Raw genomic sequence first — 72,089 nt, 5'->3', positions numbered from 1 at the left:
TCTGAAAATCTCTGACACTCTCTGAAACTCTGTGACACTCTCTGAAAGACTCTGACACTCTCTGACACTCTCAGACACTGTCTGTCTCTCTCTGAAACTCTCTGACACTCTCTGAAGATCTCTGAAACTCTCTGAAAATCTCTGACACTCTCTGAAACTCTCTGACACTCACTGACACTCTGTGGCACTCACTGACACTCTCTGAATATCTCTGAAACTCTCTGAAAATCTCTGACACTCTCTGAAACTCTGTGACACTCTCTGAAACTCTATGACACTCTTTGACAATCTCAGACACTGTCTGACTCTATCTGAAACTCTCTGACACTCTCTGACACTCCCTGACACTGTCTGAAGCTCTCTGACACTCTCTGACACTGTCTGAAACTCTCTGAAACTCTCTGACACTCTCTGAAACTCTCTGAAACTCTCTGACAATCTCTGACACTCTCAGACACTCTCTGACACTCTCTGACACTCTCTGAAACTCTCTGACACTATCTGACACTTTCTGAATCTCTCGGACAGTCTCTGAATCTCTCTGAAACTCTCCGACACTCTGTGACACTCTCTGAAACTTTCTGGCACTCTCTGACACTCTCTGAAGATCTCTGAAACTCTCTGAAAATCTCTGACACTCTCTGAAACTCTCTGACACTCACTGACACGCTGTGGCACTCACTGACACTCTCTGAAGATCTCTGAAACTCTCTGAAAATCTCTGACACTCTCTGAAACTCTGTGACACTCTCTGAAACCCTCTGACACTCTCTGACACTCTCTGACACTCTCTGAAATTCTTTGACACTCTCAGACACTGTCTGACTCTCTCTGAAACTCTCTGAAACTCTCTGACACTCTCTGACACTCCCTGACACTCTCTGAAGCTTTCTGAAACTCTCTGACACTCTGTGACACCCTCTGAAACTCTCTGAAACTCTCGGACACTCTCTGAAACTTTCTGACACTCTCTGAAACTCTCTGAAACCCTTTGTAACTCTCTGACACTCTCAGCAACTCTCAGAAGCTCACTGAAACTCTCTGACACTCTCTGACACTCTCTGAAACTCTCAAACACTCTCAGACACTCTCTGACACTCTCTGACACTATCTGAGACTCTCTGAAACTCTCTGACACGCTCTGAAATACTCTGAAACTCTCTGACACTCTCTGACATTCTCTGAAACTCTCTGGCACTCTCTGACACTCTCAGACACTCTCTGACACTCTGTGCCACTTTCTGAAACTCTCTGACACTATCTGACACTTTCTGAATCTCTCGGACACTCTATGAATCTCTCTGAAACTCTCCGATGCTCTGTGACACTCTCTGAAACCTTCTGGCAATCTCTGACACTCTCTGAAGATCTCTGGCACTCTCTGAAAATCTCTGACACTCTCTGAAACTCTGTGACACTCTCTGAAAGACTCTGACACTCTCTGACACTCTCAGACACTGTCTGACTCTCTCTGAAACTCTCTGACACTCTCTGAATCTCTCTGAAACTCTCCGACACTCTGTGACACTCTCTGAAACTTTCTGGCACTCTCTGACACTCTCTGAAGATCTCTGAAACTCTCTGAAAATCTCTGACACTCTCTGAAACTCTCTGACACTCACTGACACTCTGTGGCACTCACTGACACTCTCTGAAGATCTCTGAAACTCTCTGAAAATCTCTGACACTCTCTGAAACTCTGTGAAACTCTCTGAAACACTCTGACAATCTATGACACTCTCAGACACTGTCTGACTCTCTCTGAAACTCTCTGACACTCTCTGACACTCCCTGACACTCTCTGAAACTCTCTGACACTCTCTGACACTCTCTGAAACTCTTTGACACTCTTTGACAATCTCAGACACTGTCTGACTCTATCTGAAACTCTCTGACACTCTCTGACACTCCCTGACACTGTCTGAAGCTCTCTGACCCTCTCTGACACTCTCTGAAACTCTCTGAAACTCTCTGACACTCTCTGAAACTCTCTGAAACTCTCTGACAATCTCTGACACTCTCAGACACTCTCTGACACTCTCTGACACTCTCTGAAACTCTCTGACACTATCTGACACTTTCTGAATCTCTCGGACACTCTCTGAATCTCTCTGAAACTCTCCGACACTCTGTGACACTCTCTGAAACTTTCTGGCACTCTCTGACACTCTCTGAAGATCTCTGGCACTCTCTGAAAATCTCTGACACTCTCTGAAACTCTGTGACACTCTCTGAAAGACTCTGACACTCTCTGACACTCTCAGACACTGTCTGACTCTCTCTGAAACTCTCTGACACTCTCTGAATCTCTCTGAAACTCTCCGACACCCTGTGACACTCTCTGAAACTTTCTGGCACTCTCTGACACTCTCTGAAGATCTCTGAAACTCTCTGAAAATCTCTGACACTCTCTGAAACTCTCTGACACTCACTGACACTCTGTGGCACTCACTGACACTCTCTGAAGATCTCTGAAACTCTCTGAAAATCTCTGACACGTTCTGAAACTCTGTGACACTCTCTGAAAGACTCTGAAACTCTCTGACACTCTCAGGCACTGTCTGACTCTCTCTGAAACTCTCTGACACTCTCTGACACTCCCTGACACTCCCTGAAACTCTCTGACAATCTCTGACACTCTCTGAAACTCTTTGACACTCTTTGACAATCTCAGACACTGTCTGACTCTATCTGAAACTCTCTGACACTCTCTGACAGTCCCTGACACTGTCTGAAGCTCTCTGACACTCTCTGACACTCTCTGAAACTCTCTGAACCTCTCTGACACTCTCTGAAACTCTCTGAAACTCTCTGACAATCTCTGACACTCTCAGACACTCTCTGACACTCTCTGATACTCTCTGAAACTCTCTTACACTATCTGACACTTTCTGAATCTCTCGGACACTCTCTGAAAATTTCTGCCACTCTCTGACACTCTCTGAAGATCTCTGAAACTCTCTGAAAATCTCTGACACTCTCTGAAACTGTCTGACACTCACTGACACTCTGTGGCACTCACTGACACTCTCTGAAGATCTCTGAAACTCTCTGAAAATCTCTGACACTCTCTGAAAGTCTGTGACACTCTCTGAAACACTCTGACACTCTCTGACACTATCCGGCACACTCAGAAACTGTCAGAAACTCTCAGGCACTCTCTGACACTCTCCGAAATTCTCTGAAACTCTCTGACACTCTCTGAAACCCTCTGACACTCTCTGACACTCTCTGACACTCTCTGAAACTCTTTGACACTCTTTGACACTCTCAGACACTGTCTGACTCTCTCTGAAACTCTCTGAAACTCTCTGATACTCCCCGACACTCTCTGAATCTCTCGGACACTCTCTGAAACTTTCTGACAATCTCTGAAGCTCTCTGAAACTCTTTGTAACTCTCTGACACTCTCAGAAACTCTCAGAAGCTCACTGAAACTCTCTGACACTCTCTGACACTCTCTGAAACTCTCAGACACTCTCAGACACTCTCTGACACTCTCTGACACTATCTGAGACTCTCTGAAACTCTCTGACACTCTCTGAAACTCTCTGAAACTGTCTGACAATCTCTGGCAATCTCTGACACTCTCTGAATCTCTCTGAATCACTCTGACACTCTGTGACACTCTCTGAAACTCTCTGACACTCTCTGAAACTTTCTGACGCTCTCTGAAACTCTCTGATGCTCTCTGAAACTCTCTGAAACTCTCTGACACTCTCTGACACTCTCTGAAACTCTCTGAAACTCTCTGACAATCTCTGACACTCTCAGACACTCTCTGACACTCTCTGATACTCTCTGAAACTCTCTTACACTATCTGACACTTTCTGAATCTCTCGGACACTCTCTGAATCTCTCTGAAACTCTCCGACACTCTGTGACACTCTCTGAAACTTTCTGGCACTCTCTGACACTCCCTGAAGATCTCCGAAACTGTCTGAAAATCTCTGACACTCTCTGAAACTCTGTGAAACTCTCTGAAACACTCTGACACTATCTGACACTTTCTGAAACTCTCTGACACTATCAGAGACTTTCTGAAACTCTCGGACACTCTCTGGCACACTCTGAAACTCTGTGTCACTCTGTGACACTCTCTGAAACTCTCTGACACTCTCTGAATCTCTTTGAAACTCTCTGACACTGTGTGACACTCTGTAACTCTCTGAAACTCCCGGACACTCTCTGACACTCTCTGAAACTTTCTGACACTCTCTGACACTCTCTGAACATCTCTGAAACTCTCTGAAACTCTCTGACACTCTCTGACACTCCCTGACACTCTCTGAAGCTTTCTGAAACTCTCTGACACTCTGTGACACCCTCTGAAACTCTCTGAAACTCTCGGACACTCTCTGAAACTTTCTGACACTCTCTGAAACTCTCTGAAACCCTTTGTAACTCTCTGACACTCTCAGAAACTCTGAGAAGCTCACTGAAACTCTCTGACACTCTCTGACACTCTCTGAAACTCTCAGACACTCTCAGACACTCTCTGACACTCTCTGACACTATCTGAGACTCTCTGAAACTCTCTGACACGCTCTGAAATACTCTAAAACTCTCTGACACTCTCTGACATTCTCTGAAACTCTCTGGCACTCTCTGACACTCTCAGACACTCTCTGACTCTCTGTGACACTTTCTGAAACTCTCTGACACTATCTGACACTTTCTGAATCTCTCGGACACTCTCTGAATCTCTGTGAAACTCTCCGACACTCTGTGACACTCTCTGAAACTTTCTGGCACTCTCTGACACTCTCTGAAGATCTCTGGCACTCTCTGAAAATCTCTGACACTCTCTGAAACTCTGTGACACTCTCTGAAAGACTCTGACACTCTCTGACACTCTCAGACACTGTCTGTCTCTCTCTGAAACTCTCTGACACTCTCTGAATCTCTCTGAAATTCTCCGACACTCTGTGACACTCTCTGAAACTTTCTGGCACTCTCTGACACTCTCTGAAGATCTCTGAAACTCTCTGAAAATCTCTGACACTCTCTGAAACTCTCTGACACTCACTGACACTCTGTGGCACTCACTGACACTCTCTGAAGATCTCTGAAACTCTCTGAAAATCTCTGACACTCTCTGAAACTCTGTGACACTCTCTGAAACTCTATGACACTCTTTGACAATCTCAGACACTGTCTGACTCTATCTGAAACTCTCTGACACTCTCTGACACTCCCTGACACTGTCTGAAGCTCTCTGACACTCTCTGACACTGTCTGAAACTCTCTGAAACTCTCTGACGCTCTCTGAAACTCTCTGAAACTCTCTGACAATCTCTGACACTCTCAGACACTCTCTGACACTCTCTGACACTCTCTGAAACTCTCTGAAACTATCTGACACTTTCTGAATCTCTCGGACAGTCTCTGAATCTCTCTGAAACTCTCCGACACTCTGTGACACTCTCTGAAACTTTCTGGCACTCTCTGACACTCTCTGAAGATCTCTGAAACTCTCTGAAAATCTCTGACACTCTCTGAAACTCTCTGACACTCACTGACACTCTGTGGCACTCACTGACACTCTCTGAAGATCTCTGAAACTCTCTGAAAATCTCTGACACTCTCTGAAACTCTGTGACACTCTCTGAAACACTCTGACACTCTCTGACACTCTCCGGCACACTCAGAAACTGTCAGAAACTCTAAGGCACTCTCTGACACTCTCAGAAATTCTCTCAAACTCTCTGACACTCTCTGAAACCCTGTGACACTCTCTGACACTCTCTGACACTCTCTGAAATTCTTTGACACTCTCAGACACTGTCTGACTCTCTCTGAAACTCTCTGAAACTCTCTGACACTCTCTGACACTCCCTGACACTCTCTGAAGCTTTCTGAAACTCTCTGACACTCTGTGACACCCTCTGAAACTCTCTGAAACTCTCGGACACTCTCTGAAACTTTCTGACACTCTCTGAAACTCTCTGAAACCCTTTGTAACTCGCTGACACTCTCAGCAACTCTCAGAAGCTCACTGAAACTCTCTGACACTCTCTGACACTCTCTGAAACTCTCAAACACTCTCAGACACTCTCTGACACTCTCTGACACTATCTGAGACTCTCTGAAACTCTCTGACACGCTCTGAAATACTCTGAAACTCTCTGACACTCTCTGACATTCTCTGAAACTCTCTGGCACTCTCTGACACTCTCAGACACTCTCTGACACTCTGTGCCACTTTCTGAAACTCTCTGACACTATCTGACACTTTCTGAATCTCTCGGACACTCTATGAATCTCTCTGAAACTCTCCGATGCTCTGTGACACTCTCTGAAACTTTCTGGCAATCTCTGACACTCTCTGAAGATCTCTGGCACTCTCTGAAAATCTCTGACACTCTCTGAAACTCTGTGACACTCTCTGAAAGACTCTGACACTCTCTGACACTCTCAGACACTGTCTGACTCTCTCTGAAACTCTCTGACACTCTCTGAATCTCTCTGAAACTCTCCGACACTCTGTGACACTCTCTGAAACTTTCTGGCACTCTCTGACACTCTCTGAAGATCTCTGAAAATCTCTGAAAATCTCTGACACTCTCTGAAACTCTCTGACACTCACTGACACTCTGTGGCACTCACTGACACTCTCTGAAGATCTCTGAAACTCTCTGAAAATCTCTGACACTCTCTGAAACTCTGTGAAACTCTCTGAAACACTCTGACAATCTCTGACACTCTCAGACACTGTCTGACTCTCTCTGAAACTCTCTGACACTCTCTGACACTCCCTGAAACTCTCTGAAACTCTCTGACACTCTCTGACACTCTCTGAAACTCTTTGACACTCTTTGACAATCTCAGACACTGTCTGACTCTATCTGAAACTCTCTGACACTCTCTGACACTCCCTGACACTGTCTGAAGCTCTCTGACCCTCTCTGACACTCTCTGAAACTCTCTGAAACTCTCTGACACTCTCTGAAACTCTCTGAAACTCTCTGACAATCTCTGACACTCTCAGACACTCTCTGACACTCTCTGACACTCTCTGACACTCTCTGACACTATCTGACACTTTCTGAATCTCTCGGACACTCTCTGAATCTCTCTGAAACTCTCCGACACTCTGTGACACTCTCTGAAAATTTCTGCCACTCTCTGACACTCTCTGAAGATCTCTGGCACTCTCTGAAAATCTCTGACACTCTCTGAAACTCTGTGACACTCTCTGAAAGACTCTGACACTCTCTGACACTCTCAGACACTGTCTGACTCTCTCTGAAACTCTCTGACACTCTCTGAATCTCTCTGAAACTCTCCGACACCCTGTGACAGTCTCTGAAACTTTCTGGCACTCTCTGACACTCTCTGAAGATCTCTGAAACTCTCTGAAAATCTCTGACACTCTCTGAAACTCTCTGACACTCACTGACACTCTGTGGCACTCACTGACACTCTCTGAAGATCTCTGAAACTCTCTGAAAATCTCTGACACGCTCTGAAACTCTGTGACACTCTCTGAAAGACTCTGACACTCTCTTACACTCTCAGGCACTGTCTGACTCTCTCTGAAACTCTCTGACACTCTCTGACACTCCCTGACACTCTCTGAAACTCTCTGACACTCTCTGACACTCTCTGAAACTCTATGACACTCTTTGACAATCTCAGACACTGTCTGACTCTATCTGAAACTCTCTGACATTCTCTGACACTCCCTGACACTGTCTGAAGCTCTCTGACACTCTCTGACACTGTCTGAAACTCTCTGAAACTCTCTGACACTCTCTGAAACTCTCTGAAACTCTCTGACAATCTCTGAAACTCTCAGACACTCTCTGACACTCTCTGACACTCTCTGACACTCCCTGACACTGTCTGAAGCTCTCTGACACTCTATGACACTCTCTGAAACTTTCTGGCACTCTCTGACACTCTCTGAAGATCTCTGAAACTCTCTGAAAATCTCTGACACTCTCTGAAACTCTCTGACACTCACTGACACTCTGTGGCACTCACTGACACTCTCTGAAGATCTCTGAAACTCTCTGAAAATCTCTGACACTCTCTGAAACTCTGTGACACTCTCTGAAACACTCTGACACTCTCTGACACTCTCCGGCACACTCAGAAACTGTCAGAAACTCTAAGGCACTCTCTGACACTCTCAGAAATTCTCTGAAACTCTCTGACACTCTCTGAAACCCTCTGACACTCTCTGACACTCTCTGACACTCTCTGAAACACTTTGACACTCTTTGACACTCTCAGACACTGTCTGACTCTCTCTGACACTCTCTGAAACTCTCTGACACTCACTGACACTCTGTGGCACTCACTGACACTCTCTGAAGATCTCTGAAACTCTCTGAAAATCTCTGACACTCTCTGAAACTCTGTGACACTCTCTGAAAGACTCTGACACTCTCTGACACTCTCAGACACTCTCTGACTCTCTCTGAAACTCTCTGACACTCTCTGACACTCCCTGACACTCTCTGAAACTCTCTGACACTCTCTGACACTCTCTGAAACTCTTTGACACTCTTTGACAATCTCAGACACTGTCTGACTCTATCTGAAACTCTCTGACACTCTCTGACACTCCCTGACACTGTCTGAAGCTCTCTGACACTCTCTGACACTCTCTGAAACTCTCTGAAACTCTCTGACAATCTCTGACACTCTCAGACACTCTCTGACACTCTCTGAAACTCTCTGACACTATCTGACACTCTCTGAAGATCTCTGAAACTCTCTGAAAATCTCTGACACTCTCTGAAACTCTGTGACACTCTCTGAAACACTCTGACACTCTCTGACACTCTCCGGCACACTCAGAAACTGTCAGAAACTCTAAGGCACTCTCTGACACTCTCAGAAATTCTCTGAAACTCTCTGACACTCTCTGAAACCCTCTGACACTCTCTGACACTCTCTGACACTCTCTGAAACTCTTTGACACTCTTTGACACTCTCAGACACTGTCTGACTCTCTCTGACACTCTCTGAAACTCTCTGACACTATCTGACACTTTCTGAATCTCTCGGACAGTCTCTGAATCTCTCTAAAACTCTCCAACACTCTGTGACACTCTCTGAAACTTTCTGGCACTCTCTGACACTCTCTGAAGATCTCTGAAACTCTCTGAAAATCTCTGACACTCTCTGAAACTCTCTGACACTCACTGACACTCTGTGGCACTCACTGACACTCTCTGAAGATCTCTGAAACTCTCTGAAAATCTCTGACACTCTCTGAAACTCTGTGACACTCTCTGAAACACTCTGACACTCTCTGACACTCTCCGGCACACTCAGAAACTGTCAGAAACTCTAAGGCACTCTCTGACGCTCTCAGAAATTCTCTGAAACTCTCTGACACTCTCTGAAACCCTCTGACACTCTCTGACACTCTCTGACACTCTCTGAAACTCTTTGACACTCTTTGACACTCTCAGACACTGTCTGACTCTCTCTGACACTCTCTGAAACTCTCCGACACTCTGTGACACTCTCTGAAAATTTCTGCCACTCTCTGACACTCTCTGAAGATCTCTGGCACTCTCTGAAAATCTCTGACACTCTCTGAAACTCTGTGACACTCTCTGAAAGACTCTGACACTCTCTGACACTCTCAGACACTGTCTGACTCTCTCTGAAACTCTCTGACACTCTCTGAATCTCTCTGAAACTCTCCGACACTCCGTGACTCTCTCTGAAACTTTCTGGCATTCTCTGACACTCTCTGAAGATCTCTGAAACTCTCTGAAAATCTCTGAAACTCTCTGAAACTCTCTGACACTCACTGACACTCTGTGGCACTCACTGACACTCTCTGAAGATCTCTGAAACTCTCTGAAAATCTCTGACACTCTCTGAAACTCTGTGACACTCTCTGAAAGACTCTGACACTCTCTGACACTCTCAGGCACTGTCTGACTCTCTCTGAAACTCTCTGACACTCTCTGACACTCCCTGACACTCTCTGAAACTCTCTGACACTCTCTGACACTCTCTGAAACTCTAAGACACTCTTTGACAATCTCAGACACTGTCTGACTCTATCTGAAACTCTCTGACACTCTCTGACAATCCCTGACACTGTCTGAAGCTCTCTGACACTCTCAGACACTCTCTGACACTCTCTGACACTCTCTGAAACACTCTGACACTATCTGACACTTTCTGAATCTCTCGGACAGTCTCTGAATCTCTCTGCAACTTTCTGGCACTCTCTGACACTCTCTGAAGATCTCTGAAACTCTCTGAAAATCTCTGACACTCTCTGAAACTCTCTGACACTCACTGACACTCTGTGGCACTCACTGACACTCTCTGAAGATCTCTGAAACTCTCTGAAAATCTCTGACACTCTCTGAAACTCTGTGACACTCTCTGAAACACTCTGACACTCTCTGACACTCTCCGGCACACTCAGAAACTGTCAGAAACTCTAAGGCACTCTCTGACACTCAGAAATTCTCTGAAACTCTCTGACACTCTCTGAAACCCTCTGACACTCTCTGACACTCTCTGACACTCTCTGAAACTCTTTGACACTCTTTGACACTCTCAGACACTGTCTGACTCTCTCTGAAACTCTCTGAAACTCTCTGACACTCTCTGACACTCCCTGACACACTCTGAAGCTTTCTGAAACTCTCTGACACTCTGTGACACCCTCTGAAACTCTCTGAAACTCTCGGACACTCTCTGAAACTTTCTGACACTCTCTGAAACTCTCTGAAACCCTTTGTAACTCTCTGACACTCTCAGCAACTCTCAGAAGCTCACTGAAACTCTCTGACACTCTCTGACACTCTCTGAAACTCTCAGACACTCTCAGACACTCTCTGACACTCTCTGACACTATCTGAGACTCTCTGAAACTCTCTGACACGCTCTGAAATACTCTGCAACTCTCTGACACTCTCTGATATTCTCTGAAACTCTCTGGCACTCTCTGACACTCTCAGACACTCTCTGACACTCTGTGCCACTTTCTGAAACTCTCTGACACTATCTGACACTTTCTGAATCTCTCGGACACTCTCTGAATCTCTCTAAAGCTCTCCGACACTCTGTGACACTCTCTGAAACTTTCTGGCAATCTCTGACACTCTCTGAAGATCTCTGGCACTCTCTGAAAATCTCTGACACTCTCTGAAACTCTGTGACACTCTCTGAAAGACTCTGACACTCTCTGACACTCTCAGACATTGTCTGACTCTCTCTGAAACTCTCTGACACTCTCTGAATCTCTCTGAAACTCTCCGACACTCTGCGACACTCTCTGAAACTTTCTGGCACTCTCTGACACTCTCTGAAGATCTCTGAAACTCTCTGAAAATCTCTGACACTCTCTGAAACTCTCTGACACTCACTGACACTCTGTGGCACTCACTGACACTCTCTGAAGATCTCTGAAACTCTCTGAAAATCTCTGACACTCTCTGAAACTCTGTGACACTCTCTGAAAGACTCTGACACTCTCTGACACTCTCAGACACTGTCTGACTCTCTCTGAACCTCTCTGACACTCTCTGACACTCCCTGACACTCTCTGAAACTCTCTGACACTCTCTGACACTCTCTGAAACTCTTTGACACTCTTTGACAATCTCAGACACTGTCTGACTCTATCTGAAACTCTCTGACACTCTCTGACACTCCCTGACACTGTCTGAAGCTCTCTGACACTCTCTGAAACTCTCTGAAACTCTCTGACACTCTCTGAAACTCTCTGAAACTCTCTGACAATCTCTGACACTCTCAGACACTCTCTGACACTCTCTGAAACTCTCCGACACTATCTGACACTTTCTGAATCTCTCGGACACTCTCTGAATCTCTCTGAAACTCTCCGACACTCTGTGACACTCTCTGAAAATTTCTGCCACTCTCTGACACTCTCTGAAGATCTCTGAAACTCTCTGAAAATCTCTGACACTCTTTGAAACTGTCTGACACTCACTGACACTCTGTGGCACTCACTGACACTCTCTGAAGATCTCTGAAACTCTCTGAAAATCTCTGACACTCTCTGAAACTCTGTGACACTCTCTGAAAGACTCTGACACTCTCTGACACTCTCAGACACTGTCTGACTCTCTCTGAAACTCTCTGACACTCTCTGACACTCCCTGACACTCTCTGAAACTCTCTGACACTCTCTGAAACTCTTTGACACTCTTTGACAATCTCAGACACTGTCTGACTCTATCTGAAACTCTCTGACACTCTCTGACACTCCCTGACACTGTCTGAAGCTATCTGACACTCTCTGACACTCTCTGAAACTCTCTGAAACTCTCTGACACTCTCTGAAACTCTCTGAAACTCTCTGACAATCTCTGACACTCTCAGGCACTCTCTGACACTCTCTGACACTCTCAGAAACTCTCTGACACTGTCTGACACTTTCTGAATCTCTCGGACGCTCTCTGAATCTCTCTGAAACTCTCCGACACTCTGTGACACTCTCTGAAAATTTCTGCCACTCTCTGACACTCTCTGAAGATCTCTGAAACTCTCTGAAAATCTCTGACACTCTCTGAAACTGTCTGACACTCACTGACACTCTGTGGCACTCACTGACACTCTCTGAAGATCTCTGAAACTCTCTGAAAATCTCTGACACTCTCTGAATGTCTGTGACACTCTCTGAAACACTGTTACACTCTCTGACACTCTCCGGCACACTCAGAAACTGTCAGAAACTCTCAGGCACTCTCTGACACTCTCCGAAATTCTCTGAAACTCTCTGACACTCTCTGAAACCCTCTGACTCTCTCTGACACTCTCTGACACTCTCTGAAACTCTTTGACACTCTTTGACACTCTCAGACACTGTCTGACTCTCTCTGAAACTCTCTGAAACTCTCTGACACTCTCTGACACTCCCCAACACTCTCTGAATCTCTCGGACACTCTCTGAAACTTTCTGACAATCTCTGAAGCTCTCTGAAACTCTTTGTAACTCTCTGAGACTCTCAGAAACTCTCAGAAGCTCACTGAAACTCTCTGACACTCTCTGACACTCTCTGAAACTCTCAGACACTCTCAGACACTCTCTGACACTCTCTGACACTGTCTGAAGCTCTCTGACACTCTCTGACACTCTCTGAAACTCTCTGAAACTCTCTGACACTCTCTGAAACTCTCTGAAACTCTCTGAAAATCTCTGACACTCTCAGACACTCTCTGACACACTCTGACACTCTCTGAAACTCTCTGACACTATCTGACACTTTCTGAATCTCTCGGACACTCTCTGAATCTCTCTGAAACTCTCCGCCACTCTGTGACACTCTCTGAAAATTTCTGCCACTCTCTGACACTCTCTGAAGATCTCTGAAACTCTCTGAAAATCTCTGACACTCTCTGAAACTGTCTGACACTCACGGACACTCTGTGGCACTCACTGACACTCTCTGAAGATCTCTGAAACTCTCTGAAAATCTCTGACACTCTCTGAAACTCTGTGACACTCTCTGAAACACTCTGACACTGTCTGACACTCTCCGGCACACTCAGAAACTGTCAGAAACTCTCAGGCACTCTCTGACACTCTCCGAAATTCTCTGAAACTCTCTGACACTCTCTGAAACCCTCTGACACTCTCTGACACTCTCTGACACTCTCTGAAACTCTTTGACACTCTTTGACATTCTCAGACACTGTCTGACTCTCTCTGAAACTCTCTGAAACTCTCTGACACTCTCTGACACTCCCCGACACTCTCTGAATCTCTCGGACACTCTCTGAAACTTTCTGACAATCTCTGAAGCTCTCTGAAACTCTTTGTAACTCTCTGACACTCTCAGAAACTCTCAGAAGCTCACTGAAACTCTCTGACACTCTCTGACACTCTCTGAAACTCTCAGACACTCTCAGACACTCTCTGACACCCTCTGACACTATCTGAGACTCTCTGAAACTCTCTGACACTCCCTGAAACTCTCTGAAACTGTCTGACAATCTCTGGCAATCTCTGACACTCTCTGAATCTCTCTGAATCACTCTGACACTCTGTGACACTCTCTGAAACTCTCTGACACTCTCTGAAACTTTCTGACACTCTCTGAAACTCTCTGAAGCTCTCTGAAACTCTCTGAAACTCTCTGAAACTCTCTGACACTCTCTGACACTCTCTGAAACACTCTGAGAATCTCTGGCACTCTCAGACCCTCTCAGACACTCTCTGAAGATCTCTGAAACTCTCTGACACTATCTGACACTTTCTGAATCTCTCGGACACTCTCTGAATCTCTCTGAAACTCTCCGACACTCTGTGACACTCTCTGAAACTTTCTGGCACTCACTGACACTCTCTGAAGAACTCTGAAACTCTCTGAAAATCTCTGACACTCTCTGAAACTCTGTGACACTCTCTGAAACACTCTGACACTCTCTGACACTCTCCGGCACACTCAGAAACTGTCAGAAACTCTCAGGCACTCTCTGACACTCTCCGAAATTCTCTGAAACTCTCTGACACTCTCTGAAACCCTCTGACACTCTCTGACACTCTCTGACACTCTCTGAAACTCTTTGACACTCTTTGACACTCTCAGACACTGTCTGACTCTCTCTGAAATCTCTGAAACTCTCGGAAACTCTCTGACACTTTCTGACAATCTCTGAAGCTCTCTGAAACTCTTTGTAACTCTCTGACACTCTCAGAAACTCTCAGAAGCTCACTGAAACTCTCTGACACTCTCTGACACTCTCTGAAACTCTCAGACACTCTCAGACACTCTCTGACACTCTCTGACACTGTCTGAAACTCTCTGACACTCTCTGACACTCTCTGAAACTCTCTGAAACTCTCTGACACTCTCTGAAACTCTCTGAAGCTCTCTGAAACTCTCTGAAACTCTCTGACACTCTCTGACACTCTCTGAAACTCTCTGACACTCTCTGACACTCTCTGAAACTCTCTGACAATCTCTGGCACTCTCAGACCCTCTCAGACACTCTCTGAAGATCTCTGAAACTCTCTGACACTATCTGACACTTTCTGAATCTCTCGGACACTCTCTGAATCTCTCTGAAACTCTCCGACACTCTGTGACACTCTCTGAAACGTTCTGGCACTCTCTGACACTCTCTGAAGATCTCTGAAACTCTCTGAAACACTCTGACACTATCTGACACTTTCTGAAACTCTCTGACACTATCTGACACTTTCTGAAACTCTCTGACACTATCTGACACTTTCTGAAACTCTCGGACACTCTCTGACACACTGAAACTCTGTGTCACTCTGTGACACTCTCTGAAACTCTCAGACACTCTCTGTATCTCTTTGAAACTCTCTGACACTGTGTGACACTCTGTAACTCTCTGAAACTCCCGGACACTCTCTGACACTCTCTGAAACTTTCTGACACTCTCAGACACTCTCTGAACATCTCTGAAACTCTCTGAAACTCTCTGAAACTCTCTGACACTCTCTGACACTCCCTGACACTCTCTGAAGCTTTCTGAAACTCTCTGACACTCTGTGACACCCTCTGAAACTCTCTGAAACTCTCGGACACTCTCTGAAACTTTCTGACACTCTCTGAAACTCTCTGAAACCCTTTGTAACTCTCTGACACTCTCAAAAACTCTCAGAAGCTCACTGAAACTCTCTGACACTCTCTGAAACTCTCTGACACTCTCTGACACTCTCTGACACTATCTGACACTTTCTGAATCTCTCGGACACTCTCTGAAATACTCTGAAACTCTCTGACACTCTCTGACATTCTCTGAAACTCTCTGGCACTCTCTGACACTCTCAGACACTCTCTGACACTCTGTGACACTTTCTGAAACTCTCTGACACTATCTGACACTGTCTGAATCTCTCGGACACTCTCTGAATCTCTCTGAAACTCTCCGACACTCTGTGACACTCTCTGAAACTTTCTGGCACTCTCTGACACTCTCTGAAGATCTCTGGCACTCTCTGAAAATCTCTGACACTCTCTGAAACTCTGTGACACTCTCTGAAGATCTCTGAAACTCTCTGAAAATCTCTGACACTCTCTGAAACTCTCTGACACTCGCTGACACTCTGTGGCACTCACTGACACTCTCTGAAGATCTCTGAAACTCTCTGAAAATCTCTGATACTCTCTGAAACTCTGTGACACTCTCTGAAAGACTCTGACTCTCTCTGACACTCTCAGACACTGTCTGACTCTCTCTGAAACTCTCTGACACTCTCTGACACTCCCTGACACTCTCTGAAACTCTCTGAAACTCTCTGACACTCTCTGACACTCTCTGAAACTCTTTGACACTCTTTGACAATCTCAGACACTGTCTGACTCTATCTGAAACTCTCTGACACTCTCTGACACTCCCTGACACTGTCTGAAGCTCTCTGACACTCTCTGACACTCTCTGAAACTCTCTGAAACTCTCTGACACTCTCTGAAATTCTCTGAAACTCTCTGACAATCTCTGACACTCTCAGACACTCTCTGACACTCTCTGACACTCTCTGAAACTCTCTGACACTATCTGACACTTTCTGAATCTCTCGGACACTCTCTGAATCTCTCTGAAACTCTCCGACACTCTGTGACACTCTCTGAAAATTTCTGCCACTCTCTGACACTCTCTGAAGATCTCTGAAACTCTCTGAAAATCTCTGACACTCTCTGAAACTGTCTGACACTCACTGACCCTCTGTGGCACTCACTGACACTCTCTGAAGATCTCTGAAACTCTCTGAAAATCTCTGACACTCTCTGAAACTCTGTGACACTCTCTGAAACACTCTGACACTCTCTGACACTCTCCGGCACACTCAGAAACTGTCAGAAACTCTCAGGCACTCTCTGACACTCTCCGAAATTCTCTGAAACTCTCTGACACTCTCTGAAACCCTCTGACACTCTCTGACACTCTCTGACACTCTCTGAAACTCTTTGACACTCTTTGACACTCTCAGACACTGTCTGACTCTCTCTGAAACTCTCTGAAACTCTCTGACACTCTCTGACACTCCCCGACACTCTCTGAAACTCTCGGACACTCTCTGAAACTTTCTGACAATCTCTGAAGCTCTCTGAAACTCTTTGTAACTCTCTGACACTCTCAGAAACTCTCAGAAGCTCACTGAAACTCTCTGACACTCTCTGACACTCTCTGAAACTCTCAGACACTCTCAGACACTCTCAGACATTCTCTGACACTCTCTGACACTATCTGAGACTCTCTGAAACTCTCTGACACTCTCTGAATCTCTCTGAATCACTCTGACACTCTGTGACACTCTCTGAAACTCTCTGACACTCTCTGAAACTTTCTGACACTCTCTGAAACTCTCTGAAGCTCTCTGAAACTCTCTGAAACTCTCCGACACTCTGTGACACTCTCTGAAACTTTCTGGCACTCTCTGACACTCTCTGAAGATCTCTGAAACTCTCTGAAAATCTCTGACACTCTCTGAAACTCTGTGAAGCTCTCTGAAACACTCTGACACTATCTGACACTTTCTGAAACTCTCTGACACTATCTGACACTTTCTGAAACTCTCGGACACTCTCTGACACACTCTGAAACTCTGTGTCACTCTGTGACACTCTCTGAAACTCTCTGACACTCTCTGAATCTCTTTGAAACTCTCTGACACTGTGTGACACTCTGTAACTCTCTGAAACTTCCGGACACTCTCTGACACTCTCTGAAACTTTCTGACACTCTCTGATACTCTCTGAACATCTCTGAAACTCTCTGAAAATCTCTGACACTCTCTGACACTCTGTGACACTCTCAGATACTCTCTGCCTCCCGCAGACACACTTCGACACACTCAGAAACTCTCAGAAACTCTCTGGCACTCTCTGACACTCTCTGAAACTCTCTGACACTCTCTGACAATCTCTGACACTCTCTGAAACTCTCAGACACTCTCAGACACTCTCTGACACTCTCTGACACTATCTGAGACTCTCTGAAACTCTCTGACACGCTCTGAAATACTCTGAAACTCTCTGACACTCTCTGACATTCTCTGAAACTCTCTGGCACTCTCTGACACTCTCAGACACTGTCTGACTCTCTCTGAAACTCTCTGACACTCTCTGAATCTCTCTGAAACTCTCCGACACTCTGTGAAACTCTCTGAAAGTTTCTGGCACTCTCTGACACTCTCTGAAGATCTCTGAAGCTCTCTGAAAATCTCTGATACTCTCTGAAACTCTGTGACACTCTCTGAAAGACTCTGACACTCTCAGACACTGTCTGACTCTCTCTGAAACTCTCTGACACTCCCTGACACTCTCTGAAACTCTTTGACACTCTTTGACAATCTCAGACACTGTCTGACTCTATCTGAAACTCTCTGACACTCTCTGACACTCCCTGACACTGTCTGAAGCTCTCTGACACTCTCTGACACTCTCTGAAACTCTCTGAAACTCTCTGACTCTCTCTGAAACTCTCTGAAACTCTCTGACAATCTCTGACACTCTCAGACACTCTCTGACACTCTCTGACACTCTCTGAAACTCTCTGACACTATCTGACACTTTCTGAATCTCTCGGACACTCTCTGAATCTCTCTGAAACTCTCCGACACTCTGTGACACTCTCTGAAAATTTCTGCCACTCTCTGACACTCTCTGAAGATCTCTGAAACTCTCTGAAAATCTCTGATACTCTCTCAAACTGTCTGACACTCACTGACACTCTGTGGCACTCACTGACACTCTCTGAAGATCTCTGAAACTCTCTGAAAATCTCTGACACTCTCTGAAACTCTGTGACACTCTCTGAAACACTCTGACACTCTCTGACACTCTCCGGCACACTCAGAAACTGTCAGAAACTCTCAGGCACTCTCTGACACTCTCAGAAATTCTCTGAAACTCTCTGACACTCTCTGAAACCCTCTGACACTCTCTGACACTCTCTGAAACTCTTTGACACTCTTTGACACTCTCAGACACTGTCTGACTCTCTCTGAAACTCTCTGAAACTCTCTGACACTCTCTGACACTCCCCGACACTCTCTGAAACTCTCGGACACTCTCTGAAACTTTCTGACAATCTCTGAAGCTCTCTGAAACTCTTTGTAACTCTCTGAGACTCTCAGAAACTCTCAGAAGCTCACTGAAACTCTCTGACACTCTCTGACACTCTCTGAAACTCTCAGACACTCTCAGACACTCTCTGACACTCTCTGACACTATCTGAGACTCTCTGAAACTCTCTGACAATCTCTGAAACTCTCTGAAACTGTCTGACAATCTCTGACAATCTCTGACAGTCTCTGAAAAACTCTGAATCACTCTGACACTCTGTGACACTCTCTGAAACTCTCTGACACTCTCTGAAACTTTCTGACACTCTCTGAAACTCTCTGAAGCTCTCTGAAACTCTCTGAAACTCTCTGACACTCTCTGACACTCTCTGAAACTCTCTGAAACTCTCTGACACTCTCTGACAGTCTCTGAAACTCTCTGGCAATCTCTGGCACTCTCAGACCCTCTCAGACACTCTCTGAAGATCTCTGAAACTCTCTGACACTATCTGACACTTTCTGAATCTCTCGGACACTCTCTGAATCTCTCTGAAACTCTCCGACACTCTGTGACACTCTCTGAAACTTTCTGGCACTCTCTGACACTCTCTGAAGATCTCTGAAACTCTCTGAAAATCTCTGACACTCTCTGAAACTCTGTGAAGCTCTCTGAAACACTCTGACACTATCTGACACTTTCTGAAACTCTCTGACACTATCTGACACTTTCTGAAACTCTCGGACACTCTCTGACACACTCTGAAACTCTGCGTCACTCTGTGACACTCTCGGAAACTCTCTGACACTCTCTGAATCTCTTTGAAACTCTCTGACACTGTGTGACACTCTGTAACTCTCTGAAACTCCCGGACACTCTCTGACACTCTCTGAAACTTTCTGACACTCTCTGACACTCTCTGAACATCTCTGAAACTCTCTGAAAATCTCTGACACTCTCTGACACTCTGTGACACTCTCAGATACTCTCTGCCACCCGCAGACACACTTCGACACACTCAGAAACTCTCAGAAACTCTCTGGCACTCTCTGACACTCTCTGAAACTCTCTGACACTCTCTGACAATCTCTGACACTCTCTGAAACTCTTTGACACTCTTTGACACTCTCAGACACTGTCTGACTCTCTTTGAAACTCTCTGACACTCTCTGACACTCCCTGACACTCTCTGAAACTCTCTGACACTCTCTGACACTCTCTGAAACTCTTTGACACTCTTTGACAATCTCAGACACTGTCTGACTCTATCTGAAACTCTCTGACACTCTCTGACACTCCCTGACACTGTCTGAAGCTCTCTGACACTCTCTGACACTCTCTGAAACTCTCTGAAACTCTCTGACACTCTCTGACACTCTCTGAAACTCTCTGACAATCTCTGACACTCTCAGACACTCTCTGATACTCTCTGACACTTTCTGAAACTCTCTGACACTATCTGACACTTTCTGAATCTCTCGGACACTCTCTGAATCTCTCTGAAACTCTCCGACACTCTGTGAAACTCTCTGAAACTTTCTGGCACTCTCTGACACTCTCTGAAGATCTCTGAAACTCTCTGAAAATCTCTGACACTCTCTGAAACACTCTGACACTCACTGACACTCTGTGGCACTCACTGACACTCTCTGAAGATCTATGAAATTCTCTGAAAATCTCTGACACTCTCTGAAACTCTGTGACACTCTCTGAAACACTCTGACACTCTCTGACACTCTCCGGCACACTCAGAAACTGTCAGAAACTCTAAGGCACTCTCTGACACACTCAGAAATTCTCTGAAACTCTCTGACACTCTCTGAAACCCTCTGACACTCTCTGACACTCTCTGACACACTCTGAAACTCTTTGACACTCTTTGACACTCTCAGCCACTGTCTGACTCTCTCTGAAACTCTCTGAAACTCTCTGACACTCTCTGACACTCCCTGACACTCTCTGAAGCTTTCTGAAACTCTCTGACACTCTGTGACACCCTCTGAAACTCTCTGAAACTCTCGGACACTCTCTGAAACTTTCTGACACTCTCTGAAACTCTCTGAAACCCTTTGTAACTCTCTGACACTCTCAGAAACTCTCAGAAGCTCACTGAAACTCTCTGACACTCTCTGACACTCTCTGAAACTCTCAGACACTCTCAGACACTCTCTGACACTCTCTGACACTATCTGAGACTCTCTGAAACTCTCTGACACGCTCTGAAATACTCTGAAACTCTCTGACACTCTCTGACATTCTCTGAAACTCTCTGGCACTCTCTGACACTCTCAGACACTCTCTGACACTCTGTGACACTTTCTGAAACTCTCTGACACTATCTGACACTTTCTGAATCTCTCGGACACTCTCTGAATCTCTCTGAAGCTCTCCGACACTCTGTGACACTCTCTGAAACTTCCTGGCACTCTCTGACACTCTCTGAAGATCTCTGACACTCTCTGAAACTCTGTGACACTCTCTGAAAGACTCTGACACTCTCTGACACTCTCAGACACTGTCTGACTCTCTCTGAAACTCTCTGACACTCTCTGAATCTCTCTGAAACTCTCCGACACTCTGTGGCACTCTCTGAAACTTTCTGGCACTCTCTGACACTCTCTAAAGATCTCTGAAACTCTCTGAAAATCTCTGACACTCTCTGAAACTGTCTGACACTCACTGACACTCTGTGGCACTCACTGACACTCTCTGAAGATCTCTGAAACTCTCTGAAAATCTCTGACACTCTCTGAAACTCTGTGACACTCTCTGAAAGACTCTGACACTCTCTGACACTCTCAGACACTGTCTGACTCTCTCTGGAACTCTCTGACACTCTCTGACACTCCCTGACACTCTCTGAAACTCTCTGACACTCTCTGACACTCTCTGAAACTCTTTGACAATCTCAGACACTGTCTGACTCTATCTGAAACTCTCTGACACTCTCTGACACTCCCTGACACTGTCTGAAGCTCTCTGACCCTCTCTGACACTCTCTGAAACTCTCTGAAACTCTCTGACACTCTCTGAAACTCTCTGAAACTCTCTGACAATCTCTGACACTCTCAGACACTCTCTGACACTCTCTGACACTCTCTGAACTTCTCTGACACTATCTGACACTTTCTGAATCTCTCGGACACTCTCTGAATCTCTCTGAAACTCTCCGACACTCTGTGACACTCTCTGAAACTTTCTGCCACTCTCTGACACTCTCTGAAGATCTCTGAAACTCTCTGAAAATCTCTGACACTCTCTGAAACTGTCTGACACTCACTGACACTCTGTGGCACTCACTGACACTCTCTGAAGATCTCTGAAACTCTCTGAAAATCTTTGACACTCTCTGAAACTCTGTGACACTCTCTGAAGATCTCTGAAATTCTCTGAAACTCTCTGACACTCTCTGAAACCCTCTGACACTCTCTGACACGCTCTGACACTCTCTGAAACTCTTAGACACTCTTTGACACTCTCAGACACTGTCTGACTCTCTCTGAAACTCTCTGAAACTCTCTGACACTCTCTGACACTCCCTGACACTCTCTGAAACTCTCGGACACTCTCTGAAACTTTCTGACAATCTCTGAAGCTCTCTGAAACTCTTTGTAACTCTCTGACACTCTCAGAAACTCTCAGAAGCTCACTGAAACTCTCTGACACTCTCTGACACTCTCTGAAACTCTCAGACACTCTCAGACACTCTCTGACACTCTTTGACACTATCTGAGACTCTCTGAAACTCTCTGACACGCTCTGAAATTCTCTGAAACTCTCTGACACTCTCTGACACTCTCTGAAACTCTCTGACACTCTCTGACACTCTCTATCACTCTCTATCACTCTCTGACACTTTATGACACTCTCTGTAACTCTCTATCACTCTCTGACACTCTCTGACACACTCAGACACTCTGTGACACACTTTGTCACTCTCTGACACTCTCTGACACTCACAGACAGTTTCAGATACTCTCTATCACTCTGTATCACTCTCTAACACTCTCTGACACACTTAATCACTCTCTGACACTCTCTATCACTCTCTGACACACTCTAGCACTCTCTGACACTCTATGACACTCACAGACAGTCTCAGATACTCTCTATCACTCTGTGACACTCTCTATCACTCTGTGACACTCCCTGACACTCTCTCTCACTCTCTGACACTGTCTGACACTCTCTATCACTCTCTATCATTCTCTGACCCTCTCTCTTACTCAATGACACTCTGTGACACTCTCTATCCCTCTCTATCACTCTATGACACTCTCTGACGCTCTCTATCACTCTCTATCACTCTCTGACACACTCTGAAACACTCTGACACTCTCTATCACTCTCTATCACTCTCTGACACTCTCTGACACTCTCTGACACTCTCAGAGGCTCTCTATCACTCTCAATCACTCACTGACACTTTCAGACACTCTCTATCACTCTCTGACACTCACTGACACTCTCAGACACTCGCTTTCACTCTCTGTCACTCTCAGACACTATCAGACACTCTATATCACTCTCTGACACTCTCTATCACTCTATGACACTCTCTGACACTCTCTATCACTCTCTAACACTCTCTGACACACTCTGACACTCTCTGACACTCTCAGACACTCTCTGTCACTCTCTATCACTCTCTGACACTCTATCACTCTCTGACACTCTCTATCACTCTCTATCACTCTCTTACACTCTCGATCACTCTCTTACACTCTCTATCACTCTCTGACACCCTCTATCACTCTCTGACACTCTCTATCACTCTCTATCACTCTCTGACACTCTCTATCACTCTCTGACACTCACTGACACTCTCAGACACTCTCTGTCACTCTCTAACTCTCTCTGACACTCTCTATCACTCTCTGACACTCTCTGACACTCTCAGAGGCTCTCGATCACTCTATTTCACTCACTGACACTCTGAGACGCTCACTATCACTCTCTGACACTCACTGAGACTCTCAGACACTCTCTTTCACTCTCTGTCACTCTCAGACTCTCTCAGACGCTCTCTATCACTCTCTGACACTCTCTATCTCTCTCTGACACTCTCAATCGCTCTCTGAAACTCTCTGACACACTCAATCACTCTCTATCACTCTCTGAAGCACTCTGACACTCTCTATCACACTATGACACTCTCTGACACTCTCTATCACTCTCTATCACTCTCTGACACACTCTGACACTCTCTGAGACTCTCAGACATTCTCTGTCACTCTCTATCACTCTCTATCACTCCAAGACACTCTCTGACACTCTCAGAATCTCTCTCATTCTCTGACACTCTCAGACACTCTCTATCACTCTCTGACACTCTCTCTCATTCTCTGACACTCTCAGACACTCTCTATCACTCTCTGACACTCTCTATCACTCTCTGACATTCTCAGACACTCTCTATCACTCTCAGACACTCTCTGTCACTCTCAGACACTCTCAGACACTCGCTTTCACTCACTGACACTCTCAGACACTCGCTTTCACTCTCTGTCACTCTCTGAAACTCTCTGACACTCTCTATCACTCTCTGACACTCACTGACACTCTCAGACACTCGCTTTCACTCTCTGTCACTCTCAGACACTCTCTGACACTCTCTGACACTCTCTATCACTCTATGACACTCTCTGACACTCTCTATCACTCTCTATCACTCTCTGACACACTCTGACACTCTCTGACACTCTCAGACACTCTCTGTCACTCTCTATCACTCTCTGACACTCTCTCTCACTCTCTGACACTCTCTATCACTCTCTTACACTCTCTATCACTCTCTGACACTCTCTATCAATCACTGACACTCTCAGACGCTCACTATCACTCTCTGACACTCACTGACACTCTCAGACACTCTCTTTCTCTCTCTGTCACTCTCTGACACTCTCTATCACTCACTGACACTCTCAGACGCTCACTATCACTCTCTGACACTCACTGACACACTCTGACACTCTCAGACACTCTCTTTCACACTCCGCATCACACTCTGACACTCTGTGACACTCTCTATCACACTCTGACACTCTCTATCACTCTCTATCACTCTCTGACACTCTCTGACACTCTCTATCACTCTCTATCACTCTCTGACACTCTCTGACACTCTCTATCACTCAATGACACTCTGTGACACTCTCTATCACTCTCTATCACTATCTGACGCTCTCTGACACACTCAGACACTCTGTGACACACTCTGACACTCTCTATCACTCTATGACACTCTCTGACGCTCTCTATCACTCTCTATCACTCTCAGACACTCTCTGACGCTCTCATACACTCTCTGACACTCTCTATCACTCTCAGACACTCTCTATCACGCTCTGACACTCTCTGATGCTCTCAGACACACTCAATCACTCTCTATCACTCTCTGACACTCTCTAACATTCTTCATCACTCTCTGACACACTCTGACACTCTCTGACACTCTCTGACACTCTCTATCACTCTCTATCACTCTCTATCACTCTCTGACACTCTCTATCACTCTCTGACATTCTCTGACACTCTCTATCATACTCTGACACTCTCTGACACTCTCTATCACTCAATGACACACTCTGAAACTCTCTGTCACTCTCTATCACTCAATGACACACTCTGAAACTCTCTGTCACTCTCTATCACTCTCTGACACTCACTGACATTCTCAGACACTCTCATACACTCTCTCTAACTCTCTGACACTCTCTGACACTCTCAGACACTCTCTGACACTCTCAGACACTCTCTATCACTCTCTATCATTCTCTATCACTCTCTGACACTCTCTGACACTCTCTATCACTCTCTCTCACTCTCTGACACTTTATGACACTCTCTGTAACTCTCTATCACTCTCTGACACTCTCTGACACACTCAGACACTCTGTGACACACTTTGTCACTCTCTGACACTCTCTGACACTCACAGACAGTCTCAGATACTCTCTATCACTCTGTATCACTCTCTAACACTCTCTGACACACTTAATCACTCTCTGACACTCTCTATCACTCTCTGACACACTCTTCCACTCTCTGACACTCTATGACACTCACAGACAGTCTCAGATACTCTCTATCACTCTGTGACACTCTCTATCACTCTCTATCACTCTGTGACACTCCCTGACACTCTCTCTCACTCTCTGACACTGTCTGACACTCTCTATCACTCTCTATCATTCTCTGACACTCTCTCTTACTCAATGACACTCTGTGACACTATCTATCCTTCTCTATCACTCTATGACACTCTCTGACGCTCTCTATCACTCTCTATCACTCTCTGACACACTCTGAAACACTCTGACACTCTCTATCACTCTCTATCACTCTCTGACACTCTCTGACACTCTCTGACACTCTCAGAGGCTCTCTATCACTCTCAATCACTCACTGACACTTTCAGACACTCTCTATCACTCTCTGACACTCACTGACACTCTCAGACACTCGTTTTCACTCTCTGTCACTCTCAGACACTATCAGACACTCTATATCACTCTCTGACACTCTCTATCACTCTATGACACTCTCTGACACTCTCTATCACTCTCTATCACTCTCTGACACACTCTGACACTCTCTGACACTCTCAGACACTCTCTGTCACTCTCTATCACTCTCTGACACTCTATCACTCTCTGACACTCTCTATCACTCTCTATCACTCTCTTACACTCTCGATCACTCTCTTACACTCTCTATCACTCTCTGACACCCTCTATCACTCTCTGACACTCTCTATCACTCTCTATCACTCTCTGACACTCTCTATCACTCTCTGACACTCACTGACACTCTCAGACACTCTCTGTCACTCTCTAACTCTCTCTGACACTCTCTATCACTCTCTGACACTCTCTGACACTCTCAGAGGCTCTCGATCACTCTCTTTCACTCACTGACACTCTGAGACGCTCACTATCACTCTCTGACACTCACTGAGACTCTCAGACACTCTCTTTCACTCTCTGTCACTCTCAGACTCTCTCAGACGCTCTCTATCACTCTCTGACACTCTCTATCTCTCTCTGACACTCTCAATCGCTCTCTGAAACTCTCTGACACACTCAATCACTCTCTATCACTCTCTGAAGCACTCTGACACTCTCTATCACACTATGACACTCTCTGACACTCTCTATCACTCTCTATCACTCTCTGACACACTCTGACACTCTCTGAGACTCTCAGACATTCTCTGTCACTCTCTATCACTCTCTATCACTCCAAGACACTCTCTGACACTCTCAGAATCTCTCTCTCATTCTCTGGCACTCTCAGACACTCTCTATCACTCTCTGACACTCTCTATCACTCTCTGACATTCTCAGACACTCTCTATCACTCTCTGACACTCTCTATCATTCTCTGACACTCCCTGACACTCTCTATCACTCTCTATCACTCTCAGACACTCTCTGTCACTCTCAGACACTCTCAGACACTCGCTTTCACTCACTGACACTCTCAGACACTCGCTTTCACTCTCTGTCACTCTCTGAAACTCTCTGACACTCTCTATCACTCTCTGACACTGACTGACACTCTCAGACACTCGATTTTACTCTCTGTGACTCTCAGACACTCTCTATCACTCTCTGACACTCTCTGACACTCTCTATCACTCTATGACACTCTCTGACACTCTCTATCACTCTCTATCACTCTCTGACACACTCTGACACTCTCTTTCTCTCTCTGTCACTCTCAGACTCTCTCAGACGCTCTCTATCACTTTATGACACACTCTATCACTCTCTGACACTCTCTATCACTCTCTGACACTCTCAATCGCTCTCTGAATCTCTCTGACACTCTCAATCACTCTCTGTCACTCTCTGACGCACTCTGACGCTCTCTATCACTCTATGACACTCTCTGACACTCTCTATCACTCTCTGACACACTGACACTCTCTGACACTCTCAGACATTCTCTGTCACTCTCTATCACTCTCTGACTCTCTCTGTCACACTGTGACACTCTCTATCACTCTCTGTCACTCTCTTACACTCTCTAACACTCTCTGACACTCTCTGACACACACTATCACACTCTCACACTGTCTGACACCCTCCATCACTCAATGACACACTCTGAAACTCTCTATCACTCTCTATCACTCTCTATCAAACTCTGACACTCACTGACACTCTCAGACACTCGCTGTCACTCTCAGACACTCTCTGTCAGTCTCAGACACTCTCAGACACTCTCTATCACTCTCTGACACTCTCTGACACTCTCTATCACACTCTGACACTCTCTTTCGCTCTCTGACACTCTCTGACACACTCTGACACTCTCAGACACTCTCTATCACTCTCTATCACTGTCAGACACTCTCTGTCACTCTCTGACAATCTCTATCGTTCTCTGACACTTTCTGGCACTCTCAGACACTCTCTATCACTCTCTATCACTCTCTGACACTCTCTGACACTCTCAGAATCTCTCTCTCACTCTCTGACATTCTCAGACACTCTCTATCACTCTCTGACACTCATTGACACTCTCAGACGCTCTCTGTCACTCTCAGCCTATCTCTATCACTCTCTATCACTCTCTGACACTCTCTGACACTCTCTATCACTGAAAGACCCTCTGTGACACTCTCTATCACTCTCTATCACTCTCTGACTCTCTCTGACAAACTCAGACACTCTGTGACACACTCTGACACTCTCTGTCACTCTATGACACTCTCTGACACTCTCTATCACTCTCTATCACTCTCTGACACACTCTGACACTCTCTGACACTCGCAGACACTCTCTGTCACTCTCTATCACTCTCTGACACTCTATCACTCTCTGACACTCTCTAACACTCTCTATCACTCTCTGACACTCTATGACACTGTCTGACTCTCTCTGACACACTCTATCACTCTCTATCACGCTCTTACACTATCTGACACCCTCTGACACACTCTGACACAATCTGACACTCTCTGACACTCTCTGACACTCTCTATCACTCTCTATCACTCTCTGACACTCTCTGACAATCTCAGAGGCTCTCTAACACACTCTATCACTCTCTGACACTCTCAGAGACTCTCTCTCACTCTCTAAAACTCACTGACACTCTCAGACACTCTCTGTTTCTCTCTGTCACTCTCAGACCCTCTCAGAAACTCTCTATCACTCTCTGACACTCACTGACACTCTCAGACACTCTCTTTCACTCTCTGTTACTCTCAGACACTCTCTATCACTCTCTGACACTCTCTATCACTCTCTGACACTCTCTATCGCTCTCTGACACTCTCTGACAATCTCAGAGGCTCTATATCACTCTCTATCACTCTCTGGCACTCTCAGACACTCTCTATCACTCTCTGACACTCACTGACACTCTCAGACACTCTCTGTCACTCTCTATCACTCTCTGACACTCTCTATCACTCTCTGACACTCACTGACACTCTCAGACACTCTCTGTCACTCTCTAACTCTCTCTGACACTCTCTATCACTCTCTGACACTCTCTGACACTCTCAGAGGCTCTCGATCACTCTCTTTCACTCACTGACACTCTGAGACGCTCACTATCACTCTCTGACACTCACTGAGACTCTCAGACACTCTCTTTCACTCTCTGTCACTCTCAGACTCTCTCAGACGCTCTCTATCACTCTCTGACACTCTCTATCTCTCTCTGACACTCTCAATCGCTCTCTGAAACTCTCTGACACACTCAATCACTCTCTATCACTCTCTGAAGCACTCTGACACTCTCTATCACACTATGACACTCTCTGACACTCTCTATCACTCTCTATCACTCTCTGACACACTCTGACACTCTCTGAGACTCTCAGACATTCTCTGTCACTCTCTATCACTCTCTATCACTCCAAGACACTCTCTGACACTCTCAGAATCTCTCTCTCATTCTCTGGCACTCTCAGACACTCTCTATCACTCTCTGACACTCTCTATCACTCTCTGACATTCTCAGACACTCTCTATCACTCTCTGACACTCTCTATCATTCTCTGACACTCCCTGACACTCTCTATCACTCTCTATCACTCTCAGACACTCTCTGTCACTCTCAGACACTCTCAGACACTCGCTTTCACTCACTGACACTCTCAGAGACTCTCTCTCACTCTCTAAAACTCACTGACACTCTCAGACACTCTCTGTTTCTCTCTGTCACTCTCAGACCCTCTCAGAAACTCTCTATCACTCTCTGACACTCACTGACACTCTCAGACACTCTCTTTCACTCTCTGTTACTCTCAGACACTCTCTATCACTCTCTGACACTCTCTATCACTCTCTGACACTCTCTATCGCTCTCTGACACTCTCTGACAATCTCAGAGGCTCTATATCACTCTCTATCACTCTCTATCACTCTCTGGCACTCTCAGACACTCTCTATCACTCTCTGACACTCACTGACACTCTCAGACACTCTCTGTCACTCTCTATCACTCTCTGACACTCTCTATCACTCTCTGACACTCACTGACACTCTCAGACACTCTCTGTCACTCTCTAACTCTCTCTGACACTCTCTATCACTCTCTGACACTCTCTGACACTCTCAGAGGCTCTCGATCACTCTCTTTCACTCACTGACACTCTGAGACGCTCACTATCACTCTCTGACACTCACTGAGACTCTCAGACACTCTCTTTCACTCTCTGTCACTCTCAGACTCTCTCAGACGCTCTCTATCACTCTCTGACACTCTCTATCTCTCTCTGACACTCTCAATCGCTCTCTGAAACTCTCTGACACACTCAATCACTCTCTATCACTCTCTGAAGCACTCTGACACTCTCTATCACACTATGACACTCTCTGACACTCTCTATCACTCTCTATCACTCTCTGACACACTCTGACACTCTCTGAGACTCTCAGACATTCTCTGTCACTCTCTATCACTCTCTATCACTCCAAGACACTCTCTGACACTCTCAGAATCTCTCTCTCATTCTCTGGCACTCTCAGACACTCTCTATCACTCTCTGACACTCTCTATCACTCTCTGACATTCTCAGACACTCTCTATCACTCTCTGACACTCTCTATCATTCTCTGACACTCCCTGACACTCTCTATCACTCTCTATCACTCTCAGACACTCTCTGTCACTCTCAGACACTCTCAGACACTCGCTTTCACTCACTGACACTCTCAGACACTCGCTTTCACTCTCTGTCACTCTCTGAAACTCTCTGACACTCTCTATCACTCTCTGACACTGACTGACACTCTCAGACACTCGATTTCACTCTCTGTCACTCTCAGACACTCTCTATCACTCTCTGACACTCTCTGACACTCTCTATCACTCTATGACACTCTCTGACACTCTCTATCACTCTCTATCACTCTCTGACACACTCTGACACTCTCTTTCTCTCTCTGTCACTCTCAGACTCTCTCAGACGCTCTCTATCACTTTATGACACACTCTATCACTCTCTGACACTCTCTATCACTCTCTGACACTCTCAATCGCTCTCTGAATCTCTCTGACACTCTCAATCACTCTCTGTCACTCTCTGACGCACTCTGACGCTCTCTATCACTCTATGACACTCTCTGACACTCTCTATCACTCTCTGACACACTGACACTCTCTGACACTCTCAGACATTCTCTGTCACTCTCTATCACTCTCTGACTCTCTCTGTCACACTGTGACACTCTCTATCACTCTCTGTCACTCTCTTACACTCTCTAACACTCTCTGACACTCTCTGACACACACTATCACACTCTCACACTGTCTGACACCCTCCATCACTCAATGACACACTCTGAAACTCTCTATCACTCTCTATCACTCTCTATCAAACTCTGACACTCACTGACACTCTCAGACACTCGCTGTCACTCTCAGACACTCTCTGTCAGTCTCAGACACTCTCAGACACTCTCTATCACTCTCTGACACTCTCTGACACTCTCTATCACACTCTGACACTCTCTTTCGCTCTCTGACACTCTCTGACACACTCTGACACTCTCAGACACTCTCTATCACTCTCTATCACTGTCAGACACTCTCTGTCACTCTCTGACAATCTCTATCGTTCTCTGACACTTTCTGGCACTCTCAGACACTCTCTATCACTCTCTATCACTCTCTGACACTCTCTGACACTCTCAGAATCTCTCTCTCACTCTCTGACACTCTCAGACACTCTCTATCACTCTCAGACACTCTCTATCACTCTCTGACATTCTCAGACACTCTCTATCACTCTCTGACACTCATTGACACTCTCAGACGCTCTCTGTCACTCTCAGCCTATCTCTATCACTCTCTATCACTCTCTGACACTCTCTGACACTCTCTATCACTGAAAGACCCTCTGTGACACTCTCTATCACTCTCTATCACTCTCTGACTCTCTCTGACAAACTCAGACACTCTGTGACACACTCTGACACTCTCTGTCACTCTATGACACTCTCTGACACTCTCTATCACTCTCTATCACTCTCTGACACACTCTGACACTCTCTGACACTCGCAGACACTCTCTGTCACTCTCTATCACTCTCTGACACTCTATCACTCTCTGACACTCTCTAACACTCTCTATCACTCTCTGACACTCTATGACACTGTCTGACTCTCTCTGACACACTCTATCACTCTCTATCACGCTCTTACACTATCTGACACCCTCTGACACACTCTGACACAATCTGACACTCTCTGACACTCTCTGACACTCTCTATCACTCTCTATCACTCTCTGACACTCTCTGACAATCTCAGAGGCTCTCTAACACACTCTATCACTCTCTGACACTCTCAGAGACTCTCTCTCACTCTCTAAAACTCACTGACACTCTCAGACACTCTCTGTTTCTCTCTGTCACTCTCAGACCCTCTCAGAAACTCTCTATCACTCTCTGACACTCACTGACACTCTCAGACACTCTCTTTCACTCTCTGTTACTCTCAGACACTCTCTATCACTCTCTGACACTCTCTATCACTCTCTGACACTCTCTATCGCTCTCTGACACTCTCTGACAATCTCAGAGGCTCTATATCACTCTCTATCACTCTCTGGCACTCTCAGACACTCTCTATCACTCTCTGACACTCACTGACACTCTCAGACACTCTCTGTCACTCTCTATCACTCTCTGACACTCTCTATCACTCTCTGACACTCACTGACACTCTCAGACACTCTCTGTCACTCTCTAACTCTCTCTGACACTCTCTATCACTCTCTGACACTCTCTGACACTCTCAGAGGCTCTCGATCACTCTCTTTCACTCACTGACACTCTGAGACGCTCACTATCACTCTCTGACACTCACTGAGACTCTCAGACACTCTCTTTCACTCTCTGTCACTCTCAGACTCTCTCAGACGCTCTCTATCACTCTCTGACACTCTCTATCTCTCTCTGACACTCTCAATCGCTCTCTGAAACTCTCTGACACACTCAATCACTCTCTATCACTCTCTGAAGCACTCTGACACTCTCTATCACACTATGACACTCTCTGACACTCTCTATCACTCTCTATCACTCTCTGACACACTCTGACACTCTCTGAGACTCTCAGACATTCTCTGTCACTCTCTATCACTCTCTATCACTCCAAGACACTCTCTGACACTCTCAGAATCTCTCTCTCATTCTCTGGCACTCTCAGACACTCTCTATCACTCTCTGACACTCTCTATCACTCTCTGACATTCTCAGACACTCTCTATCACTCTCTGACACTCTCTATCATTCTCTGACACTCCCTGACACTCTCTATCACTCTCTATCACTCTCAGACACTCTCTGTCACTCTCAGACACTCTCAGACACTCGCTTTCACTCACTGACACTCTCAGAGACTCTCTCTCACTCTCTAAAACTCACTGACACTCTCAGACACTCTCTGTTTCTCTCTGTCACTCTCAGACCCTCTCAGAAACTCTCTATCACTCTCTGACACTCACTGACACTCTCAGACACTCTCTTTCACTCTCTGTTACTCTCAGACACTCTCTATCACTCTCTGACACTCTCTATCACTCTCTGACACTCTCTATCGCTCTCTGACACTCTCTGACAATCTCAGAGGCTCTATATCACTCTCTATCACTCTCTATCACTCTCTGGCACTCTCAGACACTCTCTATCACTCTCTGACACTCACTGACACTCTCAGACACTCTCTGTCACTCTCTATCACTCTCTGACACTCTCTATCACTCTCTGACACTCACTGACACTCTCAGACACTCTCTGTCACTCTCTAACTCTCTCTGACACTCTCTATCACTCTCTGACACTCTCTGACACTCTCAGAGGCTCTCGATCACTCTCTTTCACTCACTGACACTCTGAGACGCTCACTATCACTCTCTGACACTCACTGAGACTCTCAGACACTCTCTTTCACTCTCTGTCACTCTCAGACTCTCTCAGACGCTCTCTATCACTCTCTGACACTCTCTATCTCTCTCTGACACTCTCAATCGCTCTCTGAAACTCTCTGACACACTCAATCACTCTCTATCACTCTCTGAAGCACTCTGACACTCTCTATCACACTATGACACTCTCTGACACTCTCTATCACTCTCTATCACTCTCTGACACACTCTGACACTCTCTGAGACTCTCAGACATTCTCTGTCACTCTCTATCACTCTCTATCAGTCCAAGACACTCTCTGACACTCTCAGAATCTCTCTCTCATTCTCTGGCACTCTCAGACACTCTCTATCACTCTCTGACACTCTCTATCACTCTCTGACATTCTCAGACACTCTCTATCACTCTCTGACACTCTCTATCATTCTCTGACACTCCCTGACACTCTCTATCACTCTCTATCACTCTCAGACACTCTCTGTCACTCTCAGACACTCTCAGACACTCGCTTTCACTCACTGACACTCTCAGACACTCGCTTTCACTCTCTGTCACTCTCTGAAACTCTCTGACACTCTCTATCACTCTCTGACACTGACTGACACTCTCAGACACTCGATTTCACTCTCAGTCACTCTCAGACACTCTCTATCACTCTCTGACACTCTCTGACACTCTCTATCACTCTATGACACTCTCTGACACTCTCTATCACTCTCTATCACTCTCTGACACACTCTGACACTCTCTTTCTCTCTCTGTCACTCTCAGACTCTCTCAGACGCTCTCTATCACTTTATGACACACTCTATCACTCTCTGACACTCTCTATCACTCTCTGACACTCTCAATCGCTCTCTGAATCTCTCTGACACTCTCAATCACTCTCTGTCACTCTCTGACGCACTCTGACGCTCTCTATCACTCTAAGACACTCTCTGACACTCTCTATCACTCTCTGACACACTGACACTCTCTGACACTCTCAGACATTCTCTGTCACTCTCTATCACTCTCTGACTCTCTCTGTCACACTGTGACACTCTCTATCACTCTCTGTCACTCTCTTACACTCTCTAACACTCTCTGACACTCTCTGACACACTCTATCACACTCTCACACTGTCTGACACCCTCCATCACTCAATGACACACTCTGAAACTCTCTATCACTCTCTATCACTCTCTATCAAACTCTGACACTCACTGACACTCTCAGACACTCGCTGTCACTCTCAGACACTCTCTGTCAGTCTCAGACACTCTCAGACACTCTCTATCACTCTCTGACACTCTCTGACACTCTCTATCACACTCTGACACTCTCTTTCGCTCTCTGACACTCTCTGACACACTCTGACACTCTCAGACACTCTCTATCACTCTCTATCACTGTCAGACACTCTCTGTCACTCTCTGACACTCTCTATCGTTCTCTGACACTTTCTGGCACTCTCAGACACTCTCTATCACTCTCTATCACTCTCTGACACTCTCTGACACTCTCAGAATGTCTCTCTCACTCTCTGACACTCTCAGACACTCTCTATCACTCTCAGACACTCTCTATCACTCTCTGACATTCTCAGACACTCTCTATCACTCTCTGACACTCATTGACACTCTCAGACGCTCTCTGTCACTCTCAGCCTATCTCTATCACTCTCTATCACTCTCTGACACTCTCTGACACTCTCTATCACTGAAAGACCCTCTGTGACACTCTCTATCACTCTCTATCACTCTCTGACTCTCTCTGACAAACTCAGACACTCTGTGACACACTCTGACACTCTCTGTCACTCTATGACACTCTCTGACACTCTCTATCACTCTCTATCACTCTCTGACACACTCTGACACTCTCTGACACTCGCAGACACTCTCTGTCACTCTCTATCACTCTCTGACACTCTATCACTCTCTGACACTCTCTAACACTCTCTATCACTCTCTGACACTCTATGACAATGTCTGACTCTCTCTGACACACTCTATCACTCTCTATCACGCTCTTACACTATCTGACACCCTCTGACACACTCTGACACAATCTGACACTCTCTGACACTCTCTGACACTCTCTATCACTCTCTATCACTCTCTGACACTCTCTGACAATCTCAGAGGCTCTCTAACACACTCTATCACTCTCTGACACTCTCAGAGACTCTCTCTCACTCTCTAAAACTCACTGACACTCTCAGACACTCTCTGTTTCTCTCTGTCACTCTCAGACCCTCTCAGAAACTCTCTATCACTCTCTGACACTCACTGACACTCTCAGACACTCTCTTTCACTCTCTGTTACTCTCAGACACTCTCTATCACTCTCTGACACTCTCTATCACTCTCTGACACTCTCTATCGCTCTCTGACACTCTCTGACAATCTCAGAGGCTCTCTATCACTCTCTATCACTCTCTATCACTCTCTGGCACTCTCAGACACTCTCTATCACTCTCTGACACTCACTGACACTCTCAGACACTCTCTGTCACACTCTGTCACTCTCTGACACTCTCAGACACTCTCTATCACTCTCTATCTCCCTCTGACACTCTCTGACACTCTCAGAGGCTCTCTATCACTCTCTATCACTCACTGACACACTCAAAAACTCTCTATCACTCCCTGACACTCACTGACACTCACTGACACTCTCAGACACTCTCTTTCGCTCTCTGTCACTCTCAGACACTCACAGACACTCTCTATCACTCTCTGACAATCTATATCACTCTCTGACACTCTCTATCGCTCTCTGACACTCTCAGACACTCTCTGTCACTCTCTATCACTCTCTGACACTCTTTGACACTCTCTGTCACTCAATGACACTCTGTGACCCTCTCTATCACTCTCTATCACTATCTGACACTCTCTGACATACTCAGACACTCTGTGACACACTCTGACACTCTCTATCACTCTATGACACTCTCTGACGCTCTCTATCACTCTCTATCACTCTCTGACACTCTCTGACGCTCTCAGACACTCTCAGACACTCTCTATCACTCTCAGACACTCTCTATCACGCTCTGACACTCTCTGACGCTCTCTGACACACTCAATCACTCTCCATCACTCTCTGACACTCTCTTTCGCTCTCTGTCACTCTCAGACTCTCACAGACACTCTCTATCACTCTCTGACAATCTATATCACTCTCTGACACACTCTATCACTCTCTGACACTCTCAGACACTCTCTATCACTCTCGATCACTCTCTGACACTCTCTGACACTCTCTATCACTCAATGACACTCTGTGACACTCTCTATCACTCTCTATCACTATCTGACACTCTCTGACATACTCAGACACTCTGTGACACACTCTGACAGTCTCTATCAGTCTATGACACTCTCTATCACTCTCAGACACTCTCTATCACGCTCTGACACTCTCTGACGCTCTCAGACACACTCAAACACTCTCTATCATTCTCTGACACTCTCTAACATTCTTCATGACTCCCTGACACACTCTGACACTCTCTGACACTCTCTGACACTCTCTATCACTCTCTATCACTCTCTGACACTCTCTATCACACTCTGACACTCTCTGACACTCACTATCACTCAATGACTCACTCTGAAACTCTCTGTCACTCTCTATCACTCTCTATCACTCTCTGACACTCACTGACACTCTCAGACACTCTCTTTCGCTCTCTGTCACTCTCAGACACTCACAGACACTCGCTATCACTCTCTGACAATCTATATCACTCTCTGACACTCTCTATCGCTCTCTGACACTCTCAGACACTCTCTATCACTCTCTATCACTCTCTGACACTCTTTGACACTCTCTGTCACTCAATGACACTCTGTGACCCTCTCTATCACTCTCTATCACTATCTGACACTCTCTGACATACTCAGACACTCTGTGACACACTCTGACACTCTCTATCACTCTATGACACTCTCTGACGCTCTCTATCACTCTCTATCACTCTCTGACACTCTCTGACGCTCTCAGACACTCTCAGACACTCTCTATCACTCTCAGACACTCTCTATCACGCTCTGACACTCTCTGACGCTCTCTGACACACTCAAGCACTCTCCATCGCTCTCTGACACTCTCCTTCGCTCTCTGTCACTCTCAGACTCTCACAGACACTCTCTATCACTCTCTGACAATCTATATCACTCTCTGACACTCTCTATCACTCTCTGACACTCTCAGACACTCTCTATCACTCTCGATCACTCTCTGACACTCTCTGACACTCTCTATCACTCAATGACACTCTGTGACACTCACTATCACTCTCTATCACTATCTGACACTCTCTGACATACTCAGACACTCTGTGACACACTCTGACAGTCTCTATCAGTCTATGACACTCTCTATCACTCTCAGACACTCTCTATCACGCTCTGACACTCTCTGACGCTCTCAGACACACTCAAACACTCTCTATCATTCTCTGACACTCTCTAACATTCTTCATGACTCCCTGACACACTCTGACACTCTCTGACACTCTCTGACACTCTCTATCACTCTCTATCACTCTCTGACACTCTCTATCACACTCTGACACTCTCTGACACTCACTATCACTCAATGACTCACTCTGAAACTCTCTGTCACTCTCTATCACTCTCTATCACTCTCTGACACTCACTGACACTCTCAGACACACTCTATCACTCGCTGTCACTCTCTGAAACTCTCTGACACTCTCTATCACTCTCTATCAATCTCTGACACTCTCTGACACTCTCTGTAACTCTCTATCACTCTCTGACATTCTCTGACACTCTCAGACACTCTGTGACACACTCTGACTCTCTCTATCATTCTATGACACTCTCTGACACTCTCAGACACTTTCTGTCACCTTTGTCTCTCTCTGACACTCTCTGACACTCTCTGACACTCACAGACACTCTCAGACACTCTCTATCACTCTGTATCACTCACTAACACTCTCTGACACACTTAATCACTCTCTATCACTCTCTATCACTCGCTGACACTCTCTACCACTCTCTGACACACTCTAGCACTCCCTGACACTCTCGATCACTCTCTGACACTCTCTGAAACTCTCTATCACTCAATGCCACTCTATGACACTCTCTATCACTCTCTGTCATTCTCTGACTCTCTCTGACACACTCTGACACTCTCAGACACTCTCATACACTCTCTATCACTCTATATCACACTCTGACACTCTCTGACACTCTCAGACATTCTGTGACACACTCTGACACTCTCTATCACTCTCTGACACTCTCTGACACTCTCTGACACTCTCTATCACTCGCTGACACTCTCTGACACGCTCTATCACTCTCTATCACTCTCTGACACTCTCTGACACTCTCTGACACTCTCTATCACACTCTATCACTCTCTGACACTCTCTGACTGTCTCAGACACTGTCTATCACTCTCTAACTCTCTCTGACACTCTCCATCACTCTCAGACACTCTCTATCACTCTCTGACACTCTCTGACACTCTCAGACACTCTCTGACACTCTCTATCACACTCTATCACTCTCTGACACTCACTGACACTCTCAGACACTCTCTGTCACTCTCTAACTCTCTCTGACACTCTCCATCACTCTCAGACACTCTCTATCACTCTCTGACACTCACTGACACTCTCAGACACTCTCTGTCACACTCTGTCACTCTCAGACACGCTCAGATTCTCTCTATCACTCTCTGACTCTCTCTATCACTCTCTGACACACTCTATCACTCTCTGACACTCTCTATCGCTCTCTGACACTCTCTATCACTCTCTGACATTCTCAGACACTCTCTATCACTGTCTGACACACTCCATCACTCTCTAACACTCACTGACACTCTCAGACACTCTCTGTCACTCTCTAACTCTCTCTGACACTCTCCATCACTCTCTGACACTCTCTGACACTCTCAGACACTCACGATCACTCTCTGACACTCACTGACACTCTCAGAAACTCTCTTTCACTCTCTGTCACTCTCAGACTCTCTCAGACGCTCTCTATCACTCTCTGACACTCTCTATCACTCTCTGACACTCTCAATCGCTCTCTGACACACTCTGACACACTCAATCACTGTCTGTCACTCCCTGACACACTCTGACACTCTCTATCACTCTATGACACTCTCTGACACTCTCTATCACTCTCTATCACTCTCTGACACACTCTGACACTCGCTGACACTCTCAGACACTCTCTATCACTCTCTTACACTCTCTATCACTCTCTTACACTCTCTATCACTCTCTGACACTCTCTGACACACTCTGTCACACTCTGACACTGTCTGACACTCTCTATCACTCAATTAAACTCTCTGAAACTCTCTATCACTCTTTATCACTCTCCATCACTCTCTATCACTCTCTATCACTCTCTGACACTCACTGACACTCTCAGACAATCGCTGTCACTCTCAGACACTCTCAGACACTCTCTATCACTCTCTGACACTCTATCACTCTCTGACCCTCTCTTTCGCTCTCTGACACTCTCTGACACGCTCTGACACTCTCTGACACTCTCAGACACTCTCTATCACTCTCTATCACTCTCTGACACTCTCTGACACTCTCAGAATCTCTCTCTCACTCTCTGAAACTCTCAGACACTCTCTATCACTCTCTGACACTCTCTATCACTCTCTGACATTCTCAGACACTCTCTATCACTCTCTGACACTGTCTATCACTCTCTGACACTCTCTATCGCTCTCTGACACTTTCTGACACTCTCAGACACTCTCTATCACTCTCTGACACTCTCTGACACTCTCAGAATCTCTCTATCACTCTCTGACACTCTCAGACACTCTCTATCACTCTCTGACACTCTCTATCACTCTCTGACATTCTCAGACACTCTCTATCACTCTCTGACACTCTATCTCTCTCTGACACTCTCTGACACTCTCTATCACTCTCTGAGACTCACTGACACTCTCAGACGCTCTCTGTCACTCTCAGACTCTCTCTATCACTCTCTATTACTCTCTGACACTCTCTGACACTCTCTATCACTCAATGACACTCTGTGACACTCCCTATCACACTCTATCACTCTCTGACACTCTCAGACACTCTGTGACACACTCTGACACACTCTGTCACTCTATGGCACTCTCTGACGCTCGCTATCACTCTCTATCACTCTCTGACACTCTATGACACTGTCTGACTCTCTTTGACACTCTCTATCACTCTCTATCACGCTCTTACACTCTCTGACACTCTCTGACACTCTCTATCACACTCTGACACTCTCTGACTGTCTCAGACACTGTCTATCACTCTCTGTCACTCTCAGACACTCTCAGACACTCTCTATCACTCTCTGACACTCACTGACACTCTCAGACACTCTCAAATTCTCCCTATCACTCTCTGACTCTCTCTATCACTCTCTGACACTCTTTATCGCTCTCTGACACTCTCACATACTCTGACACTCTCTGACACTCTCAGACACTCTCTATCACTCTCTATCACTTTCTGACACTCTCTATCACTCTCTGACACTCACTGACACTCTCAGACACTCTCTGTCACTCTCTGACACTCTCTGACATTCGCAGATGCACTCTATCACTCTCTATAACTCACTGACACTCTCAGACACTCACTATCACTCTCTGACACTCACTGACACTCTCAGAAACTCTCTTTCACTCTCTGTCACTCTCAGACTTTCTCAGACGCTCTCTTTCACTCTCTGACACTCTCTACCACTCTCTGACACTCTCAATCGCTCTCTGACACTCTCTGACGCACTCAATCACTCTCTATCACTCTCTGACACACTCTGACACTCTCTATCACTCTATGACACTCTCTGACACTCTCTATCACTCTCTATCACTCTCTGACACACTCTGACACTCTCTCTCGCTCTCCATCACTCTCTTACACTCTCTTTCACTCTCTGACTCTCTCTGACACACTCTATCACACTCTGACACTGTCTGACACTCTCTATCACTCAATGACACACTCTGAAACTCTCTATCACTCTTTATCACTCTCTATCACTCTCTATCACTCTCTATCACTCTCTGACACTCACTGACACTCTCAGACACTCGCTGTCACTCTCAGACACTCTCTGTCACTCTCAGACACTCTCAGACACTCTCTATCACTCTCTGACACACTCTATCACTCTCTGACACTCTCTTTCGCTCTCTGAAACTCTCTGACACTCTCAGAATCTCTCTCTCACTCTCTGAAACTCTCAGACACCCTCTATCACTCTCTATCACTATCTGACACTCTCTGACATACTCAGACACTCTGTGACATACTCTGACACTCTCTATCACTCTATGACACTCTCTGACGCTCTCTATCACTCTCGATCAGTCTCTGACACTCTCTGACGCTCTCAGACACTCTCAGACACTCTCTATCACTCTCAGAGACTCTCTATCACGCTCTGACACTCTCTGACGCTCTCAGACACACTCAATCACTCTCTAACACTCTCTGACACTCTCTTTTGCTCTCTGTCACTCTCAGACACTCACAGACACTCTCTATCACTCTCTGACAATCTATATCACTCTCTGACACTCTCTATCGCTCTCTGACACTCTCAGACACTCTCTATCACTCTCTATCACTCTCTGACACTCTCTGACACTCCCTATCACTCAATGACACTCTGTGACACTCTCTATCACTCTCTATCACTATCTGACACTCTCTGACATACTCAGACACTCTGTGACACACTCTGACACTCTCTATCACTCTATGAAACTCTCTGACACTCTCTATCACTCTCTATCACTTTCTGACACACTCTGACACTCTCTGACACTCTCTGACACTCTCAGACATTCTCTGTCACTCTCTATCACTCTATATCACTCCATGCGAGGAGCAGCCTTGATAGAACGGGGTGCGGAGCGGACTTTCAGCTGAGCGGTCAATTTCAGTAAGTTACAAGTTAATCCCTTTTTTGTTTCGGAGGACCGGGGACTGCTGGGTAGGGGAAAACTATTTATTTGGGCAGTTTTAAAATCTTTGTCTTTTGCGAGGAGCAGCCTTGATAGAACGGGGTGCGGAGCGGACTTTCAGCTGAGCGGTCAATTTCAGTAAGTTACAAGTTAATCCCTTTTTTGTTTCGGAGGACCGGGGACTGCTGGGTAGGGGAAAACTATTTATTTGGGCAGTTTTAAAATCTTTGTCTTTTGCGAGGAGCAGCCTTGATAGAACGGGGTGCGGAGCGGACTTTCAGCTGAGCGGTCAATTTCAGTAAGTTACAAGTTAATCCCTTTTTGTTTCGGAGGACCGGGGACTGCTGGGTAGGGGAAAACTATTTATTTGGGCAGTTTTAAAATCTTTGTCTTTTGCGAGGAGCAGCCTTGATAGAACGGGGTGCGGAGCGGACTTTCAGCTGAGCGGTCAATTTCAGTAAGTTACAAGTTAATCCCTTTTTTGTTTCGGAGGACCGGGGACTGCTGGGTAGGGGAAAACTATTTATTTGGGCAGTTTTAAAATCTTTGTCTTTTGCGAGGAGCAGCCTTGATAGAACGGGGTGCGGAGCGGACTTTCAGCTGAGCGGTCAATTTCAGTAAGTTACAAGTTAATCCCTTTTTTGTTTCGGAGGACCGGGGACTGCTGGGTAGGGGAAAACTATTTATTTGGGCAGTTTTAAAATCTTTGTCTTTTGCGAGGAGCAGCCTTGATAGAACGGGGTGCGGAGCGGACTTTCAGCTGAGCGGTCAATTTCAGTAAGTTACAAGTTAATCCCTTTTTTGTTTCGGAGGACCGGGGACTGCTGGGTAGGGGAAAACTATTTATTTGGGCAGTTTTAAAATCTTTGTCTTTTGCGAGGAGCAGCCTTGATAGAACGGGGTGCGGAGCGGACTTCCAGCTGAGCGGTCAATTTCAGTAAGTTACAAGTTAATCCCTTTTTTGTTTCGGAGGACCGGGGACTGCTGGGTAGGGGAAAACTATTTATTCGGGCAGTGGCAGTACCCGAGACACTACACGTGTAGTGTCTCCCACCCACCCTCCTCCTCTAACCAAAAAAAAAAGGACTCTAGGGTGTTGATAAGGTAAGCTTTTTATTTAAAACTTCAGTCCGTCGGATTGCTAAGCGAACAAGTTTTGACTTTTTTTTTTCGTTTGGTTTTTCAGTAGATTTATTGGGAATCTAGAATAGTGGGAATGGAGGTAAAGGCAGTTGTATGTTCCTCCTGCAGAATGTGGGAGGTAGGTGTCGCCAAGAGTGTCCCTGCTGACTGCATCTGCGGGAAGTGCACCCAACTCCAGCTCCTCGCAGACCGCGTTAGGGAACTGGAGCTGGAGCTGGATGAACTTCGGATCATTCGGGAGGCGGAGGGGATTATTGACAGGAGTTATAGGGAGGCAGTCACACCTCAGGTAAAAGAAGTAGGTAGATGGGTTACCGTCAGGGGAAGGAAAGGGAACCAGCAGGCAGTGCAGGGATCCCCTGTGGCCGTTTCCCTCAACAACAGGTATACCGTTTTGGATACTGTTGGGGGGGACGACTTACCAGGGGTAAGCAATGGGGTGCAGGTCTCTGGCACAGAGTCTGTCCCTGTTGCTCAGAAGGGAAAAGGGAAGAGGAGCAGAGCATTAGTCATTGGGGACTCCATAGTTAGGGGAACAGATAGGAGGTTCTGTGGGAACGAGAGAGACTCACGGTTGGTGTGTTGCCTCCCAGGTGCCAGGGTACGTGATGTCTCCGATCGTGTTTTTGGGATCCTTAAGGGGGAGGGGGAGCACCCCCAAGTCGTGGTCCACATAGGCACCAACGACATAGGTAGGAAGAGAGATGGGGATTTAAGGCAGAAATTCAGGGAGCTAGGGTGGAAGCTTAGAGCGAGAACAACCAGAGTTGTTATCTCTGGGTTGTTGCCTGTGCCACGTGCTAGCGAAGAGAGGAATAGGGAGAGAGAGGAGTTGAACACGTGGCTGCAGGGATGGTGTAGGAGGGAGGGTTTTGGTTTCCTGGATAATTGGGGCTCTTTCTGGGGTAGGTGGGACCTCTACAAACAGGATGGTCTTCACCTGAACCAGAGGGGTACCAATATCCTGGGGGGGAGATTTGTTAGTGCTCTTCGGGGGGGTTTAAACTAAATCAGCAGGGGAATGGGAACCTAAATTGCAGTGCCAGTGTACAGGCTGTTGAGAGTAGTGAGGTAGGGGATAAGGTTACAGGGACGCAAGAGGGCACTGGCAAGCAAGAACTTGGTTTAAAGTGTGTCTACTTCAACGCCAGGAGCATCCGGAATAAGGTGGGTGAGCTTGCAGCATGGGTTGGTACCTGGGATCCTGATGTTGTGGCCATTTCGGAGACATGGGTAGAGCAGGGGCAGGAATGGATGTTGCAGGTTCCGGGATTTAGATGTTTCAGAAAGAACAGAGAAGAGGGTAAAAGAGGGGGGGGGGGTGTGGCATTGTTAATCAAGGAAAGTATTACAGCGGCAGAAAGGACGTTTGAGGACTCGTCTACTGAGGTAGTCTGGGCCGAGGTTAGAAACAGGAGAGGAGAGGTCACCCTGTTGGGAGTTTTCTATAGACCTCCGAATAGTTCCAGAGATGTAGAGGAAAGGATAGCGAAGATGATTCTCGACAGGAGCGAGAGTAACAGGGTAGTGGTTATGGGGGACTTTAACTTTCCAAATATTGACTGGAAATACTATAGTTCGAGTACTTTAGATGGGTCTGTTTTTGTCCAGTGTGTGCAGGAGGGTTTTCTGACACAGTATGTGGACAGGCCAACCAGGGGCGATGCCACATTGGATTTGGTACTGGGTAATGAACCCGGCCAGGTGTTTGATTTAGATGTAGGTGAGCACTTTGGCGATAGTGATCACAATTCGGTTAGGTTTACCTTAGCGATGGGCAGGGACAGGTATTTACCGCAAGGCAAGAATTATAGCTGGGGGAAAGGAAATTATGACGCGATTAGGCAAGATTTAGGATGTGTAGGATGGGGAAGGAAACTGCAGGGGATGGGCACAAACGAAATGTGGAGCTTATTCAAGGAGCAGCTAATGCGTGTCCTTGATAAGTATGTACCTGTCAGGCAGGGAGGAAGTTGTCGAGCAAGGGAGCCGTGGTTTACTCAAGAAGTTGAAGCGCTTGTCAAGAGGAAGAGGGCGGCTTATGTTAGGATGAGACGTGAAGGCTCAGTTAGGGCGCTTGAGAGTTACAAGCTAGCCAGGAAGGATCTAAAGGGAGGGCTAAGAAGAGCAAGGAGAGGACACGAGAAGTCATTGGCGGATAGGATCAAAGAAAACCCTAAGGCTTTCTATAGGTTTATCAGGAATAAACGAATGATAAGAGTTAGAACAGGGCCAATCAAGGATAGTAGTGGGAAGTTGTGTGCGGAATCAGAGGAGATAGGGGAAGCGTTAAATGAATATTTTTCGTCAGTATTTACAGTAGAGAAAGAAAATGTTGCCGAGGAGATTACTGAGATACAGCCTACTAGGCTAGATGGGATTGAGATTCACAAGGAGGAGGTGTTAGCAATTTTGGAAAGAGTGAAAATAGATAAGTCCCCTGGGCCAGATGGGATTTATCCTAGGATTCTCTGGGAAGCCAGGGAGGAGATTGCAGAGCCGTTGTTGTTGATCTTCAAGTCGTCATTGTCGACAGGAGTAGTGCCGGAGGACTGGAGGATAGCAAATGTTGTCCCCTTGTTCAAGAAGGGGAGTAGAGACAGCCCTGGTAATTATAGACCTGTGAGCCTTACTTCGGTTGTGGGTAAAATGTTGGAAAAGGTTATACGAGACAGGATTTATAATCATCTTGAAAAGAATAAGTTCATTTGCGATAGTCAGCACGGTTTTGTGAAAGGTAGGTCGTGCCTCACAAACCTGATTGAGTTTTTCGAGAAGGTGACCAAACAGGTGGATGAGGGTAAATCCGTGGATGTGGTGTATATGGATTTCAGTAAGGCGTTTGATAAGGTTCCCCACGGTAGGCTATTGCAGAAAATACGCAAGTATGGGGTTGAAGGTGATTTAGAGCTTTGGATCAGAAATTGGCTAGCTGAAAGAAGACAGAGGGTGGTGGTTGATGGCAAATGTTCATCCTGGAGTTTAGTTACTAGTGGTGTACCGCAAGGTTCTGTTTTGGGGCCACTGCTGTTTGTCATTTTTATAAACGACCTGGATGAGGGTGTAGAAGGGTGGGTTAGTAAATTTGCGGATGACACGAAGGTCGGTGGAGTTGTGGATAGTGTCGAAGGGTGTTGTAGGGTACAGAGGGACATAGATAGGCTGCAGAGCTGGGCTGAGAGATGGCAAATGGAGTTTAATGCGGAGAAGTGTGAGGTGATTCACTTTGGAAGGAGTAACAGCAATGCAGAGTACTGGGCTAATGGGAAGATTCTTGGTAGTGTAGATGAGCAGAGAGATCTTGGTATCCAGGTACATAAATCCCTGAAAGTTGCTACCCAGGTTAATAGGGCTGTTAAGAAGGCATATGGTGTGTTAGCCTTTATTAGTAGGGGGATCGAGTTTCAGAGCCACGGGGTCATGATGCAGCTGTACAAAACTCTGGTGAGGCCGCACCTGGAGTATTGCGTGCAGTTCTGGTCACCGCATTATAGGAAGGATGTCGAAGCTTTGGAAAGGGTGCAGAGGAGATTTACTAGGATGTTGCCTGGTATGGAAGGAAGGTCTTACGAGGAAAGGCTGAGGGACTTGGGGTTGTTTTCGTTAGAGAGAAGGAGGAGGAGAGGTGACTTAATAGAGACATACAAGATAATCAGAGGGTTAGATAGGGTGGATAGTGAGAGTCTTTTTCCTCGGATGAGGATGGCAAACACGAGGGGACATAGCTTTAAGTTGAGGGGTGAAAGATATAGGACAGATGTCAGAGGTAGTTTCTTTACGCAGAGAGTAGTAGGGGCGTGGAACGCCCTGCCTGCAGCAGTAGTAGACTCGCCAACTTTAAGGGCATTTAAGTGGTCATTGGATAGACATATGGATGTAAATGGAATAGTGTAGGTCAGATGATCGGCGCAACATCGAGGGCCGAAGGGCCTGTACTGCGCTGTAATATTCTAAAAAAAAAAAAATTCTAATGACACTCTCTGACACTCTCAGAACATCTCTCTCATTCTCTGACACTCTCAGACACTCTCTATCACTCTCTATCACTCTCTGACATTCTCAGACACTCTCTATCACTCTCTGACACTCTATCATTCTCTGACACTCTCGATCACTCTCTATCACTCTCAGACACTCTCTGTCACTCTCAGACACTCTCAGACACTCTCTATCACTCTCTGACACTCTCTATCACTCTCTTTCGCTCACTGACACTCTCAGACACTCGCTTTCACTCTCTGTCACTCTCTGACACTCTCTGACACTCTCTATCACTCTCTGACACTCACTGACACTCTCAGACACTCGCGTTCACTCTATGTCACTCTCAGACACTCTCAGACACTCTATATCACTCTCTGACACTCTCTATCACTCTATGACACTCTCTGACACTCTCTATCACTCTCTATCACTCTCTGACACACTCTGACACTCTCTGACACTCTCAGACACTCTCTGTCACTCTCTATCACTCTCTGACACTCTCTATCACTCTCTGACACTCTCTATCACTCTCTATCACTCTCTTACACTCTCTATCACTCACTGACACTCTCAGATGCTCACTATCACTCTCTGACACTCACTGACACTCTCAGAACTCTCTTTCACTCTCTGTCACTCTCGGACTCTCTCAGACGCTCTCTATCACTCTCTGACACTCTCTATCACTCTCTGACACTCTCTGACAATCTCAATCGCTCTCTAAAACTCTCTGACACACTCAATCACTCTCTATCACTCTCTGACGCACTCTGACACGCTCTATCACTCTATGACACTCTCTGACACTCTCTATCACTCTCTATCACTCTCTGACACACTGACACTCTCTGACACTCTCAGACATTCTCTGTCACTCTCTATCACACTCTGACTCTCTCTATCACTCTCTGACACTCTCTATCACGCTCTATCACTCTCTTACACTCTCTAACACTCTCTGACACTCTCTGACACACTCTATCACACTCTGACACTGTCTGACACTCTCCATCACTCAATGACACACTCTGAAACTCTCTATCACTCTCTATCACTCTCTATCACACTCTGACACTCACTGACAATCTCAGACTATCGCTGTCACTCTCAGACACTCTCGGACACTCTCTGCCACTCTCAGACACTCTCTATCACTCTCTGACACTCTCTTTCGCTCTCTGACACTCTCTGACACACTCTGACACTTTCTGACACTCTCAGACACTCTCTATCACTCTCTATCACTCTCAGAGACTCTCTGTCACTCTCAGACACTCTCAGACACTCTCTATCACTCTCTGACACTCTCTTTCGTTCTCTGACACACTCTGTCACACTCTGACACTGTCTGACACTCTCTATCACTCAATGATCCTCTCTGAAACTCTCTACCACTCTTTATCACTCTCCATCACTCTCTATCACTCTCTATCACGCTCTGACACTCACTGACACTCTCAGACACTCGCTGTCACTCTCAGACACTCTCTGTCACTCTCAGACACTCTCAGACACTCTCTATCACTCTCTGACACTCTCTATCACTCTCTGACACTCTCTTTCGCTCTCTGACACTCTCTGACACGCTCTGACACTCTCTGACAGTCTCAGAATCTCTCTCTCACTCTCTGAACCTCTCAGACACCATCTATCACTCTCTGACACTCTCTATCACTCTCTGACACTTTCTGACACTCTCAGACACTCTCTATCACTCTCTATCACTCTCTGACACTCTCGGACACTCTCAGAATCTCTCTATCACTCTCTGACACTCTCATACACTCTCTATCACTCTCTGACACTCTCTATCACTCTCTGACATTCTCAGACACTCTCTATCACTCTCTGACACTCTCTATCACTCTCTGACAATCTCTGACACTCTCTATCACTCTCTGACACTCCCTGACACTCTCAGACGCTCTCTGTCACTCTCAGACTCTCTCTATCACTCTCTATCACTCTCTGACACTCTCTATCACTCAATGACACTCTGTGACACTCTCTATCACACTCTATCACTCTCTGACACACTCAGACACTCTGTGACACACTCTGACACACTCTGTCACTCTATGGCACTCTCTGACGCTCGCTATCACTCTCTATCACTCTCTGACACTCTATGACACTGTCTGACTCTCTCTGACACTCTCTATCACTCTCTATCACGCTCTTACACTCTCTGACACTCTCTGACACTCTCTGTCACTCTCTATCACACTATGACACTCTCTGACTGTCTCAGACACTGTCTATCACTCTCTGTCACTCTCAGACACTCTCAGACACTCTCTATCACTCTCTGACACTCACTGACTCTCTCAGACACTCTCTGTCACTCTCTGTCACTCTCAGACACGCTCAGATTCTCCCTATCACTCTCTGACTCTCTCTATCACTCTCTGACACTCTCTATCACTCTCTGACACTCTCTATCGCTCTCTGACACTCTCACATACTCTGACACTCTCTGACACTCTCAGACACTCTGTATCACTCTCTATCACTTTCTGACACTCTCTATCACTCTCTGACACTCACTGACACTCTCAGACACTCTCTGTCACTCTCTAACTCTCTCTGACACTCTCTATCACTCTCTGACACTCTCTGACATTCTCAGAGGCACTCTATCACTCTCTATAACTCACTGACACTCTCAGACACTCACTATCACACTCTGACACTCACTGACACTCTCAGAAACTCTCTTTCACTCTCTGTCACTCTCAGACTCTCTCAGACGCTCTCTATCACTCTCTGACACTCTCTATCACTCTCTGACACTCTCAATCGCTCTCTGACACTCTCTGACGCACTCAATCACTCTCTATCACTCTCTGACACACTCTGACACTCTCTATCACTCTATGACACTCTCTGCCACTCTCTATCAATCTCTATCACTCTCTGACACATTCTGACACTCTCTCTCGCTCTCTATCACTCTCTGACACTCTCTTTCACTCTCTGACTCTCTCTGACACACTCTATCACACTCTGACACTGTCTGACACTCTCTATCACTCAATGACACACTCTGAAACTCTCTATCACTCTATATCACTCTCTATCACTCTCTATCACTCTCTGACACTCACTGACACTCTCAGACACTCGCTGTCACTCTCAGACACTCTCTGTCACTCTCAGACACTCTCAGACACTCTCTATCACTCTCTGACACACTCTATCACTCTCTGACACTCTCTTTCGCTCTCTGAAACTCTCTGACACTCTCAGAATGTCTCTCTCACTCTCTGAAACTCTCAGACGCTCCCTATCACTCTCTATCACTATCTGACACTCTCTGACATACTCAGACACTCTGTGACACACTCTGACACTCTCTATCACTCTATGACACTCTCTGACGTTCTCTATCACTCTCTATCACTCTCTGACACTCTCTGACGCTCTCAGACACTCTCAGACACTCTCTATCACTCTCAGACACTCTCTATCACGCTCTGACACTCTCTGACGCTCTCAGACACACTCAATCACTCTCTATCACTCTCTGACACTCTCTTTCGCTCTCTGTCACTCTCAGACAATCTCAGACACTCTCTATCACTCTCTGACAATCTATATCACTCTCTGACACTCTCTATCGCTCTCTGACACTCTCAGACACTCTCTATCACTCTCTATCACTCTCTGACACTCTCTGACACTCTCTATCACTCAATGACACTCTGTGACACTCTCTATCACTCTCTATCACTATCTGACACTCTCTGACATACTCAGACACTCTGTGACACACTCTGACACTCTCTATCACTCTATGAAACTCTCTGACACTCTCTATCACTCTCTATCACTCTCTGACACTCTCTGACACTCTCTGACACTCTCAGACATTCTCTGTCACTCTCTATCACTCTCTATCACTCCATGACACTCTCTGACACTCTCAGAATCTCTCTCTCATTCTCTGACACTCTCAGACACTCTCTATCACTCTCTGACACTCTCTATCACTCTCTGACACTCTCTATCACTCTCTGACATTCTCAGAAACTCTATATCACTCTCTGACACTCTCTATCATTCTCTGACACTCTCTGACACTCTCTATCACTCTCAGACACTCTCTGTCACTCTCAGACACTCTCAGACACTCTCTATCACTCTCTGACACTCTCTATCACTCTCTTTCGCTCACTGACACTATCAGACACTCGCTTTCACTCTCTGTCACTCTCTGACACTCTCTGACACTCTCTATCACTCTCTGACACTCACTGACACTCTCAGACACTCGCTTTCACTCACTGACACTCTCAAACTCTCGCTTTCACTCTCTGCCACTCTCTGACACTCTCTGACACTCTCAGACACTCGCGTTCACTCTCTGTCACTCTCAGAGACTCTCAGACACTCTACATCATTCTCTGACACTCTCTATCACTCTATGACACTCTCTGACACTCTCTATCACTCTCTATCACTCTCTGACACACTCTGACACTCTCTGACACTCTCAGACACTCTCTGTCACTCTCTATCACTCTCTGACACTCTCTATCACTCTCTGACACTCTCTATCACTCTCTGACACTCTCTATCACTCACTGACACTCTCAGACGCTCACTATCACTCTCTGACACTCACTGACACTCTCAGACACTCTCTTTCACTCTCTGTCACTCTCAGACTCTCTCAGACGCTCTCTATCACTCTCTGACACTCTCTATCACTCTCTGACACTCTCTGACACTCTCTATCACTCTCTGACACTCTCAATCGCTCTCTGAAACTCTCTGACACACTCAATCACTCTCTATCACTCTCTGACGCACTCTGACACTCTCTATCACTCTATGACACTCTCTGACACTCTATCACTCTCTATCACTCTCTGACACACTGACACTCTCTGACACTCTCAGACATTCTCTGTCACTCTCTATCACTCTCTGACTATCTCTATCACTCTCTGACTCTCTCTATCACGGTCTATCACTCTCTTACACTCTCTAACACTCTCTGACACTCTCTGACACTCTCTATCACACTCTGACACTGTCTGACACTCTCTATCACTCAATGACACACTCTGAAACTCTTTATCACTCTCTATCATTCTCTATCAAACTCTGACACTCACTGACACTCTCAGACACTCGCTGTCACTCTCAGACACTCTCTGACATTCTCAGACACTCTCAGACACTCTCTATCACTCTCTGACACTCTCTATCACTCTCTGACACTCTCTTTCGCTCTCTGACACTCTCTTTCGTTCTCTGACACTTTCTGACACTCTCAGACACTCTCTATCACTCTCTGACACTCTCTACCACTCTCTGACATTCTCAGACACTCTCACTCACTCTCTGACACTCTCTGACACTCTCTATCACTCTCTGACACTCTCTGACAATCTCTATCACTCTCTGACATTCATTGACACTCTCAGACGCTCTCTGTCACTCTCAGCTTCTCTCTATCACTCTCTATCACTCTCTGGCACTCTCTGACACTCTCTATCACTCAAAGACACTCTGTGACACTCTCTATCACTCTCTATCACTCTCTGACTCTCTCTGACAAACTCAGACACTCTGTGACACACTCTGACACTCTCTGTCACTCTATGACACTCTCTGACACTCTCTATCACTCTCTATCACTCTCTGACACTCTATGACACTGTCTGACTCTCTCTGACACACTCTATCACTCTCTATCACGCTCTTACACTATCTGACACCCTCTGACACACTCTGACACAATCTGACACTCTCTGACGCTCTCTGACACTCTCTATCACTCTCTATCACTCTCTGACACTCTCTGACAATCTCAGAGGCTCTCTATCACACGCTATCACTCTCTGACACTCTCAGAGACTCTCTATCACTCTCTGAAACTCACTGACACTCTGAGACACTCTCTGTCTCTCTCTGTCACTCTCAGACCCTCTCAGACACTCTCTATCACTCTCCATCACTCTCTGACACTCTCAGAGGCTCTCTATCACTCTCTGACACTCACTGACACTCTCAGACACTCTCTTTCACTCTCTGTTACTCTCAGACACTCTCTATCACTCTCTGACACTCTCTATCACTCTCTGATACTCTCTATCGCTCTCTGACACTCTCTGACAATCTCAGAGGCTCTCTATCACTCTCTATCGCTCTCTATCACTCTCTGACACTATCAGACACTCTCTATCACTCTCTGACACTCACTGACACTCTCAGACACTCTCTGTCACACTCTGTCACTCTCAGACACTCTCAGACACTCTCTATCACTCTCTATCTCCATCTGACACTCTCTGACACGCTCAGAGGCTCTCTATCACTCTCTATCACTCACTGACACACTCAAAAACTCTCTATCACTCTCTGACACTCTCTGACACTCTCTATCACTCTATGACACTCTCTGACGCTCTCTATCACTCTCTACCACTCTCTGACGCTCTCAGACACTCTCAGACACTCTCAGACACACTCTATCACTCTCAGACACTCTCTTTCGCTCTCTGTCACTCTCAGACACTCACAGACACTCTCTATCACTCTCTGACAATCTATATCACTCTCTGACACTCTCTATCGCTCTCTGACACTCTCAGACACTCTCTATCACTCTCTATCACTCTCTGACACTCTCTGACACTCTCTATCACTCAATGACACTCTGTGACACTCTCCATCACTCTCTATCACTATCTGACACTCTCTGACATACTCAGACACTCTGTGACACACTCTGACACTCTCCATCACTCTATGACAATCTCTGACACTCTCTATCACTCTCGATCACTCTCTGACACTCTCGGACGCTCTCAGACACTCTCAGACACTCTCTATCACTCTCAGACACTCTCTATCACGCTCTGACACTCTCTGACGCTCTCAGACACACTCAATCACTTTCTATCACTCTCTGACACTCTCTGACACTCTCTAACATTCTTCATGACTCCCTGACACACTCTGACACACTCTGACACTCTCTGACACTCTCTGACACTCTCTATCACTCTCTATCACTCTCTGACACTCTCTATCACACTCTGACACTCTCTGACACTCACTATCACTCAATGACTCACTCTGAAACTCTCTGTCACTCTCTATCACTCTCTATCACTCTCTGACACTCACTGACACTCTCAGACACTCTCATACACTCTCTCTCACTCTCTGACACTCTGTGACACTCTCAGACTCTCTCTGTCACTCTCAGCCTCTCTCTATCACTCTCTATCACTCTCTGACACTCTCTGACACTCTCTATCACTCAAAGACACTCTGTGACACTCTCTATCACTCTCTATCACTCTCTGACTCTCTCTGACAAACTCAGACACTCTGTGACACACTCTGACACTCTCTGTCACTCTATGACACTCTCTGACACTCTCTATCACTCTCTATCACTCTCTGACATTCTATGACACTGTCTGACTCTCTCTGACACACTCTATCACTCTGTATCACGCTCTTACACTATCTGACACCCTCTGACACACTCTGACACAATCTGACACTCTCTGACGCTCTCTGACACTCTCTATCACTCTCTATCACTCTCTGACACTCTCTGACAATCTCAGAGGCTCTCTATCACACGCTATCACTCTCTGACACTCTCAGAGACTCTCTGTCTCTCTCTGTCACTCTCAGACCCTCTCAGACACTCTCTATCACTCTCCATCACTCTCTGACACTCTCAGAGGCTCTCTATCACTCTCTACCACTCACTGACAATCTCAGACACGCTCTATCACTCTCTGACACTCACTGACACTCTCAGACACTCTCTTTCACTCTCTGTTACTCTCAGACACTCTCTATCACTCTCTGACACTCTCTATCACTCTCTGATACTCTCTATCGCTCTCTGACACTCTCTGACAATCTCAGAGGCTCTCTATCACTCTCTATCACTCTCTGACACTATCAGACACTCTCTATCACTCTCTGACACTCACTGACACTCTCAGACACTCTCTGTCACACTCTGTCACTCTCAGACACTCTCAGACACTCTCTATCACTCTCTATCTCCCTCTGACACTCTCTGACACTCTCAGAGGCTCTCTATCACTCTCTATCACACACTGACACACTCAAAAACTCTCTATCACTCTCTGACACTCACTGACACTCTCAGACACTCTCATTCGCTCTCTGTCACTCTCAGACACTCACAGACACTCTCTATCACTCTCTGACAATCTATATCACTCTCTGACACTCTCTATCACTCTATGACACTCTCTGACGCTCTCTATCACTCTCTATCACTCTCTGACGCTCTCAGACACTCTCAGACACTCTCTATCACTCTCAGACACTCTCTTTCGCTCTTTGTCACTCTCAGACACTCACAGACACTCTCTATCACTCTCTGACAATCTATATCACTCTCCGACACTCTCTATCGCTCTCTGACACTCTCAGACACTCTCTATCACTCTCTATCACTATCTGACACTCTCTGACATACTCAGACACTCTGTGACACACTCTGACACTCTCTATCACTCTATGACACTCTCTGACGCTCTCTATCACTCTCTATCACTCTCTGACACTCTTGGACGCTCTCAGACACTCTCAGACACTCTCTATCACTCTCAGACACTCTCTATCACGCTCTGACACTCTCTGACGCTCTCAGACACACTCAATCACTTTCTATCACTCTCTGACACTCTCTGACACTCTCTAACATTCTTCATGACTCCCTGACACACTCTGACACACTCTGACACTCTCTGACACTCTCTGACACTCTCTATCACTCTCTATCACTCTCTGACACTCTCTATCACACTCTGACACTCTCTGACACTCACTATCACTCAATGACTCACTCTGATATCTCTGTCACTCTCTATCACTCTCTATCACTCTCTGACACTCACTGACACTGTCAGACACTCTCATACACTCTCTCTCACTCTCTGACACTCTGTGACACTCTCAGACTCTCTCTGTCACTCTCAGACTTTCCGTGACACACTCTGACACCCTCTATCACTCTCTGACACTCTCTGACACTCTCTATCACTCTCTATCACTCTCTGACACTCTCTGACACTCTCTGTAACTCTCTATCACTCTCTGACACTCTCTGACACTCTCTGACACACTCAGACACTCTGAGACACACTCTGACTCTCTCTATCATTCTATGACACTCTCTGACACTCTCTGACACTCTCTGACACTCACAGACACTCTCAGATACTCTCTATTACTCTGTATCACTCTCTAACACTCTCTGACACACTTAATCACTCTCTATCACTCCCTATCACTCGCTGACACTCTCTATCACTCTCTGACACACTCTAGCATTCCCTGACACTCTCGATCACTCTCTGACACTCTCTGAAACTCTCTATCACTCAATGCCACTCTATGACACTCTCTATCACTCTCTATCATTCTCTGACTCTCTCTGACACACTCTGACACTCTCAGACACTCTCAGACACTCTCTATCACTCTCTATCACACTCTGACACTCTCTGACACTCTCAGACTTTCCGTGACACACTCTGACACTCTCTATCACTCTCTGACACTCTCTGACACTCTCTGACACTCTCTATCACTCTTTGACACTCTCTGACACGCTCTATCACTCTCTATCACTCTCTGACACTCTCAGACACTCTCTGACACTCTCTATCACTCGCTATCACTCTCTGACACCCTCTGACTGTCTCAGACACTGTCTATCACTCTCTATCACTCTCTGACACTCTCTGACTGTCTCAGACACTGTCTATCACTCTCTATCACTCTCAGACATCACTCTCTGACACTCTCTGACACTCTCTGACACTCTCAGACACTTTCTATAACTCTCTGACACTCTCTATCACTCAGTGACACTCTCTGAAAATCTCTATCACTCTCTATCATTCTCAGACACTCTCTGACACTGTCTGACACACTTAATCACTCTCTGACATTCTCGATCACTCTCTGACACTCTCTATCACTCAATGACACTCTATGACACTTTCGATCACTCTCTATCACTCTCTGACACTCTCTGACACACCCTGACACTCTCAGACACTCTCTATCACTCTTTATCAATCTCTGACACTCTCTGACACCTCATACATTCTGTGACACACTCTGACACTCTCTATCACTCTATGACAATCTCTTGACGCTCTCTATCACTCTCTATCACACTCTGACACACTCTGACACTCTCAGACTATCTCAGACCCTCTCAGACACTCTCAGACCCTCTCAGACACTCTCTGACACTCCCTATCACTCTCTATCACTCTCTGACACTCTCTGACACACTCTGACACTCTCAGACACTCTCTATCACTCTTTATCACTCTCTGACACTCTCTGACACTCTCATACATTCTGTGACACACTCTGACACTCTCTATCACTCTATGACAATCTCTGACGCTCTCTATCACTCTCTATCACACTCTGACACTCTCAGACTACCTCTGACACTCTCAGACACTCTCAGACCCTCTCAGACACTCTCTGACACTCCCTATCACTCTCTATCACTCTCTATCACTCTCTGACACTCTCTGACACTCTCAGACACTCATTATCTCTCTCTATCACTCTCTGACACTCTCTATCACTCTCTGTCACTCTCTGACACTCTCTATCACTCTCTGAAACTCTCTGACTCTCTCTATCACTCTCTGAAACTCTCTGACTCTCTCTGACACTCTCTGACACGCTCAGAAACTCTCTATCACTCTCTATCACTCTCTGACACTCTCTATCACTCAACGACACTCTCTGAAAATCTCTATCACTGTCTATCATTCTCTGACACTCTCTGACACACTCAGACACTCTCAGATACTCTCTGACACTCAGACTCACTCTATCACTCTTTATCGCTCTCTGACACTCTCTGACACTCTCTATAACTCTCTGACACTCTCTATCACTCTCTGACACTCCCTGGCACTCTCTACCACTCTCTATCACTCTCTGACACTCTCTATCACTCTCTATCACTCTCTGACACTCTCTGTCACTCTCTGACACTCTCTATCAATCTCTATCACTCTCTGACACTCTCTGACACTCTCTGTCACTCTCTGACACTCTCTATCAATCTCTATCACTCTCTGACACTCTCTGACACTCTCTATCACTCTCTGACACTCTCTATCACTCAATGACACTCTCTATCACTCTCCCTCACTCTCTGACACTCTCTGACACTCTCTGACACTCTCTGACACTCACAGACTGTCTCAGATACTCTCTATCACTCTGTATCACTCTCTAACACTCTCTGACACACTTAGTCACTCTCTGACACTCTCTATCACTCTCTATCACTCTCTGACACTCTCTATCACTCTCTGACACACTCTAGCACTCTCTGACACACTCTCACAGTCTCTGAGACTCTCTGAAACTCTCTATCACTCAATGACACTCTACGACACCCTCTATCACTCTCTATCATTTTCTGACTCTCTCTGACACACTCTGACACTCTCAGACACTCTCTATCACTCTCTATCACACTCTGACACTCTCTGACACTCTCAGACATTCTGTGACACACTCTGAAACTCTCTGTCACTCTCTGACACTCTCTATCACTCTGTGACACTGTCTGACACTCTCTGACACTCTCTATCACTCTCTATCACTCTCTGACACTCTCTGACTGTCTCAGACACTTTCTAACACTCTCTATCACTCTCTGACACTCTCAGACACTCTCTATCACTCTCTGACACTCACTGACACTCTCAGACACTCTCTGTCACTCTCTGTCACTCTCAGACACGCTCAGACTCTCTCGATTACTCTCTGACACTCTCTATCACTCTCTGACACTCTCTATCACTCTCTGACACTCTCTATCGCTCTCTGACACTCTCGATCGCTCTTTGACACTCTCACATACTCTGACTCTCTCTGAAACTCTCAGACACTCTCTATCACTCTCTATCACTCTCTGACACTATCTGACACTCACAGAAACTCTCTCTCACTCTTTGAGACTCTCAGACACTCTCTATCACTCTCTGACACTCTCTATCACTCTCTGACATTCTCAGACACTCTCTATCACTCTCTGACACTCTCTATCACTCTCTGACACTCTCTGACACTCTCTATCACTCTCCGGCACTCAATGACACTCTCAGACACTCTCAGACACTCTCTGTCACCCTCAGACACTCTCAGACACTCTTTAACACTCTCTGTCACTCTCTAACGCTCTTTGACGCTCTCAGACACTCTCTGACGCACTCAGACACTCTCTGACACTCTCTGACGCTCTCAGACGCTCTCTGACAATCTCTGACGCTCTCAGACACTCTCGACACTCTCTATCACTCTGAGACACTCTCTTTCACTCTCTGACACTCTCTGACGCTCTCAGACGCACTCAATCACCCTCTATCACTCTCTGACACTCTCTGACACTCTCTAACATTCTTCATCACTCTCTGACGCACTCTGACACTCTCTGACACTCTCAGACATTCTCTAACATTCTTCATCACTCTCTGACACACTCTGACACTCTCTGACACTCTCAGACACTCTCTATCACTCTCTATAACTCTCTGACACTATCACTCAGTGACACTCTGAAAATCTCTATCACTCTCTATCATTCTCTGACACTCTCTGACACTCTCTGACACACTCTGACACTCTCAGACACTCTCTGAGAATCTCAGACACTCTCTATCACTCTTTATCACTCACTGACACTCTCTGACACTCTCTATCACTCTCTGACATTCTCAATCACTCTCTATCACTCTCTGATACTCTCTGACACTCTCTGACACTCTCTATCACTCTATATCACTCTCTGACACTCTCTGACACTCTCTATCACACTCTATCAAAATCTGACACTCTCTGAGGCTCTCTATCACTCAATATCACGCTCTGACACTCACTATCACACTCTGACACTCTCTATCACTCTCTATCACTTTCTGACACACTCTGACACTCTCTATCACTCAATGACACTCTGTGACGCACTCTGACACTCTCTATCACTCTATGACACTCTCTGGCGCTCTCTATCACTCTCCATCACTCTCTGACACTCTCTTTCACTCTCTGACACTCTCTATCACTCTCTATAACTCTCTGACACTCTCTGATACTCTCTATCACTCTCTATCACTCTCTGACACTTTCTGACACTCTCTATCACTCTCTGACACTCAATGACACTCTCTGACACTCCCTATCGCTCTCTATCACTATCTGACACTCTCTGACACTCTCAGACTCTCTCTATCTCTCTCTATCACTCTCTGACACTCTCTATCACTCTCTATCACTGTCTGACACTCTCTATCACTCTCAGACACTCTCTATCACTCTCTGACACTCTCTGACACTCTCCATCACTCAATGGCACTCTCTGACTGTCTCAGACACTTTCTAACACTCTCTATCACTCTCTGACACTCTCAGACACTCTCTATCACTCTCTGACACTCACTGACACTCTCAGACACTCTCTGTCACTCTCTGTCACTCTCAGACACGCTCAGACTCTCTCGATTACTCTCTGACACTCTCTATCACTCTCTGACACTCTCTATCACTCTCTGACACTCTCTATCGCTCTCTGACACTCTCGATCGCTCTCTGACACTCTCACATACTCTGACACTCTCTATCACTCTCTGACACTCTCTATCACTCTCTGACAATCTCAGACACTCTCTATCACTCTCTGAAACTCTCTATCACTCTCTGACACTCTCTGACACTCTCTATCACTCTCTGACACTCTCACATACTCTGACACTCTCTGAAACTCTCAGACACTCTCTACCACTCTCTATCACTCTCTGACACTCTCTGACATTCTCAGACACTCTCTATAACTCTCTGACACTCTCTATCACTCTCTGACACTCTCTATCACTCTCTATCACTCTCTGAAACTCTATATCACTCTCTATCACTTTCTGACACACTCTGACACTCTCTAACACTCAATGACACTCTGTGACACTCTCTATCACTCTCCATCACTCTCTGACACTCTCTGACACACTCAGATACTCTGTGACGCACTCTGACACTCTCTATCACTCTATGACACTCTCTGACGCTCTCTATCACTCTCCATCACTCTCTGACACTCTCTTTCACTCTCTGACACTCTCTATCACTCTCTATCACTCTCTGATACTCTCTGATACTCTCTATCACTCTCTATCACTCTCTGACACTTTCTGACACTCTCTATCACTCTCTGACACTCAATGACACTCTCTGACACTCCCTATCGCTCTCTATCACTCTCTGACACTCTCTATCACTCTCCATCACTCTCTGACACTCTCTATCACTCTCTGACACTCTCTATCACTCTCTGACACTCTCTATCGCTCTCTGACACTCTCGATCGCTCTCTGACACTCTCACATACTCTGACACTCTCTATCACTCTCTGACACTCTCTATCACTCTCTGACAATCTCAGACACTCTCTATCACTCTCTGAAACTCTCTATCACTCTCTGACACTCTCTGACACTCTCTATCACTCTCTGACACTCTCACATACTCTGACACTCTCTGAAACTCTCAGACACTCTCTATCACTCTCTATCACTCTCTGACACTATCTGACACTCACAGAAACTCTCTATCACTCTTTGAGACTCTCAGACACTCTCTATCACTCTCTGACACTCTCTATCACTCTCTGACATTCTCAGACACTCTCTATCACTCTCTGACACTCTCTGACGCTCTCAGACGCACTCAATCACCCTCTATCACTCTCTGACACTCTCTGACACTCTCTAACATTCTTCATCACTCTCTGACGCACTCTGACACTCTCTGACACTCTCAGACATTCTCTAACATTCTTCATCACTCTCTGACACACTCTGACACTCTCTGACACTCTCAGACACTCTCTATCACTCTCTATAACTCTCTGACACTATCACTCAGTGACACTCTGAAAATCTCTATCACTCTCTATCATTCTCTGACACTCTCTGACACTCTCTGACACACTCTGACACTCTCAGACACTCTCTGAGAATCTCAGACACTCTCTATCACTCTTTATCACTCACTGACACTCTCTGACACTCTCTATCACTCTCTGACATTCTCAATCACTCTCTATCACTCTCTGATACTCTCTGACACTCTCTGACACTCTCTATCACTCTATATCACTCTCTGACACTCTCTGACACTCTCTATCACACTCTATCAAAATCTGACACTCTCTGAGGCTCTCTATCACTCAATATCACGCTCTGACACTCACTATCACACTCTGACACTCTCTATCACTCTCTATCACTTTCTGACACACTCTGACACTCTCTATCACTCAATGACACTCTGTGACGCACTCTGACACTCTCTATCACTCTATGACACTCTCTGGCGCTCTCTATCACTCTCCATCACTCTCTGACACTCTCTTTCACTCTCTGACACTCTCTATCACTCTCTATAACTCTCTGACACTCTCTGATACTCTCTATCACTCTCTATCACTCTCTGACACTTTCTGACACTCTCTATCACTCTCTGACACTCAATGACACTCTCTGACACTCCCTATCGCTCTCTATCACTATCTGACACTCTCTGACACTCTCAGACTCTCTCTATCTCTCTCTATCACTCTCTGACACTCTCTATCACTCTCTATCACTGTCTGACACTCTCTATCACTCTCAGACACTCTCTATCACTCTCTGACACTCTCTGACACTCTCCATCACTCAATGGCACTCTCTGACTGTCTCAGACACTTTCTAACACTCTCTATCACTCTCTGACACTCTCAGACACTCTCTATCACTCTCTGACACTCACTGACACTCTCAGACACTCTCTGTCACTCTCTGTCACTCTCAGACACGCTCAGACTCTCTCGATTACTCTCTGACACTCTCTATCACTCTCTGACACTCTCTATCACTCTCTGACACTCTCTATCGCTCTCTGACACTCTCGATCGCTCTCTGACACTCTCACATACTCTGACACTCTCTATCACTCTCTGACACTCTCTATCACTCTCTGACAATCTCAGACACTCTCTATCACTCTCTGAAACTCTCTATCACTCTCTGACACTCTCTGACACTCTCTATCACTCTCTGACACTCTCACATACTCTGACACTCTCTGAAACTCTCAGACACTCTCTACCACTCTCTATCACTCTCTGACACTCTCTGACATTCTCAGACACTCTCTATAACTCTCTGACACTCTCTATCACTCTCTGACACTCTCTATCACTCTCTATCACTCTCTGAAACTCTATATCACTCTCTATCACTTTCTGACACACTCTGACACTCTCTAACACTCAATGACACTCTGTGACACTCTCTATCACTCTCCATCACTCTCTGACACTCTCTGACACACTCAGATACTCTGTGACGCACTCTGACACTCTCTATCACTCTATGACACTCTCTGACGCTCTCTATCACTCTCCATCACTCTCTGACACTCTCTTTCACTCTCTGACACTCTCTATCACTCTCTATCACTCTCTGATACTCTCTGATACTCTCTATCACTCTCTATCACTCTCTGACACTTTCTGACACTCTCTATCACTCTCTGACACTCAATGACACTCTCTGACACTCCCTATCGCTCTCTATCACTCTCTGACACTCTCTATCACTCTCCATCACTCTCTGACACTCTCTATCACTCTCTGACACTCTCTATCACTCTCTGACACTCTCTATCGCTCTCTGACACTCTCGATCGCTCTCTGACACTCTCACATACTCTGACACTCTCTATCACTCTCTGACACTCTCTATCACTCTCTGACAATCTCAGACACTCTCTATCACTCTCTGAAACTCTCTATCACTCTCTGACACTCTCTGACACTCTCTATCACTCTCTGACACTCTCACATACTCTGACACTCTCTGAAACTCTCAGACACTCTCTATCACTCTCTATCACTCTCTGACACTATCTGACACTCACAGAAACTCTCTATCACTCTTTGAGACTCTCAGACACTCTCTATCACTCTCTGACACTCTCTATCACTCTCTGACATTCTCAGACACTCTCTATCACTCTCTGACACTCTCTATCACTCTCTGACACTCTCTGACACTCTCTATCACTCTCCGACACTCAATGACACTCTCAGACACTCTCAGACACTCTCTGTCACCCTCAGACACTCTCAGACACTCTTTATCACTCTCTGTCACTCTCTAACGCTCTTTGACGCTCTCAGACACTCTCTGACGCACTCAGACACTCTCTGACACTCTCTGACGCTCTCAGACGCTCTCTGACAATCTCTGACGCTCTCAGACACTCTCGACACTCTCTATCACTCTGAGACACTCTCTTTCACTCTCTGACACTCTCTGACGCTCTCAGACACACTCAATCACCCTCTATCACTCTCTGACACTCTCTGACACTCTCTAACATTCTTCATCACTCTCTGACACACTCTGACACTCTCTGACACTCTCAGACACTCTCTAACATTCTTCATCACTCTCTGACACACTCTGACACTCTCTGACACTCTCAGACACTCTCTATCACTCTCTATAACTCTCTGACACTCTCTATCACTCAGTGACACTCTGAAAATCTCTATCACTCTCTATCATTCTCTGACACTCTCTGACACTCTCTGACACACTCTGACACTCTCAGACACTCTCTGACAATCTCAGACACTCTCTATCACTCTTTATCACTCACTGACACTCTCTGACACTCTCTATCACTCTCTGACATTCTCTATCACTCTCTATCACTCTCTGATACTCTCTGACACTCTCTGACACTCTCTATCACTCTATATCACTCTCTGACACTCTCTGATACTCTCTATCACACTCTATCAAAATCTGACACTCTCTGAGGCTCTCTATCACTCAATATCACGCTCTGACACTCTCTATCACTCTCTGACACTCTCTATCACTCTCTATCACTCTCTGAAACTCTATATCACTCTCTATCACTTTCTGACACACTCTGACACTCTCTAACACTCAATGACACTCTGTGACACTCTCTATCACTCTCCATCACTCTCTGACACTCTCTGACACACTCAGATACTCTGTGACGCACTCTGACACTCTCTATCACTCTATGACACTCTCTGACGCTCTCTATCACTCTCCATCACTCTCCATCACTCTCTGACACTCTCTTTCACTCTCTGACACTCTCTGTCACTCTCTATCACTCTCTGACACTCTCTGATACTCTCTATCACTCTCTATCACTCTCTGACACTTTCTGACACTCTCTATCACTCTCTGACACTCAATGACACTCTCTGACACTCCCTATCGCTCTCTATCACTCTCTGACACTCTCTATCACTCTCTATCACTGTCTGACACTCTCTATCACTCTCAGACACTCTCTATCACTCTCTGACACTCTCTGACACTCTCAGACACTCAATGGCACTCTCTGACACTCTCTATCACTCTCTATCACTCCCTGACACTATCTGACACTATCTGACACTCTCAGACACTCTCTATCACTCTTTCACACTCTCTAACACTCACTGACACTCTCAGACACTCTCTGTCACTCTCAGACACTCTCTGACGCTCTCTATCACTGTCTGTCACTCTCTGACACTCTCTGATACTCTCTATCACTCTCTATCACTCTCTGACACTTTCTGACACTCTCTATCACTCTCTGGCACTCTCTAACACTCTCAGACTCTCTCTATCTCTCTCTATCACTCTCTGACAATCTCTATCACTCTCTATCACTGTCTGACACTCTCCATCACTCTCTGACACTCTCTATCACTCTCTGACACTCTCTATCACTCTCTGACACTCTCTATCGCTCTCTGACACTCTCGATCGCTCTCTGACACTCTCACATACTCTGACACTCTCTATCACTCTCTGACACTCTCTATCACTCTCTGACAATCTCAGACACTCTCTATCACTCTCTGAAACTCTCTATCACTCTCTTACACTCTCTGACACTCTCTATCACTCTCTGACACTCTCACATACTCTGACACTCTCTGAAACTCTCAGACACTCTCTATCACTCTCTATCACTCTCTGACACTATCTGACACTCACAGAAACTCTCTATCACTCTTTGAGACTCTCAGACACTCTCTATCACTCTCTGACACTCTCTATCACTCTCTGACATTCTCAGACACTCTCTATCACTCTCTGACACTCTCTATCACTCTCTGACACTCTCTGACACTCTCTATCACTCTCCGAAACTCAATGACACTCTCAGACACTCTCAGACACTCTCTGTCACCCTCAGACACTCTCAGACACTCTTTATCACTCTCTGTCACTCTCTAACGCTCTTTGACGCTCTCAGACACTCTCTGACGCACTCAGACACTCTCTGACACTCTCTGACGCTCTCAGACGCTCTCTGACAATCTCTGACGCTCTCAGACACTCTCGACACTCTCTATCACTCTGAGACACTCTCTTTCACTCTCTGACACTCTCTGACGCTCTCAGACACACTCAATCACCCTCTATCACTCTCTGACACTCTCTGACACTCTCTAACATTCTTCATCACTCTCTGACACACTCTGACACTCTCTGACACTCTCAGACACTCTCTAACATTCTTCATCACTCTCTGACACACTCTGACACTCTCTGACACTCTCAGACACTCTCTATCACTCTCTATAACTCTCTGACACTCTCTATCACTCAGTGACACTCTGAAAATCTCTATCACTCTCTATCATTCTCTGACACTCTCTGACACTCTCTGACACACTCTGACACTCTCAGACACTCTCTGACAATCTCAGACACTCTCTATCACTCTTTATCACTCACTGACACTCTCTGACACTCTCTATCACTCTCTGACATTCTCTATCACTCTCTATCACTCTCTGATACTCTCTGACACTCTCTGACACTCTCTATCACTCTATATCACTCTCTGACACTCTCTGATACTCTCTATCACACTCTATCAAAATCTGACACTCTCTGAGGCTCTCTATCACTCAATATCACGCTCTGACACTCTCTATCACTCTCTGACACTCTCTATCACTCTCTATCACTCTCTGAAACTCTATATCACTCTCTATCACTTTCTGACACACTCTGACACTCTCTAACACTCAATGACACTCTGTGACACTCTCTATCACTCTCCATCACTCTCTGACACTCTCTGACACACTCAGATACTCTGTGACGCACTCTGACACTCTCTATCACTCTATGACACTCTCTGACGCTCTCTATCACTCTCCATCACTCTCCATCACTCTCTGACACTCTCTTTCACTCTCTGACACTCTCTGTCACTCTCTATCACTCTCTGACACTCTCTGATACTCTCTATCACTCTCTATCACTCTCTGACACTTTCTGACACTCTCTATCACTCTCTGACACTCAATGACACTCTCTGACACTCCCTATCGCTCTCTATCACTCTCTGACACTCTCTATCACTCTCTATCACTGTCTGACACTCTCTATCACTCTCAGACACTCTCTATCACTCTCTGACACTCTCTGACACTCTCCATCACTCAATGGCACTCTCTGACACTCTCTATCACTCTCTATCACTCTCTGACACTATCTGACACTATCTGACACTCTCAGACACTCTCTATCACTCTTTCACACTCTCTAACACTCACTGACACTCTCAGACACTCTCTGTCACTCTCAGACACTCTCTGACGCTCTCTATCACTGTCTGTCACTCTCTGACACTCTCTGATACTCTCTATCACTCTCTATCACTCTCTGACACTTTCTGACACTCTCTATCACTCTCTGGCACTCTCTAACACTCTCAGACTCTCTCTATCTCTCTCTATCACTCTCTGACAATCTCTATCACTCTCTATCACTGTCTGACACTCTCCATCACTCTCTGACACTCTCTATCACTCTCTGAAACTCTCTGACACTCTCCATCACTCAATGACACTCTCTGACATCTCTATTACTCTCTCTCACTCTCTGACACACTCTGACACTCTCTGACGCTCTCTGACACTCTCTGACGCTCTCTGACACTCTCTGACACTCTCTGACACTCTCTGACACTCTCTGACGCTCTCTGACACTCACAGACACTCTCAGATACTCTCTATCACTCTGTATCACTCTCTGACACTCTCTGACACTCTTAATCACTCTGTGACACTCTCTATCACTCTCTATCTCTCTCTGACACTCTCTATCACTCTCTGACACACTCTATCACTCTCTGACACTCTCGATCACTCTCTGACACTCTCTGACACTCTCAGACTTTCTGTGACACACTCTGACACTCTCTATCACTCTGTGACACTCACTGACACACTCTATCACTCTATGACACTCTCTGACACGCTCTATCACTCTCTATCACTCTCTGTCACTCTCTGACACTCTCTGACACTCTCTATCACTCTCTATCACTCTCTGAAACTCTCTGACACATCTCAGACATTCTCTATCACTCTCTATCACCCTCTGACACTCTCCATCACTCTCTGAGACTCTCTGACACTCTCTGACACTCTCTGACACTCTCTGTCGCTCTCTGACACTCTCACACACTCTGGCACTATCTGACACTCTCTATCACTCTCTGACACTCTCAGACACTCTCTATCACACTCTAACGCTCTTTGACGCTCTCAGACACTCTCTGACGCACTCAGACACTCTGTGACACTCTCTGACGCTCTCAGACACTCTGTGACACTCTCTGACGCTCTCTGACGCTCTCTATCACACTCTGACACTCTCTGACGCTCTCAGACACACTCTGAAACGCTCTAACATTCTTCATCACTCTCTGACACACTCTGACACTCTTTGACACTCTCAGAAACTCTCTATCACTCTCTATCACTCTCTGACACTCTCTATCACTCAATGACACTCTCCGAAAATCTCTATCACTCTCTATCACTCTCTATCACTCTCTGACACTCTCTGACACACTCAGACACTCTCAGACACTCTCTGACACTCTCAGACATGCTCTATCACTCTCTATCACTCTCTTACACTCTCTATCACTCAATGACACTCTCCATCACTCTCTGACACTCTCTGACACACTTAGTCACTCTCTATCACTCTCTGACACTCTCTATCACTCAATGACAATCTCCATCACTCTCTGACACTCTCTGACACTCTCTGACACTCTCTGACACTCACAGACTGTCTCAGATACTCTCTATCACTCTGTATCACTCTCTAACACTCTCTGACATACTTAGTCACTCTCTGACACTCTCTATCACTCTCTATCACTCTCAGACACTCTCTATCACTCTCTGACACACTCGAGCACTCTCTGACACACTCTCACACTCTCTGACACTCTCTGAAACTCTCTATCACTCAATGACACTCTATGACACCCTCTATCACTCTCTATCATTCTCTGACTCTCTCTGACACACTCTGACACTCTCAGGCACTCTCTATCACTCTCTATCACACTCTGACACTCTCTGACACTCTCAGACATTCTGTGACACACTCTGAAACTCTCTATCACTCTATGACACTCTCTGACACACTCTGACACTCTCTATCACTCTCTATCACTCTCTGACACTCTCTGACACTCTCTGACACTCTCTGACACTCTCTATCACTCTCTATCACTCTCTGACACTGTCTGACACTCTCTGACACTCTCTATCACTCTCTATCACTCTCTGACACTCTCTGACTGTCTCAGACACTTTCTAACACTCTCTATCACTCTCTGACACTCTCAGACACTCTCTATCACTCTCTGACACTCACTGACACTCTCAGACACTCTCTGTCACTCTCTGTCACTCTCAGACACGCTCAGACGCTCTCGATTACTCTCTGACACTCTCTATCACTCTCTGACACTCTCTATCACTCTCTGACACTCTCTATCGCTCTCTGACACTCTCTATCGCTCTCTGACACTCTCACATACTCTGACACTCTCTGACACTCTCAGACACTCTCTATAACTCTCTATCACTCTCTGACACTATCTGACATAAACAGAAACTCTCTCTCACTCTCTGAGACTCTCAGACACTCTCTATCACTCTCTGACACTCTCTATCACTCTCTGACAATCTCAGACACTCTCTATCACTCTCTGAAACTCTCTATCACTCTCTGACACTCTCTGACACTCTCTATCACTCTCTGACACTCTCACATACTCTGACACTCTCTGAAACTCTCAGACACTCTCTATCACTCTCTATCACTCTCTATCACTCTCTGACACTATCTGACACTCACAGAAGCTCTCTCTCACTCTTTGAGACTCTCAGACACTCTCTATCACTCTCTGACGCTCTCTATCACTCTCTGACATTCTCAGACACTCTCTATCACTCTCTGACACTCTCTATCACTCTCTGACACTCTCTGACACTCTCTATCACTCTCCGACACTCAATGACACTCTCAGGCACTCTCAGACACTCTCTGTCACCCTCAGACACTCTCAGACACTCTTTATCACTCTCTGTCACACTCTA

This window comes from Heterodontus francisci, chromosome 18, assembly GCF_036365525.1.
Source record: "Heterodontus francisci isolate sHetFra1 chromosome 18, sHetFra1.hap1, whole genome shotgun sequence".
NCBI classification, from domain to species: Eukaryota; Metazoa; Chordata; class Chondrichthyes; order Heterodontiformes; family Heterodontidae; genus Heterodontus; species Heterodontus francisci.
The sequence above is the reverse complement of the archived record's forward strand: the minus strand, read 5'-3'. Positions refer to the sequence as shown.